The following is a 72,089-nucleotide window of genomic DNA, read 5'->3' on the forward strand; positions in this document are numbered from 1 at the left end:
AACTTCCCCTTATAAAACCATCAGGTCTTGTGAGACTTATTCACTATTATGAGAACAACACAGGAAAGACCCATTCCCATTATTCAATTACCTCCCACCAGGTCCCTCGCACAACACATGAGAACTGTGGGAGCTACAATTCAAGATGAGATTTGGGTGGGGATACAGCCAAACCATATTATTTGCCAAGAAAAAATATGATATGCCTCTGAAATTCTACACCACAGACCTAATTTCTCTAGTTATCCTATTCAGCATCCTGCCAAATATTAGAAAATAGCTTTCCCTGGTACTAATACAAAGAGGTGTTCTCCTGACCAGTGTCCTTTCTGGCCCTGCAACCAGTTCCCAGTGGCTATTGGAGTTCTCACATATGCTGCTAAGATGCAGGGGAAGAACTGGGGAAGACATATTTGGGATTCCTGATACGCCACTTAGATGCATATTAACAGGGACACAATGGTGTTAAATATCATTACATAGCATTGACATAGCACCATTCCTCCTATTCTGAATCATAAATACATAAGTATGGAATTTGTAATAAGGCTCAAGAACCTAACCAACATTTTTTTTTTTTTTTTTTTTTTTTGAGACGGAGTCTCACTCTGTCGCCCAGGCTGGAGTGCAGTGGCCAGATCTCAGCTCACAGCTCACTGCAAGCTCCATCTCCCGGGTTTACGCCATTCTCCTGCCTCAGCCTCCCGAGTAGCTGGGACTACAGGCGCCTGCCACCTTGCCAGGCTAGTTTTTTGTATTTTTTTAGCAGAAACGGGGTTTCACCGTGTTAGCCAGGCTGGTCTCGATCTCCTGACCTTGTGATTTGCCCGTCTCGGCCTCCCCAAGTGCTGGGATTACAGGCTTGAGCCACCGCGCCCGGCCCCTAACCAACATTTAAGGTATTGTGTTAGTGAAGTATCACTTTGAGTTCCAAATAACCAATTCAAAACTAACTTTAAGACACTTCCCAATTCTGCTTCATAGGGAGCCAAAATTATTTTAGAAGTGATAGCCGTGTGTATGTATTTTTGAAAAAGAAAAGTAGTTAAACATTACAAAGGAAAGCAGTAGTCCCGATGTAGGCAGATATGAAATGGCTAATTTGATTTTGTCTTTTTAAATTAAAGCAAATTATCTTATAGACCGTGTTAGTCTCAATTGTCCCATTAGGACACCAAACCGAATCAAAGGTTTCTAAGTAGTGAGAATAAGGAAGAAAATTCTGGTTTAGCTTTCAGTCATCAAGATGGCATATCTCCACTAACAGTCATGGATGGTACTCAGTAATATTTATTATCTCTATTTCACAAATGAAGAAAACTGAGAATAAACTAGAAATATCTGAACCAGGAACAAAACAAACACAAAGTCAGTGCAGTATTGTATACGTCAGTAGAGAGTAAAGCATTAAAAGAAACAATTCAATCAAATTTGAAATGTAAAAATCAAATTATGATAGTACTAAAAGAAACCTTAAGAGGATTCTCAATAACTCTAGGAGTGGGAAGACTTTCTAAGAATGATGCATACCCAGAAACTGTAAGAGAAAAAATCTGATAAATGTGACCACAGAAAAATATTTTTTAAAATTACTGCATGGAAAAAGAAAAAACCACTAAAAAGTCAAAAAACAAATGGAAAAAACACACTGGAAAAATTACGTGCCACTCACATTCTAGATGAAGAGCTAATTTCTTTTAAAAAGAAATAGATTTAGCGGTACAAGGGCAGTTTTCTTGTATAGACGTATTGCATAGGGGTGATATCTAGGGTTTTAGCATATCCATCACCCAAATAGCATACATTGTACCCAGTAGACAGTATTTTATCCCCACCTTTCAGAGTCTCCAATGTCTATTATTCCACTCTGTCTGTCCACGTATACCCATTCCTTAGAAGACCTAATTTCTTTAATCCTGAAGAATTCCCACTAATCAGTAAGGAAAATAAAAACCCACCAACTCAATATAAAGGTGGGTAAAGACGAAGTACAAATAGTTCATAGTAAAGCAAATGCAGATGATTTTAAGCACATAAAAGGAGGCCCAACCTCATACATAAGGGTAATAAAAATTAAAACTACAACTGCAGACCATTCTGTGCCTACAGAATTGGCAAATATCAAAAAGTGGGTAATCTATTGTATTGCCAAGGGTTTGAAGAAACAGGCATTCATACTGTAGTGTGAGCAAAATGGTAAGCCCTTTTGGGGAGAAATTTGTCAGTATCTGTCAATGTTACAAATGGACAAGAATTCTACTCCTGTGTGAGAAATGGTGAGTGTGCAGAGATAGTCATTGCAGCTTTGTCCATAGTAACAGGAGACTGGAAACAACTTAATGTTGTCTGTCTATAGATGACTGCTTAAATAAATATAATGCAGTACTAGGCAGACATTTAAAAAAAATAAAGCAGGTCTATATATGCTATTGTAGAAGTCCTTGAAGATATACTGTCCATTAAAAAAAAGCCAAGAATAAAACAATGCATATAGTATTTTATCTGTGGGAAAGAAAAAATATGTGTGCCTACATGTACAGCAGAGGCTGTACATGGAAGGCTACATGAGAAATCAGTAAATCTAATTGCATTCAAAGAATCAGAAAAAAAGAAAAGGAGGGAACATTATTTTTGAATCAGAAAATTTTATATCTTTTAAATTTTGTGCCATGTGTATATATTAACCATTCTAAAAATAGGATAAAATCTGTTCAGCTATTATTGAGCAGAGGTACCCAAATTACACAGGACACACAATTTGTTGCTATTATGCTGTGGCTCAGAATAAATGGATAAATGGAGTAACATCTTTGATAAGTTTTTGCCAACAAGCCCTTTTCCTACTTGATTGTGATAATTTCTGAATGCTGGGATTTTATTACAGATGAGACTGCTGTTTGCAGAATGAGATATTATCCAATATTCTGTCTCAGCCCGTGTCTACACCTGTGAAGTTCACCTATATGTATTGTGGTAGTTTTTAAAATGTCCATAAATACTTTGATACCATTTCTTCAAGAGGTTCGGCTTAAATCCTCTCACTCTGAGTGTGGGCTGGACTTAATGACTTGCTTCTAATGAATAAAATATAGTAGAAATGACAGTATGTCACTTCCAAGACTAGGTCATAAAAACATTGCACTTTCTGTCTTAGTGTCTCTCTTGGGTCTTTCACTCTGAGGGAAGCCAGTTCCATGCCATGAGGAAAGTTCTACGTGGAGAGGAACTGAAGCCTCCCACCAATAGCCCTATAAGTGAGCCATCTTGGAAGCATAGCCTGCAGCCTCAGCTGAGCCTTCAAATGATAGTAGTCCCAGACGACATCTTGGCTGCAACTCCATAGGGCTCCCTGAGCCAGAACCAAACTAGCTAAGCCATTTTCAGATTCCTGACTCTCAGAAATTGTGTGAGATAATACATACTTGCTGTTCTAAGCTGTGAGGTTTTAGTTTAGTGTATAGTTTAGTTTTGTGTATAATTAATTATACAGTAATGGATAGCTAATGTACACATCTCCCACCTTTTCTTTACCACCCACCCACTCCCCAGAGAACAGATGCCTCTTGAAGCTCACTACACAGGCACTGCTTGTTCTTCTGTTTGGTCCATCTCCAGGGACAATGAGCTCAGGTAGCCTCTACAGCAATAAGTCGGGGAAGAAGAAGAGGTCAACAAAGGTGGTAGAATTGCTACAGGTGGAACAGGAAGAAAATGAGAGAAAAAGCATGTTAGTACACCCGTTACACATTTCTCAAATTACTAAATAACTCTAAATACTAAATAACCTGCTGACTTGAACATATCTAGTTGGTTTCTTTCAGGATGCTTTTCACCATTTACTTCCCCACTTCCCCAATTTCATTTCATCTTCCTCTCAACCCAGGTGGTACACACTCTGGCTTTTAGATAAGAGCTGGAAATGTGGGAGGATTCAGTGCTTATATAACATTGCAGCATCAATGAAGAAACAAGACGCTAGCATAACTAGCTATTTTCTAAAACTGCATCCTTTTTATAAATGTGCAAATTCTGTTTCAGTAAATTCCATCATACACATCCTGGGGCCCACAGTCAACAGAGCACGTAACATTCAACACTTTACCTTATATGGCCTTCATTTTCTCTCTCTCTCTCTCTCTCTCTCTGTCTCTCTCCTGAATTCACTCACCACCCCCACAATTCCCCATGATTTGGTAATATTACTTCTGAAACTTCTTTTTCTCTCACTGGAATTACATTGTTAAAGATTAAGAAAGTCTTTGGCAAAAAAAGAGAAAAAAATAAGCAAATAAGTCAATGGAGAAGCATAGAGAGCCCAGAAATAGACCCACCTAAATACCATCAACTGAGCTCACCTCTCACTCTTGTCTGTGCCTTCCCTAACTGACAGTGGTTGGCACATAAAAGGTGTTCAACATGCGTTTAGCGAAGGACTAAATGAATGGATGGATGGATGGGTAGTGATATGGTTTGGCTGTGTGTCCCCACCCAAGTCTCCTCTTGAATTGTACTCCCATAATTCCCACGTGTTGTGGGAGGGACCTGGTGGGAGATAACTGAGTCATGGGGGCAGTTTCCTCCATGCTGTTCTCATGGTTGTGAATAAGTCTCACAAGATCAGATAGGTTTATCAGGGGTTTTTGCTTTAGCTTCTTCCTCATTTTTCTCTTGTTGCTGTCATGTAAGAAGTGCCTTTTGGGGCTGGGCACTCTTGTGTATGTCTGTAATCCCAACGCTTTGGGAGGCCAAGGTGGGCGGATCGCCTGAGGCCAGAAGTTCAAGACCAGCCTGGCCAACATGGTGAAACCCCGTCTCTATTAAAAATATAAAAATTAGCCAGGCATGGAGACAGGCTCCTGTAATCCCAGCTACTTGGGAGACTGAGGCAAGGGAATTGCTTGAACCCAGGAGGCAGGGGTTGCAGTGAGCCGAGATCGTGCCACTGCACTCCAGCCTGGGCAACTTCATCCCCAAAAAAAAAGGTGCCTTTTGCCTCCTGCCGTGATTCTGAGGCCTCCTGAACCATGTGGAACTATAAGTTCAATTAAACCTCTTTTTGTCCCCAGTTTCGGGTATGTCTTTATCAGCAGCGTGAAAATGAACTAATACAGATGAACAGACGAATGGTGAGGAATAAGAATTTGTCAGGGCTTCACACAGTGCTAGACACTATGCTAGATTCCGTGTTAATACTTTTTACACACACATTCTCAGCAAGAAGATAAGGAAATGAGTCTGAGAGAGGTACAGTAACGTGCTGAAGTGCACACATTAGTAGGCAGTAGATTTGGAATGATTTAAACCTGGATCTGCAAAGCCCATCTTTCCATGTCAGCATGCTTTTTAAAAATTATACTGTATATAAAAATAATATATTTAATGGGACATTTTAAAACAGAAATATCCTGAGAAGAACTATTTAGGGAGCTACCACACCTTAAAGGAAATGGTTTGTGCTTAAATACCTTTGCTTTGTATCTATACTCACCAGTAACCTACTGAACTACAATGTGGCCTCCTGAAAAACTTACCTGTTAGGATATTATACCTGGAAATAATTGGTATCTAGTTTTATCTCTCACTACAAATTCATGTGAGCCTTGTAGCCAAGCATACACAGATCACTAGTTTTTAAATCAGAATTGCTTACCACAGACTGATTGTCTATAAGGTCATAAACCCTGAACTGCGAACAGGATGAGGCTGCAAGGAGAAAGCATTGCCTGGTCTCCAAGCCTGCAGAACTAAGGTTTGTGCTCAGGATCTACAGCAGTGGTCTAAGAAGGAAGCCAGTGGGCATCTTTCTCTTTCAGATGCAAAAGTCTTTTAGCAGAGACAAGCTGGAGGGCCATGAAGCAGTGGTCAACTGCACTACAATTTACTTCTGAGATGACAAAGGACACAAAGTACAAACAAGGCAAGGTTGGAGACCTCAGGGAGAGGCATTGAGTGACCCCAGTGTTGTTGGGCGCCTGAACTAGGTCGTATAACGTCTTTGCTTGGAAGCCCTCAATCAAGCAGGACTTCTGAGGCCTACAACTGTAATTTCAAACCACAAAAGGAAGCAGAACCCTCTCAAACTTTTATTTTGCTGAGGAAGTGGATGATTTAAATAAGTCTGCTTGACACATGCCTATCTGATTTCCCAATTCCCTTAGGTTTCTTGCAAGTCAGCCATAAAAGCTATTCCCCACTTGTTCTGACAGGATTTATGCATTCTACATCTGGTATTCAGCAAGCATATTTTTCTTCCTTTTTCATTGAACTCCTGCCCATACACACATACAGGGTCTCATTTTAATAGCGGGATTATTCCCTGTGTATTTAAATACACAGGAAACAGGAAATCATCTAAAAGAACACAGTGATCTCATGGTTATATCACTTTTCCCCACAAGCCCATTTGGAATCAGGGACAAAGACAAGATTCTGGAGCTTATAGCTTAGAGTTACTCAACCTGAGAGACAGATTGACCTTAAGTTCCCTCTACTGGTTCTTAACATAGTGCAAATTAAGAAAACGAAATAGTACATTTATTCCAAGAGACAGGAGGGAAAAGGATTTTTTCCCAAATAAACCTCTATTCAGATTTTAGAAACGTAAGAAGATTCTGTCATACAGTTGCTGACTGAGGGAACTGTCAGGGGGTCTAGGGAAAGTCTCTGCCTGGGTAGCAAGGGAAGGTTCCTAGGCGTTTAAACATTGTGCACAGGTGGTCAAAGGTTCTTTCAAAGATGTGTGCAGAATGCAGAAACCTTAGCTCTGCAGGCTTGGGGACCAGTCAATACTTTCTCCCCACAGCCTCATCCCGTCCACAATTCACACGGGGTTTATGGCCTTGTAGACAATCAGTCTGTGTTAAGCAATCCTGATTTAAAAATTAGTAATGGTGTATGCTTGGCTACAAGGCCCACACTAACTTGTAGTGCTCATTCAAATATTGAGCACCATATTTCTTGACCAAGTTCCATTTAATAATCACCAAAACCATATGAGATTGGTATTATTAGCCCCAATTACAGATGTGGAAATGAGTTTGAGCTCTTAAGCACTCAATGCACTACAAGGAAGAGCGTTTCTCCCAGTTAGAAATTCTCTCCAAAGGAGTCAGTTTCTTAGGATGCTCTCATTCTACAGCCCAGGAGACAGGCTTGAAAATACACTTTTCTTATAGGACACTGCAAACAAAACTTTGCAGGCTCCATCACAGAACCCTACCAGAAGGGACCAAAGGTGCTCAAAGCCATGGCTCTGAGACATGGAAGATCCCAAAGTTCTTTCTTCATCAAAGAAGAAAAAGAAATTTGGTTCTGGGTACTCTAATATATTCTATTACTTTAAACATTGGCATCTCTTTTTGGTACACATGTCAACTCTCTGCTAACCTGGATGTTCGATTAATCTGAATATGTTATTCCTCAATCATGTCAGAGAATAAAACATTTGTGAAAGCAGGATGCCCTCATTCTGCTGAACCAATGACTACTCCCAACTCTTTAGGAATTCCAAGTTTTCCTTCACTCTTGGTTAGCATCACACATTTTGCTAGTGCTTATCCCACTTTCTTTTCTGTGAGTGTTCTCCTTTCCCACTCATCCAAACCCATCACAGTCCAAACCTGGTTCAGATCTTCCCCAAAGACTCCATTATTGGCCACACATGTCTTTTAACTTCTTAAACATGCCCTCTCATCAGCCTATAGCATTGGAACTAGATTATTTTGCACCTATGCTGAAAATTTTGTAATTAATCTTGTCATTTTTTCCTATGACATTCTTATTCTCCCTCACCTCCTGAAATGCTTTGCAGAGTGAAACAGCTATGTTGTGGGATCTTGAAGGTGCATGCACTTATGCTTATGTAGGCCAGTGGTGTGCTGGAATTGTGCTGGAACTGGCTTGTACCTGGTTAGAGAGCTAATTGTGGGCAGAGTGCTGAATGTCTCTCGCCAACTGCATTTTCAATGACATCATGTTGGTAGCTTGAATGTGGTCATTGTGGGAACATTTATATCATGGAAATTAGCAAATACTACAAGCCAGGGCTTTGTTTTCCTCCTCTGGAGAACTAGTTTACCACCACTGTGTCCTTGCTACTCAAAGTGTGGTTCACAGACCAGCAGCATGTACATCACTTGATACCTTACCGGAAATACGAAGTCCAGCATCTCACTTACAGCCTCCCAAATCAGATTTTTGCATTCTAACAATAGCCTGGGATGATTTTTATACTAAGATGTGAGAAGCAAGAAACTTTTAAAAACCTCCTGCAATCTAGAATTGATTCATTTTAGGCTGTGCTCAGTGACTTTGTTACATTGATTAAAATCCACAATGTGAAACTGTTTCAATTGTCGAGGCTGCTTGCCAAAGGACTGAGATATATTTGTCCTATTTACATACTAATTACCATAAAATTCTGATTAATTTGTTTTTAAAAGTTTCAAGTGGGACAATGTCCAATAGCTGGAAGAAATCTGTATTTTTAATATAAAATTAAGGACATACCAAACTAACAAGGGAAATTAAAGGGATTTTTAGGCACATAAAGATTTGGAGTGGAGAATATTTTCTTCTTTCTACATATCATCTTGATGGACTTGTGGTAGCTAACATATTTACAAATCAAAGACATTTGAAAACCATGGGCTAATATCGAGAAAGCAGCTGTAGCATCTCTGTAGTAATTGCTTCTCCAGTGCAGTCAGTTGTAGCAGAATGAAAAATCCACCGAAGTTTTATTTCTTTTTTTAAAAATAAAATTCTGGGTAAAACATGGAGAGTAAGTTCAGAAGTGCAAATGAAACTTGCAATACCAAATTACAATCTGTAGTTATATAAATTTATGGAAAGCTGGGTCAGTTGAATATTTGTAGGAAAAAAAAAAGCTAGATTATTAACAGAACATCATCCTGAGGGTGGGACTGTTTTGAGTTCAAATCCCAGCTCTGCCACTTACTAGCTGTGTGATCCTAGGACACTTTCTCTGTACCTTGATTCTTTACCTGCAAAATGGAACAGTAAGAATATCACCTATCTAATCACATCTAGTAGTTTTAACAGCCACATCGCTGGTCACCTGTGGTTAACACTCTGGAGCCAGAGTGCCTCATTTGAATCTTGGCCCAAACACTAAGTGTGTAACATTTGGAAATGTTCTCATCTGTAAGATGTTAGAGTAAATAATTCAATCTACATGCAGAACTTACAAGAGCCCCTGGCCCAAAGTATAAGTGCTCTGTAAGTACATCACCAAAGACTTCTATTAAATTTTTTTTTTAGGTTTTTTATAGTATCTATCTGCCATTATATAAATTAGCTTGGGTCAGAGCTGGTCTGTAGCTCTGTAATACCAACTGAAGAAAATGCAGATTTATGAATGTCTTAGGTAAATATCGAGAGCACTACAGCCTAAGGCAATGGTTCACAGTGTCTTCTGAGGAGCTTTAAAGAACACTGATAACTGGGTCCCACCCCCAGAGACTGATGCAATTAGGCATCAGGCATCTAAAATGCTCCCCAGGTGATGCTGTTGTGTACCCAGGATTGAGGAAAAGCTGATCAAGGGACATGAATAAGCATGTGTGTAAACCAATGAAGAAACAAGAAGTGCAGTAATTGGGAGAAGCAAATTGACAAGCTGTAATGACCTGGATATAGCTGTTGCCTTTTTTGTTTCTAGCATTGGCCTACTAGGTCTATAGGTCTGTTATCTTAAAGATGGATGGCATGCCTATCCCAGGCTGATCAAACTGGGGAGATGAGATATGTCTACCACCCACTGCTTAGACTCATCAAGGACTAATTTGACTAGGAAGTCAATTAATCATCTACAGTGAGTACTATTTCTTTCCAGGAAGAATACCTACTTGGGAAAAGAAGTCAACATTAAAAAAACAAACAACAACAACAGAAACTGCTCAACAAACCTATGAAATCAGGAAAAGTCCCAAGAGCAGGAGGAGAAGTATAATATTGAAGGAGTAATAAACTAGATTCTAGACTATATAATGATGGTTCTCACTCTATGCCACATGTTAGTATCACCTGGCAAGGGCCACACTGCAGACCAAGTAAATTAGAATACTTGTGTCTTGCTTTTCAAAAATTTCTCAAATGGCTCCAAAGGGCAGCCAAATTTGAAAACTGATGAGATTATTTTTCCCACAATGATACCAAATTCCTCTATTTAATGTTTCAGTTCACTTGATAATGCATTTACACTAAAAGTACCTGCTTGATGTAGAAAATGTGCTAACATGCCTTAATTCCTTCCCAATGTCTGCAAGTTTTATTTTTGATAAAGATTCTTCTTGATCATTAGAATATAATTAATTATTGAATTTATGCAATTAACTAGTCATAATGGAAGTACTTTAAATACCAGAGTTGTGGAAAGTATTAGATCATGCATGATTTTTAAAAGACAGGAGGAGTTATTTATTTGATGTTAGTTTGCATTTGCAGCACATATCTTACGGAGAAAAAATAAACAAAGTCACAAAGTTTTATGACTCCTTTTATGACACCATATTGCAACGGTAAATTATCAGTGAATTGGTATGGACAATTAGCTGTGTAGATTGTCACCTAATTACAATGGAAATGTTTTTTCCTTTGAAGAATTGGTGGAGAAAAGAGAGTTTCTGCATCTCTCTCTAGTTTATTACCAAGTGCAGTGAATTGCAAATAGTAAATACTCAGCAATGCTTTTAGAACTAAATTGCCTTAAAACTTTGCCTTCTCAAAACTAAAACAACAACAACAAAACAGGTCTACAGTGTAAAGAGCTGGGTTTTTCCTCTTGAATATATCATAAATGTTACACACTCACATTATTTGGGTGATGCCAAGAATGTACATTTGGATTCAAGTTTTAGAGCATTCCATATTGTCCACAAGAGAGAACTTCCTTCTCTCAACTTCAATATTGGTGATTAAACTGTTACAAAATATTGAAATTACAGTTGACTCTTGAATAAGATAGGTCTGAACTGCACAGGTCTACTTATTCAGAGACTTTTTCCAAACAAAAGCAGATCAAAAATACTGCATATACATATATATATATGCATATATACATACGTGTGTATAGAGATATATATACATATATGTGTGTGTATGTATATATAGATACACATATATACATACACACACATACACATTTGACTTTTCATATACCTGGATTCTATAGTCCCAATAGCAGGACTTAAGTATACATTGATTTGGGTACATGTGGGTGGTCCTGGAACCAGTCCTCTGTGGATATCAAGGGACCACTGTACAGCCTTCTAAAAGTTACCCCCTCTACTACCTGCTCCTCTCTTTGTTGCTTCTAGTCTTCCACTCCTGATTCGTTGATTCAAGAGAATTCAGGCGAGTGTTGGTGGAATCACAGGAACCAAAGCAGTGACTTCTCATTCTCAGGTCCTCAACACTCTTGACTGTGTAGCCATATTTGCTGAGAATAAAAGTTATTGGGATTCCTCTTGTCACTGTAATTATTGCCCTTTTGAACACTTGCCTTGGTGACTTTATCTGCTTTCTCCTCTCATTTTCTGAAATTGCATAAATTGGTATAAATTATCTTGCATGTATGCGCAAGGGTAATTTATTTTTTCCCATTTTTATTTTCCCCATTTTTAGTTACGTGGAACTAAATAAACACCACCAAAATGCGAACAAACAGCACCTATTGATTTAGAGCTTGCCAGAGCAAGGAAGTCAGTCACCATCACCTGTATTTGACAAAGACTCAAAGACAGATGGGAATGGGAATGTTTTATAGTAAAAAAAAAAAAAAAAAAAAAAGGAAAGTTTCAGAGAAGCTGGAAGTGTACTAACTAGAAGTGGGGCATCCTAAGTGATTGTTTAGAGAAGGGTAACATATTTGGCTTTCTCTCCTTGGTCCTGAGTTGGAAGCAGAAGCCAAAAAAAAAAAAAAAGGAAAGCTGGCAGTCATCGACCAAGCCCTGATCACTCTCGGCTAAAGGCTACAGAAGTGGGGTTTTGCTTCCTGGGCTGGTGGCCACAGACATTATGGGTCAGAGTTGTGTTGTCATAGGTACTCTGGTCATTGTTCATTTGCATTTTCAGTCTCTCACTTAGAATTAGGAAATTCAGACAGAAAACTTCTTAAACCTGATTGGGAATTTGAGGCAAAATGACTACCTTTAGCTACTTGTGTTTTTGTGAAAATAAATAGATAGAAATTATAAATAGGAATGTTATTTCTCATTTTCCTTTCTTCTTATCCAACCATGTCTTTTGCATGAATTTGTCTGGCATTAGCAAAGAGCAACTAAATAAAATGCCTTTTGGACACGGATCTTTAGCCTTAAATAATTATATAATAAATATACTTCATTTATACTATATTTATTATATTTATTCTGTTATAATTATATTTTATAATATAGGCTACATATAATAAACATATGTATTTAGTAAAATGTATTGGATCAAGCTCACCCAAGCCAATTAATTTCAGAATCTTGGGAAGGGAAGAAAGAGTAGATTGGGAAAACTTAGAAATCTGTACTTTTATAAGCTCCTCAAGGTGAGTCTAGTTTAGTAAAAGGTTGGAACCTTTGCTATAGTTTAATGTCTTGCTTATTTTATGTCTAAAAGTTTGAATGAAGCACTTTGGCACCAAGATTATTGATTTTTCCATCAACATGCAGTATTTTTATTCATAAGAATGAGAAAGTCTCTTCATTTTAAAAGTAAATATTGGAAAGGCCTAAATTTTACATTTGGAGTAGAATCACAAATAACAGCAATAGAAATTTGGAAGGAAGCTTAAAACAGTAATCAGTTTGTCCTCAACTACCCCATCTTGAGGACTACAGGTGAAAAATATTGGAAGGACCTCTAGTGAAGTTTTTAAAACCTTTGCCAGTAATACATTCTTCAGTGAAGAGAATTTAATTTTAAAAGGTTTATTTCTATCCACCTTATTTACTTATTTTCTTACCCAAAATTTTCCCAACTTTAAAACATTGTTTCAAACAAACATAAAATCTAATATCTAGGCACTTATTGAAAATGGGGAAAAATATTGATTTTATCTTTCCCTTAAACAAGTCTGTTCTAAAAAATAAAATACAAGCTTTTTAGAAGTGATGGTTTCCAAACTTCATTCTTTCTCTTTTGCTTGTCAAGATTTAAGTATACAACGCTCTCTCTTAAAAAAAAAATGCAAACAGGGGCTCCAGGCACATAAGATCATTTGCAGTGTGCAACTAAATAGCCAACAATAGGTGCCAGGCTTCCAAGAAGATGAGTTGGGTCAGAGTGTGGACTGAGAAAGCGTAAAAATATACAGGTGTGATGAACCAGCTAGTGGTGGGTTTTGGAGTCACTAGCTTTATTTTTACATTTAATCCATATTAGATTGTCAACTTTCAGAGTGGCCAGTATCCAACTTTTTATATGTAGGATTAGTCGTGATAAGTGAGTGTCCAGAAAAAGAGGCTTACAGGAAATTTATAATCAAACCATGACACAATAGGAAGTGATTGAGTTTAGACAACAACAAGGTGGTGATAAGTTAACCAACACTGCCATATTTGCTTCTCATCTCAATAAAACATAAATTCCCCAGGAGAACTCGCGACAAATACATATACATATATATATACGCATATATATACATACACACATACACACACTTTAGAAGACATATACATATATATTTGTCTTCTGAAGACATATAGGTTTCTAGATATATATATTCATGTTTCTATTTAGAAGACATATCTATAGACATATATATTTAGAAGATGTATATAGATATATAAACAAACATATATATCTATATATAAACATATATATAAGCATATATATAATGTGTCTTCTAAAGTAGAAACATGAATAGAAAGGAGGCCTAAAGACAACAAAAGCCAAAACTGACACATGGGATCTAATTAAACTAAAGAGCTTCTGCACAGCAAAAGAAACTACCACCAGAGTGAACAGGCAACCTACAGAATGGGAGAAAATGTTTGCAATCTAGCCATCTGACAAAGGGCTAATATCCAGAATCTACAAATAACTTAAAAAAAGTTTACAAGAAAAAAAAACAACTTCATCAAAAAGTAGGCAAAGAATATGAACAGACACTTCTCAAAAGAAGACATACATATGAAAAAAAGCTCATCATCACTGGTCATTAGAGAAATGCAAATCAAAACTACAATGAGATATCATCTCATGCCAGTTAGAATGGTGATCATTAAAAAGTCAGGAAACAACAGATGCTGGAGAGGATGTGGAGAAACAGGAATGCTTTTACACTGTTGGTGAGAGTGTAAATTAGTTCAACCATTGTGGAAGACAGTGTGGTGATTCCTCAGGGATCTAGAACTAGAAATACCATTTGATCCAGCAATCCCATTACTGGGTATATACCCAAAGGATTACAAATCCTTCTGCTATAAAGACACATGCACACGTATGTTTACTGTGGCATTGTTAACAATATCAAAGACTTGGAACCAACCCAAATGCCCATCAATGATAGACTGGATAAAGAAAATGTGGCACATATACATCATGGAATACTATGTAGCCATAAAAAAGGATGCATTTATGTCCTTTGCAGGGATATGGATGAAGCTGGAAACCATCATTCTCAGCAAACTAACACAGGAACAGATAACCAAACACCACATGTTCTTACTCATAACTGTGAGTTGAACAATGAGAACACATGGACACAGGGAAGGGAGCATCACACACCAGGGCCTGTCAGTGAGGTGGAGGGCTAGGGGAGGGATAGCATTAAGAGAAATACCTAATGTAGATGATGGGTTGATGGGTGCAGCAAACCACCATGGCACGTGTACGCCTATATAACAAACCTGCACGTTCTGCACAAGTATCTCAGAACTTAAAGTATAATTTTAAAAAAAAATACAAAAAAAAGTGTATTAGCATATTAAAGGTTTTGAAGAAAAAAAAAGGAGGCCTACAGAAATTTCACAGTAGTTTAAGACTACTCTTTTGACTTTGGTAAATTATGTAATTCTTCTTTATCTCAGTTTTCCCCATCTGCAAAGGGAAAATAATAATAGCAGCAACACCATAGGGTTATCTGGGTATTAGTCCATTTTCACAGGTTATAAAGAATACCTGAGACTGGGTAATTCAGGAAGGAAACATGCTTAATTGATTCACAGTTCTACATGGCTGGGGAGGCCTCAGGAAACTTACAATCATGGTGGAAGGGGAGGGAGAAGCAAGGCATGTCTTACAAGGTGGCAGGAGAGAGAGAGCACACAGGGGAAATTGTCACTTCTAAAACCATCAGATCTCATAAGAACTCCCTCAATATCACAAGAACAGCATGGGGAAACGGCTCCCATAATCCAGTCACCTCCCACCAGGTCCCTCCCATAACATGTGGGGATTACAATTAAAGATGAGATTTGGGTGGACCCACAGAGCCAAATCCTATCAACATAGCTTGACATAAGGCAATCATACAATAAATGTTAGCTATTATTTTTATTAATGTAATATCCATTCAATAGATATAAAAATCTGGCTGGAACTGAAAAAAAATGCACTATGAGTTTTTACCAAGAAATTATGGGATGGGGGCAGAGAGCAGGAACGATAGGCCCAAAGTACTTGAATTTCAAGTTAGATGTCATTTATGTACACTTTTATGACTGGAAAGGACGTAACCTCACCTGAATTGTATTTTCTTTATGGACTCTGTGACTGTAAAAAGACACCCCTTAAATTTCTACCAAATTACACGTCTAGGACTCTTTAGAACGTATGTTTATTTTTAATTTGAAGGTGCCCTTGGGTGTTCCCATGTTCACAGGCAAAGCTAAAGACTTTAAGAGTGTTAAGGATTGATTGGCTGGTTCAGTGTTGAAATGTAATTTGCATCCCATACCTTCCTAAACTCCCATGAACTGGAACTCAGAAACATTTCCCCATGAAAGTAGCTCTCAGAAGTAGCTGTTTGTTTATTCATTTACTCAGGACCAAATACTAAGCAGACACCCACAAAAGTAGCTAATTTAGGAATCTCAGGAAACAAATTTTCTAAGGTTGCATCTGTCATATTAATTTTATACTGCTTGATATAAAATCTTTCAGTTTTCCTTCAGTAACCTAGGATCTTACATGAAATCTCTCTGGCCTTATAAATTCATGAATCCTGAATAAAATGAGTAAGCAACATGAAAAGGAAAACAAGATTTAAACAAAATCTTGTTTTCCTGGGTGCTTGGACCCTCTTAAATAAAATCTAAAACATTTTAAATTATTCTATCCTAGTATGTCTTTCTTTTCTGTTTTTCTCCCATTAGGAAGAATTTGTTGTGAGACAAGGTGAAGAAATTCAAGAAGCTTAAGAAATGACCCCAAATCAAAGATTTTATAATTTCACAAGAAAACAAATAATAGCCATATAGTAATTATAACAGAAAATGATTAAGTATCAAATGGATGTCAAAGGAGTTCATACAAGAACCTTCCTAGGAGTTAATTTGGTCCCTGGAGGAAAAAAGCATTATCTTCAGTGACTCCTCAAGTCCTGGAAGAATGAGTGAATTTGCAAAAGGCAGAGAGCATTTGGGAGATTATTCAAAATGGAGAGAACGAGAGAAACAAGGACTACATATTCAGATAGTCAAGAAATAACAGGATAAGATGGAATTGAACACAATGTTTCCAGACATTCAGAAATATGGATTAAAAGTATTTTTTACGTATTATATAGCAGAACACAAAAGCAAGAAAGGAAATCTCCAAATGCTAGAACATACAGCCAACATGACAATGTATCTAGAACTAAGGCAGATTACAGGTCTTAGAGCCCGGGATTTTCATGGCTATTCAAGGCCAGAAGCTGACTAGGAAAATATATTTATAGAAGAAATAGGAACTGGGCTTCTTGTGCAGAATCAGAACCCTAGAAAGTACTGCACTAACCTTGAAGGAACCAGATCATCTCTGCCTGCATACCCAAGATAACTGCTGGAAATGAGCCAATAGCCCCACCCTGTGGGTAAAATAGGAGTCTTCTGGAGATACGAGAACCCCAAGACTGAACAACATGTGGGAGTGGGAACAGACTCAGAATTCCAGGCTGAAAAACTAACACAGAAAATAATTCAGAATCAGTGTGTCTTGAAGGTGCTGATAGGAACACCAGTGGAAACCACCCCAGGTGGTTATCTGGATCTCTAGAAAAGACACTTCCTTCTGAAGTAAACTCATAAGCAAAATAAAACAGAATTTTAAAAAATAGGACACTTAGCATCATGAAAGACAGCTTACAGGACATGAGGAACTAACAAGAATAGAACAACATGAAAGAGAGCTGACAATAAGTATGTTTACAGTGTTTAAAATATAAAGGAAGAAATGGCATCTGTAAAATAAAAACAGCAAGTTATGAAACAGGCTCTTAAAAGTCAAGTATAAGTACAGTCATTAAATCTCTTTAGAAATTTAAGCAAATGGATTATACAAGACAAGTCATGCTTGAAGATGAGATAGAAGATGGAACAGAACATCTCTGTGACACGGAGGACAAAAATAAAGGAATGGAGGATATAAAACAGAAGTTAGAAATCATAAATGCTCTAGTATCTGCCTCAGAGAAATTCCAAAGACATAAATAAACAAAGAGCAAATAAACAATATGCTAAGATATAATGGTGGAGACCTTTCCAGAAATCCGAAGGTATAAATCCTCTGATTGAAAACATTCACCAAAGGCCAAGAAGAATACATAGAAATATGAGGGAAAAGGTTTAAATAAAGCAAAAAAAAAAAAAATAATACATGTGAAAGATTAGTGTGTAATGTGGTTGAGAAAGTCATTTGGGTCAGATTACAGAGGCTCTGGAAATCAGGCTAAGGAGTTTTGACTGTATCTTGTAGGAAGTGAACACCATGAACAAATGTGTAGTGGAGTTGCAGCAAAATAATGTAATGCTTTAGGACATTTAAAACAGGAATAATGCAGTGGTGTTTTCCATGAAAGAAAGAATTTTTATCCAAATTATTGTTTTATATGTTTACTATATTTCATATTTCATGTTTTATTTGTTTTAAATAGTCAAAAAGTATTTCCAAGTATTCTGAAATGTTACTTTTAAGTATATTTACAAAGGCTATGAAATTCTAAAGGTGTTAAAAAACAAAAAAATCAAAAATAATATAGACAAAATCTTAAGGAGCCATTTAGTCTATATTCATAGACCAAAGCTTTTCAAATGAATCAAGCAGATAAAAATCTATTATTTTAATGATTTCCAGAAAGGAAGACATTCATTCATGTTCTTGTTTAACAACATGGTAGAGGGTCAAGTGCAGAGCCAAGATCTGAGGAGACAGAGCTGATGAGCCAGTTCCTTTCCTGAAGGCAATTGCTGATCATCCAGTAGGGAGATAAACTAAATATCAATGAATACAAAACTGTGGGCAATGTGCTGTCAGAGGGGTACACATTCTTCACGACAGGAGCCCCAGAGGAGGACTTCTAACTGAACTACCGGAAGCTGGGGAGTCTTCTAAGATGACATTATGCTGAAGCTGCAGCTGAGAAGCTGGATTTACTAAACTGAAGGCCTTCTACACCTTCAGGGCACTGCAGGCACAAGTTGTTGTTTATGGCTGAGGCACAAGGAACAAAAGGGAACATCCTGAAAAAGGGGCTGGAGAAAGGTAAGTGAAGGCCAAATCATGAAGTGCTTTCTTGGGGCCATTCTTTAGAGTGTAACTTTCTGCAAACAGTGATAGGAAGTCAATAAATGCCCCACAAGCCAACATCAGATTTGGATTTGTGTTCGAGAATGATCACTTTAGGAACCATGTAGAGGGTGGATGACAAAGAGACGAGACCAGAGGCAGCGAGACAGACCCCCGGGAAGGAAAAATACAACGATCCAAGCAGGAAATGATGAAAGTCTCAGCCTAAGGCTTTTTAACATTGGAGATGGAAAGGAAACTTTTCGTTTTTGTGGTGCAGAATTTTTTCTCCAATGAAATCTTATGTGAAACATTACAATATAAAACCAGTAACTGCAGAGTTGATGGAGGGAGAGGTGGAAGATGTGAGTCACTCTGCTCTGCACTGGCTCCTGGCATCCCTGAGACCCCTCTAAGAAACACATTTTGACAACCCCTGGATCAAAGAGACATATTTAAGATGTAGAATCAATGCTTCCAATCATTTTATTTAATAAACTCTTGTGGTGTCTGATAATCTGTAGTGTCAAACTGTTCTTCGCTATCTAAAGTAAATCTCTTCAAGAGTTCATAAGAAGGTTTGTCTTATTTCTTTGGATGTCAAATAAATATTGCACTTGATAAATCTCTCAGTGTGTCTCTAGCCTCTGCAAGCATACATCAAAACCCAGTTAATTATAGACTTGTGGAAGCTGACCTTCTGACCCTCCATTTCTCAAATCCATCTGGGTGTGATGTCTCTGGACCCAGACTGCATGAACAATTCAACTGTTTAAACTGTCACCTAATCTTATTATATATTCTCTCCTTTGGGAGACTCATACACCTACATGTTTTCAATCTTTGCCTATAACTGGGTGATGATGTCCAAATATCAACAGTTAGGTCTGACTGACTCTATTTTCCACTCCTGATTTGCAGTTCCTAGTGGACATGTTTTTAGTTTTTTTGTTGTGGTGGTTTTGTTTTGTTTTGTTTTTTAGATGGAGTCTCGCTCTGTCGCCCAGGCTGGAGGTCAGTGGCACGATCTCAGCTCACTGCAACCTCTGCCTCCTGGGTTCAAGTGATTCTCCTGCCTCAGCCTCCCAAGTAGCTGGGACTACATGCATATGCCACCATACCTGGCTAACTTGTTTACTTTTAATACATACAGGGTTTTACTGTGTTAGCCAGGATGGTCTAGATCTCCTGACCTCGTGATCCGCCTGCCTTGGCCTCCTAAAGTGCTGCGATTACAGGCATGGGCCACCATGCCTGGCCATGGATATGTTTTATTAGGCTTCCCCCAGCCGTGGACATGTTTGATTAGGCTTCACAGATAGCAGTGCTGGTCAAGTTGAGCCTTATCCCTACCCCACACCTACTCTCTGCCAGTTTTGCTCACTAAGCTGAGTATGCTGCCACTAGTGAGTACCCAGCAATCATCCTGAGCCACTCCTCTCTCAACCCCACCAAACTGCCTCAGTTTCTGTGGCCTGTCGTTTCCGCCATCTTTTTTTTTTTTTTTTTTTTTTTTTTGAGGCAGAGTCTCGCTCTGTCGCCCAGACTGGAGTGCAGTGGCGCAATCTCGGCTCACTGCAAGCTCCGCCTCCGGGTTCATGCCATTCTCCTGCCTCAGCCTCCGAGTAGCTGGGACTACAGGCGCCCGCCATCTCGCCTGGCTAGTTTTTTTTTGTATTTTTTAGTAGAGACGGGGTTTCACCGTGTTAGCCAGGATGGTCTCGATCTCCTGACCTCGTGATCCGCCCGTCTCGGCCTCCCAAAGTTTTTTTTTTTTTTGAGACGGAGTCTCGCTCTGTCGCCCGGGCTGGAGTGCAGTGGCCGGATCTCAGCTCACTGCAAGCTCCGCCTCCCGGGTTTACGCCATTCTCCTGCCTCAGCCTCCCGAGTAGCTGGGACTACAGGCGCCCGCCACCTCGCCCGGCTAGTTTTTTGTATTTTTTAGTAGAGACGGGGTTTCACCATGTTAGCCAGGATGGTCTCGATCTCCTGACCTCATGATCCGCCCGTCTCGGCCTCCCAAAGTTCTGGGATTACAGGCTTGAGCCACCGCGCCCGGCCGTTTCGCCATCTTAAAACCACTCAAAGCTGATGGTCCTGCCTCCCGCGGCTTCCATCTAGCTACCTGAAATTACCATGGCAGAGACTGTGGTGCTCACCAAGCACCTATCTGCTTCCCCCACCCCCCTACCCCGTTTTCTAGCTTGCTGTGGTTAGGCAAAGCCACGGAATTGGCTGTGACTACAAGAAGAAATGGCATGTATTACTTCCATTGTGAAGCATACAGGAGGCACTGCAAACCCTTGCAGCTGTCTCTCCCCTGATGTGGTGACTAAAAAGGTCTTGTGTTGGAGAGAGTGCAGTCAAAAGATTGCAGAGTCTGGGTCCCTGAGTGCCACTGTGGAACAGACCCACCTCACCTCCCGCTGTCTTGTGTAGGTCATCCAGAAAGAGTGAGAAATACCCTCCTGTTGTGCTAAGCCAGTGAGATTTAAGCATTGTTTGTTACCACGTCCTAACCTAGCTTATGCTGACTAACATGCTTACTGGCTTGTCTCCTCTTCTTCAAGACAGCCTTGCTTCAGTACTCTATACCACCTCAGAGACCACAGTCTCTGCCATGGTAATGGAAGCCACGGGAGGCAGGAGAGGAGACCATCAGCTTTGAGCGGTTTTAAGACGGCTGAAATGACATTTTATCATGTCACAAATACTTCTTCACGTGTCTTGCACAAAACTCTTCAGTAGCCCCTCATATCAGGCAAACCATAAACCTGGAAGTCTCTTGCAGGTCTATAAAGGGCTTGTGATGGTCTGCCACAGCTTGCCTTACAGCCTCACCTCCCAGTGGCCCTCAAAGCATCCCGGCACACTCTCCCCAGGTCCAACTGTCTGCATATCCTGTAGGGAGCCTGTTTACTCACTTCTAGGTCCCAAAGCAGGCTGCGGCCTGTCTGTAACATTCTCTCCATCTTCACTCTCCTCTTTGGGCAAACTCCTGTCCCTCACACAGAACTGCAAGTCTCAGCTCAGGTACATTTTATCTTAGTATTTCATTTTATTGTGGTAAAAACACTTAACATGAGGCTCACCACTTAACAAATTTTTAAATGGACAATACAGTATTGTTGACTCTAAGTACAATGTTGTACAGCAAATCTCTAGGGCCCATTCATCTTGCTTGACTGAAGCCTTATGCCTGTTGATTCATAATTCTCTATTCCCCCCTCCTGCTATTCCCTGGCAAACGCCATTTCATTCTTTGATTCTATGAATCTGACTATTTTGGATACTTCATATAAGTGGAATAATGCAGTATTTGTCTTACTGTGACTGGCTTATTTCACTTAGCTTGATGTCCTCCAGGTTCATCATGTCATTGCATATTATAGAATGTCCTTTCTTTTTAAGGCTGATAATATTTCAATGTATATATCATATATTCTCTATCTATTCATCTGTCAATGGACATTTAGGTTATATCGACATCTTGGCTATTGCGAAGAGTGCTGCAATGAATATAAGAGTGGCTGATATCTCTTTAAGATCCTGGTTTCAACTCTTGTAGATAAATATCCAGAAGTGGGATAGCTGGATCGTATATATGGAAGTTCTATTTTTAATTTTTTGAGGAACCTTCATAGTATTTTCTGTAACAGCCTCACTATTTTGCATTTCCACCAACAGTGTGCAAGTGTTCCTATTTCTCCACATCCTCATCAACACTTTTTGTCTTTCGTTTTTTGTTTTTTTGTTGTTGTTTGTTTGTTTTGATGATATCCATCTGGACAGGTGTGAAGTGAAATCTCATGGTGGTTTTTATATGCATTTTCCTAATGATTTGTAACATTAAGCATTTTTTCTTATACTTGTTGGCCATTTGTATCTTCTTTGGAGAAATGTCTATTCAAAACCTTACCTCATTTTTAAATCAGGTCATGTGGTTTTTTGCTATTGAATTATAGAAGTTCCTTATACATTTTGGAGATTAGTCCCTTATCAGACAGATGGTTCATGGATAGTTTCTTTCATTTCATCAATTGCCTTTTCACTCCATTGATTGTTTCCTTTGCTCCACAGGAGCTTTTTTAGTTTGATAGAGTCTTATGGTGTTTTTGTTTTTGTTGATGGTGTTTTTCATGTTATATCCATGAAGTCATTGTCAGACAAAGTAATAAAGTTTTTCCCTATGTTTTTCTTGGAGGTTTACAGTTTTGGGTCTTAGGTTTAAGTTTCTAATATATTTGAGTTGATTTTTTATATAATAGAAAGGTACAATTTCATTCTTTTGCGTGTTTCCCAGTACCATTTGCTGAAGAGAAAAGTCTGTCTCCATTGTGTATTCTTGGCACCCTTGTCAAAGGTCAGCTGACCAGATATGTGTGAGTTTATTTCTGGGTTCTCCATTCTGTTCCACAGGGTGATATCTCCATCTTTATGACGGTATACACTCTTTTAATTACTGCAGCATTGTAATATAATTTGAAATCAAGAAGTGTGAGACCTCCAACTTTGTCCTTCTTTCTCAGGATTGCTTTAGCTATTGGTGGTCATCGGTGGTCCCATATGAATTTTGAAATTGTTTTCTTTTCTTTTTCTGTAAAAAGAGAAAATTGGGATTTTGATAGGTATTTCACTGAATCTGTAGATTGCTTTGGACATTTTTCGGATACATTTTTTTTATGTGGATGCCATTCCTGACTCCAACAGGCAGAGGTAACTCCACCTAAAACCAAACTCCACAGTATTCTGTACTGAACTCTAGAACATATCACACAAAAAGTTGCATAGTTCCTTTTTTACTTTGTTCCCTTTGTTCTTTACTCCCCTGTCTTTTTGTCTATTCCATTGTTACCTCTAGTTTCCAGCAACACAAAATGCATCATAGTGAATAGCACAAAAAGAAACAACTAACAAAAAAAAATTAAAAACAAAAAGCAACACTAGAGCTTTTACAAACTGAATTTTACAAAATAATTCAAAAGGTTGTGTTCTTTTCTTTTCAACTCTTACTGAAAATAGGGAATGTGCCTCTTGTAGATACAACAGAGTAATTCCATATATATTAAGATATTGAGTTCCTTTCTTTTTAATGATTGAGTATAATTATACAGGAGAAAGGACCGGCAGGAAAAGAGGAATTAAGTTAAAGTCTAAATTTGTATCTGACTATCATTGCTACTGATGTGCAGGCAAAGCCCAAGCAATTACCATTCCCTGAATGTAAAATTAAGGTCTTCAAAATTTTCATAATGATGTTTTAAGCTGGATAGTGTGGAATATTATTGGCTTTATACTAACTTGAAATGTTTTCTGTTTTCTTAATTATCATGGTTGTTTTTATTAAAGAAAAAACTTAGTTTGATAAAATAAATTAAATTTTGTTAAATTTTGATCCATTACAAAAATATTTTATACATTTTAATGAATATGCATAGAAAGAGCCATGTAAACATTTTAAGAAATGGATTAATTTTTTGCATTGTTTCTGATTAAACAATTATGGAGACTATAACAAAGAAATCAATTCTTCCTCTGCTTTAATTTTCTGACCAGGCACTTCTAGGAATTCTTATATAGGGATTCTTAAAGTTACTTGCTTTCAGCTAGAAAATGGAAAAGTCTCTGAAACTAAATGACTTCATAACTTGAAAAACGTTTAAAGACTCAAAGAGCTGTGATTTTTGAAATTTCTTCTCTTGTTTGGCTCCAAAGCAAATGCATACAAAACTTCAAAATCTAAAGAAAGAGGGAAAAGACCAATTTAGAATTTAAAATTGGTTGATGTCCGTTAATCAGTCTAGAAATGAACTGATAAGTGTTAGGACTACTTAAAATTAAAATCATATCAGAATATGTGGAAAATTCTAAACTTTACTGTGAGGATGAAGTGGGGCAGGAAGTAGACTCAAATGGTAAAGTTGACCTTAATTATCAGTTCTGCAATCTAATATTTATTTTTGTAGACACACACTCTTTCATTAAGCAGCAATTTATTGATCATCTTTATTATATAAAACATTGCAGGCCGGGCGCGGTGGCTCAAGCCTGTAATCCCAGCACTTTGGGAGGCCGAGACGGGCGGATCATGAGGTCAGGAGATCGAGACCATCCTGGCTAACCGGTGAAACCCGTCTCTACTAAAAAATACAAAAACTAGCCGGGCGAGGTGGCAGGCGCCTGTAGTCCCAGCTACTCGGGAGGCTGAGGCAGGAGAATGGCGGGAACCCGGGAGGCGGAGCTTGCAGTGAGCTGAGATCCGGCCACTGCACTCCAGCCTGGGCAACAGAGCGAGACTCTGTCTCAAAAAAAAAAAAAAAAAACACATTGCATTAGTTGTCAGTTTAAGTAACACCTGATCTAGTTCCAGCTTAAATATAGAGGAATTGATAAAACTTTACTCTATAAATGCTTAAATTTTTTAATACTTTGACTAAGATCATGCAAAATATATATATTTTGTGCATTATATATTATATATATGTATGTGTATATATATGGGGTGTGTGTGTATATATATACACACACCAGTAAAAAATCTAGTGATGCCCAGTGATTCTATCTGCTGGGTGGACATGGTATTCCTTGTCCTCCACGTCTCATCCATTGAACTGTAATTTACAAACCTTCTCATTAGCTTGGACCATTTTGGCAAGGATTTGATTTGGCAGCTTCACATACAGACTTTTTCTGCCCTTGAAAATATAATAGAGCACTCTGTAGCCATAACATGTTACCAGCTTTCACAATCCACATGAAATACGCAAGTACAAATGTAAACAAGGTGGAAGGAGCTGAAGGGCAGGGGAGTGAGTATTAGGAAGAGCATATCCCCAGGTATCCTCTCCTGTTCAGAAGGGCAGGCACAGGAAAGAGCCTCAGGCAGTGTGGAGACGGAGAGAGGGTGCCAGCTGGCCTCGCAGTTCAAGTGTGGAGTCGGAGGGCTCACGGAGATCTACATCCTCTGGAATCCCACAGCTCATTATGCAGTCCCCTCACGTGGCTTTCCTTGTGCTCTGTTTTCCTCATTTCAGTGTGGAGGAAACCAACGCTAAAAATGTGTGCTGCATACCACATTAACTTTATTTCTTCCTGATTTACGCTCTTTTCTCTCTGAGGAAGATGCAGTGTGGCTTGGTTCTCTGATTCATTTCCCTTAAACTCTCTGTTCTCTGCCAGGTTAACCCCAAGAAAGGTCATGACAGGTGCAGCTGCACTGGTTCATGTTATTCCATACATTGTCACCTTCGTTTCCCTTTTGAGTCGTGTTTTGTTGGTTTCACTTTAAATTATGAAATGGATTGCTCCCTGGAGTGCATGACATCATTCACATTTAATGGATGTGACATGGAAATTAAATGCTTTTAAACCCTTCTGAAACAGTAGTCAGAGGATGCATTACCACACTGAATCCATTTCTAGTAAAATATTTAATTTAAAAATTTGTAGCAACATGTCAGTAAATGGCAGGCTTCCAGCTAGTGCTTGTGGAAACCGCACATTTTGGGGGGTAAAAAATCTGTGGACAGTAATACAAGATGCCCTTGTCAACCTGATCATCCTCCAGTTGTATACAACATGCTCACATCTGGTTCTGGAGAACAGAAAATGGTATCTCTTTTCCTTTTTCATAACTCTAACATCTGGCTGAGTATCTAGGTACAGTGGGTGCCTAGTAAATGTTGACTGAAAGAATTAACTACTAAATGATTGAACATATAAATTTGAATACTCACTTATAGATGACTGAAATGATAAAAGATTCTCTTTCTTCATATTCTCAAGATGAGCACTGTAACATGATAAAGTGCTTTCTTCTTCCAGAGAATGAGAACACACAGTTGAATATTTGCCATCTCTCTGGTCTTTCTGGATAAAACATCCTTTGACTACCTCTCTAATCTAATCTCCTGCTGCTTCCACCCTGACCCCAAATCAGTTCCAGGTCCCCCCACCTCTATCCTGTTCCCTGTAAATATGCCAAAGAGTTTCACACCCAGAGCCTTTGTCCTCCAGTTCTCCTGTCTGGGATGCCCTTCCTTCACTATCCCCCTGCCATGCTTCCTGGCTTCATTGAGGGCTCTGGTAAAGCATAACCTCAGAGACGTCATCTTTAATCATCCTAATTAAAAAGCACACTTTTCCCATCCTCTTCTTTCCAGTACTGTTGCCATGTGACATCATATTTATTTATTTGCTTATTTTTCTGCCCTTCCACTAGGGCATTCACTCCATGAGAACAAGAACTTGCCTATTTTGTTCACTGTGCATCCTCCCTCGGTGTCCAGAACAGTGCCTGTCAATAAATATTTGGAAAATGAATAAACAAATTTAGAGCATATTTGGCTAGCAAGAGGTTTAATGGGGAGGTAGAGCCTATGGTGGAAAGAAAATTAGCTTGGGGTGAAAAGGATTCAGTTCTATAATATCACTTATTAATGGAGACCTTGGACAAATTATTTGACTTCACTGAGTCTCAGCTTCCCCCTCAATAAAAAGGCATAGTAGCCTCTGTGTTGAGAAAACATAAGGATACAGCAGCTTCAGAAACGATCAAGACAGAAACAGACAGCTACATACATTGGTCATGAAGCTGAAGAGCATGAAGCCATGATTAGTTGGGGTTGAAGAATACTAGGTTAGTTGTAGAGTGACATTTCTAAAAGTCTGTATCCTACCTGCAGTTTGGAATCTATTTCTCCATTTCCTTCAAAGCAATTAATTATTATAGCAAATTAATTCAAATTGACAATGAAAATTTAAAAATTGCAAAGACATTTAGAAAACTTCAAAGTGTCCTTGATGTCACTTAGAAACAAGAGTTGCAGTACAAATTTTTCCCTTGCTGTCTTCCCTGAATCCCTTCTCCAACTCTCCTACTCCTTTCCATGTATTCTGGAGGGGTTTCCAATCAAGGACTCCCCTTTTCCACTAATGAACTGGCATGTGGCCCTGGCTGGCCAGTTGGCATCATTTAATCTGGGACTGATTTAATCATCGGCAAAAAAGCAGGTTTCTTTCCTTCTGCAATGACTATGCATTCAGGTTGCCTTACTTTTCACCACATGGAAAAGACCAGTTTAACTAGAAATGATACCAACACAGAGAAGTAGAGCTTAGAGACGAAGAGAGAAAACGTCCTGATGACATCTAAACGTGTCTGAAGTTAGCTCCTCTACTTTTTGTTCCTAGACTTTTCAAGTAATGTGAACCAACAAATTATCTTGTCTTTAAGCAAGCTAGTTTGAATTGTAAGAGGCCTCGCAAATACAGAAGGATATGGGGAAATAGGAGAGAACAAGACAGGACTTGATCCAAAACACAGAAGCAATAAGATGAAAAAAAATGTTGCACTAATCCCTGCATTTCATAAAAGAAAAGTTTTTCACACCTACCTACTCACATCCCAAGTCCCTATTTTCATCAGATTCTTACCTCCAACCCTGGCCAGGGGAGCCCCAGTAGTAGCTTGGGGCTGAAGAAATCCCAAATTTCACTATCAGGTAAGGAGTGATGCGGGGATAGAGGTTCCAGCACTGTTACTAGTCAGCAAGAAGGGAGTCATGTTCCTGTCATCCAGGTTGGACTCTCTATATATTTATACACAGAATCACAAATACCTAAACAGATGGTTTCTGAAATACTATTAGTACAAGTCAATTGGGCTCAACAAGCAAACAGGATACTTATAAGCAAACATTTGAAACACTACATTCCTAAATTGAAGACCGTTGATAATTTTTACCACTATAAACGTGTGTATGAGTGTGTACGTGTGTGTGTGATGTATATGATTATTCATTCTTAGTTACAAAAGAGTAACAGTTTTTAAAGTATGGTACAGGGAACCCTGGAGGCCCCTGACACACCTTCAGAGGGCCCATAATAATTCTGAGACATTATTTGCCTTTTTCACTCTCATTTTTAGGGAGGGATATTATTCATGTATTTTAATTGAGATAAAATACACACTACATAAAATTTACCATTTTATTCATTTTAATTGTACAGTTCAGTGGCATCAAGTACATTCACATTGCTGTATAGCCATGTGATTGATTTTTTTTTTTTTTTTTTTTGAGATGGAGTCTTGCTCTATCGCTCAGGCTGGAGTGCGGTGGCCGGATCTCAGCTCACTGCAAGCTCCGCCTCCCAGGTTCACGCCATTCTCCTGCCTCAGCCTCCCGAGTAGCTGGGACTACAGGTGCCCACCACCACGCCCGGCTAGATTTTTGTATTTTTTAGTAGAGATGGGGTTTCACCGTGTTAGCCAGGATGGTCTCAATCTCCTGACCTCATGATCCACCCGTCTCGGCCTCCCAAAGTGCTAGGATTACAGGCTTGAGCCACCGCGCCCGGCCGTGATTGATTTTTTTTTTTTTTTTTTTTTTTTTTTTTGAGACGGAGTCTCGCTCTGTCACCCGGCCTGGAGTGCAGTGGCCGGATCTCAGCTCACTGCAAACTCCGCCTCCCGGGTTTACGCCATTCTCCTGCCTCAGCCTCCCAAGTAGCTGGGACTACAGGCGCCAGCCACCTCGCCCGGCTAGCTTTTTGTATTTTTTTTTTTAGTAGAGACGGGGTTTCACCGTGTTAGCCAGGATGGTCTGGAACTCCTGACCCCGTGATTCGCCCGTCTCGGCCTCCCAAAGTGCTGGGATTACAGGCTTGAGCCACCGCGCCCGGCCCGTGATTGATTTTTAATATCAGCTTTACTGAGGTACAATTTATACAGGCTAAAGTTGACCAATTTTAGGTATACAGTCTGGTGAGTTTTGATCAATGTATGTAGCTATGCAATCACCACAACAACCAAAGTATAGGATATTTCCATCACTCCTCAAAGTTCATCTGTGCCCTTTATAGGTAACCCCTTCTTTCTTGGCTGTGAGAATCCACAGACCTGCTTTCTTTCACCATACTTACACCATTTCTAGAATTTCACATAAAAGAATTATACAGTATGTATCTTTTATGTCTGGCTTCTTTCACTTAACAGAAGTGAAATTTATCCATGTTGTTGTGTGTACCAGTATTTTGTTCTTTTTTTTGTTACTGAATAGTATTCCATTGTATGGATGTACCACAGTTTGTTTATCCATTTATCATCTATAAGATGTTTGAGTTGTTTCCAGTTTGTGGCTAGAATGAAGCTTCTGGAACAAATTGTTGTACAAAAATATGCTTTCATTTATCTTGGATGAATACCTAGGAGATGGATGACTGGGGCATATTGTAAATATATGTGTGACTTTATAAAGAGCTGCTGAACTGTATTCCAAAGTAACTGTTCCATTTTGTATTTCCACCATCAATGTGTGAGAATGACATATGGTCTACATCCTTCTCAACACTAACTAGTTTTTTTGATTTTTTAATTAATTTATGTTTTTAATTGACACATAAGAATTGTACGTATTTGTGGGCACATAGTGATGTTTTGATACACACAGTGTTTAGTGATCAGGGGCAATTAGCATATCCATCGTCTCAAACATTTATTCCTTCTTTGTGTTGGAAACATTTAATATTCTCTCTTCTAGCTATTTCTAAATATATACTATTGTTAATTATAGTCATTCTACAGTGCTATCAAACATTAAAACTTATTCCTTTTGCCTAGCTGTAATTTTGTATACTTTAACAAATCTCTTCTTATCCCCCCCTTTCTCTTACACTTCCCAGCTTCTAGTAGCCTCTCTTCTACTTTTTACTTCAGAGAAGAACGTTTTTTTGTTCCCACATAGAAATGAGATCATGTGATGTTTAACTTTCTGTTTCTGGCCTATTTCGCTTAACATGATGTCCTCCAGTTTCAGCCATGTTGCCATGCATGACAAGATTTTATTATTTTTAAAGGTTGAGTAATATTCCATTGTGTACATACCACATTTTCTTAATTTGTTCATCTGTTGTTGGACACTTGGATTGACTTTATATCTTGGCTATTGTGAATAGTGCTACAATAAACATGATGGTGTAGATGTCTTTTCAATATAATATTTGCCTTTCCTTTGGATAAATGCCCAGTTGTGGGCTTGCTGAATCATATAGTAGTCCTATTTTGAGTTATGAGAAGAACCTCCATACTGTTCTCTGTAGTGGCTGTACTAGTTTACATTCCCACCAACAGTGGGTAAGAGATCCCTTTCCTCCACATCCTGGCTGGCGTTTGTCATTTTTTGTCTTTTTGATAACAGCCATCCTACCTGGGATGAGATGATATCTCATTGTAGTTCCGGTTTTGTTTCCCTGATGATTAGTGATGTTGAATACTTTTTCATATATGTGTTGGTCATTTGTCTGTCTTCTTTTGAAAAATATCTATTCAGCTAGTTTGCCCATGTTTTAATTGGAGGTTTTTTTGTTTGCCATTGAGATCTTTGAGTTCCTTGCATATTCTGAATTTCAATCTCCTGTGAGATGAATAGTTTGAAAAAATATTCTCCCATTCTGTAGGTTGTCTCTTCACTCTTGATTTTTACTTTGCTGCACAGAAGCTTCTTAGTTTGATTCAGTCCCATTTCTTTACTTTTGCTTTTGTCCGTTGTGCTTTAGAGGTCTTATTCACAAAATATTTTCCCAGACAAGCATCCTGAAGCATTTCCCCTATGTTTTCTTCTAGTAGTTATATACTTTCAAGTTTTACATTTAGATCCTAACCAATTCTGAGTTGGTTTTTGTATATAGTGAGAGACGGGAATCTGATTTTATTCTTCTGCATATGGATATCCAGTTTTTCCAGCACCATTTATTGAAAGAGTGTCTTTTTCCCAATGAATGTTTTTGGCACCTTTGTCAAAGATCAGTTGGCTGTGGATATGTCAGTTAATTTTGGGGTTCTGGGTTCTGTTTCATTGGTTTATGTGTCTGTTTTTAATGCCAGTACTATGTTGCTTTGGTTACTATAGCTTTGTAGTATATTTTGAAGTCTGGAAATGTGATGCCTTCAGTTTTGTTATTTTTGCTTAGGATTGCTATGGCTATTCAGGGTATTTTGTGGTTCCATACAAATGTTAAGAATTTTTTTCTATTTCTTTGAAGACTATCATTGATTTTTTTTAGGGATTGCATTAAATATATAGATCACTTTGGATAGTAATCATTTTAACAGTATTAATTTTCCAGTCTATAAATTTGGGATGATTTGGAATGTCTTTCCTTTTTTGTGTGCACGTCTTTAATTTCTTTCATCTGTGTTTTATAGTTTTCCTTGCAGAGATCGTTCACCTCCTTGGTTAAATTTATTCCTAGGTAATTTGTATTTATAGCAATTGGAAATGAAATTACTCTCTTGATTTGTCTGTCAGCTAGTTAGTTGTTCATGTGTGAAACACTACTGACTTTTATATGTTGATTTTGTACCCTGCAACTTCACTGAATTTGTTTATCAATTCTAAGAGTTTTTTGGTACGGTCTTTAGGATTTTCTACATATAAGATCATGGCATCTGCAAACACAGGCAATATGACTTCTTCCTTTCCAATCTGGATGCCCTTAATTTCTGCCTCTTGCCCAATTGTTCTGGCTAGGACTTCTAGTACTATACTGAATACGAGTGCTAAGAGTGGCTTGTCTTGTTCCAGTTGTTCCCTGTCCAGTGTGTTGTTAGCTGTGGGTTTGTCTCATATGGTCTTGATTGTATTGATGTATTCTCCTTCTATACCTAGTTTATTGAGAGGTTTTATTATAAAGAAATGTTGAATTGTATTAAATGTTCTTTTGGCATCTAATGAGAGGATATACGGTTTTTGTTCTTCATTCTGTTATTGTGATGGATCATGTTTATTGATTTGTGTATGTTGAACCATCCTTACATCCCTGGGATAAATCCTACTACATCACAGTGTTTGATCTTTTTATGTGCTGTTTGATTCAGTTTGCTAGTCTATTGTTGAGGATTTGTACATGTATATTCATTAGGGGTATTGGTCTGTAGTTTTCTTTTTTTGTTGTGTCCTCATCTTGTTTTGGTGTCATGGTTATGCTGACCTCATAGAATGAGTTTGGAAAAATTCTCTCCACTTCAAATTTTTGGAATAGTTTGAGAAGAATTGGTATTTGTTCTTTAAAAGTTTTGTAGAATTCAGCATTGAAGCTCTCTGGTTACAGACCTGTCTTTATTGGGAGACGTTTTATTACAGATTCAATCTTGTTATCCATTATTCGTATGTTTAAGTTTTCTCTCTCTTCTTGGTTTAATCTTGGTAGGTTGTATGTGTCCAGAAATTTATCCATTTTCTCTAGCTTTTCAAATTTAGTGGTATATAGTTATTCATAATAGTTTCTAATGATCCTTTGTATTTCTCTGGCATCAGTTGTGATGTCCTTTTTTGCAGATCTGATTTTATTTATTTATTTGGGTCTTCTCTCTTTTCTTAGTCTAGCTAATAGTTTGTCAATTTTGTTTATCTTTTCAAGAAGCAACTTTTTGTTTCATTGAGTTTTTTCCTGTTTTGTTAGTCTCAATTTTTTTTATGCTCTGAACTTCATTACTTCTTTTCTTCTGCTAGTTTTGAATTTAGTTTGTTCTTGTTTTTCTAATTCCTTAAGGTGTATCATTAGGTTGTTTACTTGAAATCTTTCTTTTTTATGTAAGAATTTATTGCTATAAACTTGCATCTTAATATTATGTTTGCTGTGCCCCATAGGTTTTGGTATGTTGTGTTTCTATTTTCATTTGTTTCAAGGAATGTTTACATTTCCTTCTTAATTTCTTCCTTCACTCATTGGTTGGACAGGTGCTTTTTGTTTCATTTGCATGTATTTGTACAGTTCCAAATGTTCCATAGTCCTCTTATTATTGATTTCTATTTTTTCATTGTGGTCAGATAACATACTTGATATGACTTATTTTTTAAAAATTTTTTGAGATCACTTTTATTCTTTCACAAAAAATCAGAAGAGTTTTCCAGTGGCACAACAGTTAAATAAAGAAGTAGATGTGAGAATTTAGCTATCTCCTATCAAACTAGATGTTAATGAGCTATTTTTTAAAAAATCCCACTCTTTGAAAAATATAGTTATTTCTCACAAGATATGTGTTATTGATATTTATATAAAATGGTTTATTAATATTTTTAAATGAGTAATACATACTTTTGTAAATTATCTCAATTTTAATTTCTGAAATATTGATAGATATAACCTATAAAAATAAAATATCTTTGAGGCCCTTAATAATTTTTAAGAGTGTAAAGGGGTCCTGAGACTAAAAAGTTTGAAAAGATTAATCAGCTTAAAATATACTTAGGCACACATTGTAATAACTGAATATTGCAAAACTGTGTTATCAAATCTAAACTCTATTTTTTAAAAGTCTGAAAACAGTGGCAACCCCCAGAAAGGAATTCTTATTATAATGTAGTAAAGTGAATATTTTATATGATTTTACATTGATTTCAAACTGTCTACAAGAGAAAATATTTATTTGTTACTCAATGTTATCTTTAGTACACTTATACTCATCAAAAAAGACACTATGTTATTATTATCATTTTCCAGTTGAGGAAGCCAAGCCTTTTTATTAGGTTGATGCAAAAGTAATTGCACGCCAGGCGCGGTGGCTCACGCCTGTAATCCCAGTAGTTTGGGAGGCTGAGGCAGGTGGATTATCTGAGGTCAGGAGTTCGAGACCAGCCTGGCCAACGCAGTGAAACCCTGTCTCTACTAAAACTACAAAAAAATAGCAGGGTGTGGTGGTGGGCGCCTGTAATTCCAGCTACTCAGGAGGCTGAGGCAGAAGAATTGCTTGAACCTGGGAGGTGGAGGTTTCAGTGAGCTGAGATCACGCCACTGCGCTCCAGCCTGGCAACAAGAGGGGAAACTCCATGTCAAAAAAAAAAGAAAAAGGTGCAGTAATCACAGTGTGCTCTAAAGTAGGTGATGGCAAACTTTTTTTTAAAGGATCAGATAATAGATATTTTCAGCTTTACAGGCCATGTGATCACTGTCTCAGCTGCCGACTCTGCCCTTATAGTATGATAGCTGCCAAAGGCAAAATGTAAACCAAGGAGTGATGTTGTGTTCAAAAAATAATTGACTTATAAACACCAATATTTGGATTTTGCAGAATTCTCACGTGTAATGAAATATTATTCTTCTTTTGGTTTTAAACATGTAAATATGTAAAGACTGTTCTTAGTTTATAGGCAGTACAAAAACAAGTGGCAGGTTGGATTTGGTCTGCAGGCTATAGTTTGCCAACTCCTGTTCTAAAGTATGTTCTGTAGAGCTCTAATCATTTGAGACAAAGAGTTTCCTGAGTAAATAAGTTTGAGAAATGTTGCGGTGGAGGTTTAAACTGTATTTTATAACATAAAGCCTCTGTAATATCCTTCCCCCAAATTTCTTCTGTTTCACTGTTTATCAGGCCAATGCATCACAGAAATCTTTTTTTATTTTCTCAAATAATACCTGTTTATCTTTCTTACATTACTGTTCCATGGAATTTATGTTGGGAATTATTGCTCTTAAGGATTCCAAACTCAAATGCCTATAGATACCATGCATAACACCTCTGTATTATTTTCTCTATGTGAGAAAATAGCTGCTAACTGCTCACATCTGTACAATAACATTGTCTTTTAATCATGCACAGGGCAAACAAAATAACCAACAAAACATATCTTCAGTCTAGACACAGCCCTCAGATACCAATTTGCAACTGTTAGCATGTGGTATATTACAGGAAATGACATCACTGTTTCAAAATTCAATACAAAAAGGAAGGTATTTTGGACAGGTTGCTTCTCTTGACATGAATGATTCCGTATCATATGCAGCTGCATCCTCAGGGAATAATCAGAGAATAACATAGCAAAGACAAGGTACAGTAAGTTTGCTTTTGCTTTCGCCAATATGTAGCTGATCCTATGTGATTTTCAGGATGATGGTTCCCAAATTTTGTACAAACGAATACTCTCTGGAATCTTGTTAAAATGCAGATTCTGATTCTATGGATCTGGAGTGGGATCTGAAAGTCTGCCTTTCTAACAAGCTCCAGGTAATGCTGGTGATCCGTGGGTTCAGGTTCAGAAAGCAACTTTTTGCATTGCACAAATTCAGTGAAATTAAGTGACCTACAGGATAGAATCTGCATGTTCACAAGATCCCCAGGGGACTCGTATGCATATACAAGTCTGAGAAACACTGCTCTAGAGCCAGTTTCCATGAATGAATGTTCCCAATGCATTGGAGAATCCATCCAACTGTACTAAATAATTCTCTAGCAATAGTGAAATACAATCTGAATGTCTTTGAATAAATAAGGAAAGGAGATAAGAGAATTCCCTTCTAAGATTCTGTCTGTGGTCACTGCTTCACCTTGAAGAGCCTAGAAATGACTGATAAGGTAGCCCTGGCCTAATATCTGCCAATGAATCCACATTCACATCCATGAAACAAAAGGGAATGCAGAGCAAGAGTTTAAAGGTAAGTTATTTTAAAAAGTGATTTCAGGGACTGGCAAAAAAAACTACATAATACAGCCACAACATTTCATTTCAAAAGTGCTAAGATTCAGTGACAATATTCTCATTAATGAAAACTGGTAGGATCACCATAGTGGGCAATCAGGGAAGCCACACCCTACATCCTGCAGCACATCCTTTAGGAGCTGACATGAAATGAAGAAGTTTCACTTCATTTTTCTAGTGAACTCATGACCTTCTTTGGGTGATGCTTCTCTTTATATCCCTCCAGAAGTGTTTGGTACTTATCATCTGGTCCACGATTTTAAGAGGATCAACGCACTTCAGATCCAAACAGAAGGGAACACATTTAATGGTCTGATCATTATCCTTGGTTGACCCTGAGCTGTTATTCTGCGTGAGGTGGTAATTTCAAGTCTTGATGCTCTCCCTCCCAACCAGAGATCATAGAATAGGGACACACACCCAGAATGGCTTAGGGATATTATACATGGCAAATGTATATAAACCAGAAACCATATGAGGATACTTAATATTTAGCAAATGAGCTCAAGAATATCAGATTTATGTTCTGAATAGAAGAATTGTAATTTGTGTGATTATTGTCCTAATATTGGGGGTGACAACTGCAACATTCCTTGGACTCAGGAATGCAGTATCTTAAATTTTTTATTTTATTTGAGGGGAAGTGAAATGGAGATTACGAAGGGCATTTTGTTTATAATCCAAGTATTAAAAATCATCAAGAAGTGTTTGGGACACCATGCTAAGGCACTGAGGGGAAAATGCAAAAACAAAACAGGTTTTTGTTGATAACACTGAAAGTTCAAAAGTGGAACCAAGAAGACTGAGCTCTTTAAAAGTGGTCATTTATGTTAAACAAAGGTGCCTACTTGAATGGAAAAGAGCAGCACAATTACATTTGGCTCTGAGTCCAACCTGGCAGAGTGGTGCCTTTAGAGGGCACTTGAGCCCTGGAAAGTGTTCCCTGGGCACTGCATGAAGGGAGGAACCTAGTACATTCCCTTTGTTCACAGACCTAGCTTCCTAAATCACCCAACTCTTTTGCTACCTTTGTCTGTATTTCCTTTTTTTTTTTTTTCATTCCTTGGCTACAGGCCTAGCTTCCTCTCCAATCTCCCATCACAATTACCTTTTTATACTTAAACTTAGACACATTCAATCTCTTCTGGCTATTACTCTGGCCACTCATGACAACAGTGTTGCTTCATTTTTCCAGTGAACTCATGACCTTCTTTGGGTGATGCCTCTCTTTATGTCACTCCAGAATTGTTTGGTACTTATCAGTTGGTCCACTTTTTTAAGCAGGGTAAACACACTTCAGATGTAATTAGAACAGAATACATTTAATCATCTGATTAATATCCTTGGTTGACCCTGAGCTCTCATTCCACATCTTTTCATGAATATTTTCAGCTGTGTTTCTGTTCTCTCCAACACTAGATCCTTTCTTATTTGGGGAAAGATCTTCTTTTACTTTTTTAACTTTCACAAAAGTTGAAGTCCTATATTCACCAAAAACTTCCCAAATTTTGATGACTGAATGACTCTTAAGAAAGAAAAAATGTATATTCAATGTCATCCATGTGCCCAGATTGATAATAGTTGCATAGGCTTTGTGACTTCAAAATATACTACAAAGTGGGGGGGGGGGGGGGGGGGCGGAGAAAGATAGCCGAATAGGAACAGCTCCAGTCTCCAACTCCCAGCACGAGTGACACAGAAGACTGGCGATTTTTGCATTTTCAACTGAGGTACTGGGGTCATCTCACTAGGGAGTGCCAGACAATCGGTGCTGGTCAGCTGCTGCAGCCCGACCAGCGAGAGCTGAAGCAGAGTGAGGCATCGCCTCACCTGGGAAGCCCAAGGGGGAAGGGAATCCCTTTTCCTAGCCAGGGGAACTGAGACACACAACACCTGGAAAATCGGGTAACTCCCACCCCAATACTGCGCTTTAAGCAAACGGGCACACCAGGAGAATATATCCCACACCTGGCTGGGAGGGTCCCACACCCATGGAGCCTCCCTCATTGCTAACACAGAAGTCTGCGGCGATCTAACCGCAAGGCAGCAGTGAGGCTGGGGGAGGGGCGCCCGCCATTGCTGAGGCTTAAGTAGGTAAACAAAGCCGCTGGGGAGCTCGAACTGGGTGGAGCTCACAGCAGCTCAAGGAAACCTGCCTGTCTCTGTAGACTCCACCTCTGGGGACAGGGCACAGTTAACAACAACAACAACAAAAGCAGCAGGAACCTCTGCAGATGCAAACAAATCTGTCTGACAGCTTTGAAGAGAGCAGTGGATCTCCCAAAACGGAGGTTGAGATCTGAGAACGGACAGACTGCCTGCTCAAGTGGGTCCCTGACCCCGAGTAGCCTAACTGGGAGACATCCCCCACTAGGGGCAGTCTGACACCCCACACCTCACAGGGTGGAGTACATCCCTGAGAGGAAGCTTCCAAAGTAAGAATCAGACAAGTACATTCGCTGTTCAGCAATATTCTATCTTCTGCAACCTCTGCTGCTGATACCCAGGCAAACAGCATCTGGAGTGGACCTCAAGCAATCTCCAACAGACCTACAGCTGAGGGTCCTGACTGTCAGAAGGAAAACTATCAAACAGGAAGGACACCTATACCAAAACCCCATCAGTACGTCACCATCATCAAAGACCAGAGACAGATAAAACCACAAAGATGGGGAAAAAGCAGGGCAGAAGAGCTGGAAATTCAAAAAATAAGAGCACATCTCCCCCTGCAAAGGAGTGCAATCCATCGCCAGCAATGGATCAAAGCTGGTCAGAGAATGATTTTGACGAGATGAGAGAAGAAGGCTACAGTCCATCAAACTTCTCAGAGCTAAAGGAGGAATTACGTACCCAGCTCAAAGAAACTAAAAATCTTGAAAAAAGAGTGGAAGAATTGACAACTAGACTAATTAATGCAGAGAAGGTCATAAACGAAATGACAGAGATGAAAACCATGACACGAGAAATACGTGACAAATGCACAAGCTTCAGTAACCGACTCGATCAACTGGAAGAAAGAGTATCAGCGATTGAGGATCAATGAATGAAATGAAGCGAGAAGAGAAATCTAAAGAAAAAAAAAGAAAAAAAAAGAAATGAACAAAGCCTGCAAGAAGTATGGGATTATGTAAGAAGACCACATCTACGTCTGATTGGGGTGCCTGAAAGTGAGGGGGAAATGGAACCAAGTTGGAAAACACTCTTCAGGATATCATCCAGGAGAACTTCCCCAACCTAGTAGGGCAGGCCAACATTCAAATTCAGGAAATACAGACAACGCCACAAAGATACTCCTCGAGAAGAGCAACTCCAAGATACATAATTGCCAGATTCACCAAAGTTGAAATGAAGGAAAAAATCTTCAGGGCAGCCAGAGAGAAAGGTCGGGTTACCCACAAAGGGAAGCCCATCAGACTAACAGCAGATCTCTCAGCAGAAACTCTCCAAGCCAGAAGAGAGTGGGGGCCAATATTCAACACTCTTAAAGAAAAGAATTTTAAACACAGAATTTCATATCCAGCCAAACTAAGTTTCATAAATGAAGGAGAAATAAAATCCTTTACAGATAAGCAAATGCTTAGAGATTTTGTCACTACCAGGCCTGCCTTACAAGAGACCCTGAAGGAAGCCCTAAACATGGAAAGGAACAACCGGTACCAGCCATTGAAAAAATATGCCAAAATGTAAAGGCCATCGAGGCTAGGAAGAAACTGCATCAACTAACGAGCAAAATAACCAGTTAATATCATAATGGCAGGATCAAGTTCACACATAACAATATTAACTTAAATGTAAATGGACTCAATGCTCCAATAAAAGACACACACTGGCAAACTGGATAAAGAGTCAAGACCCATCAGTCTGCTGTATTCAGGAGACCCATCTCACATGCAGAGACATACATAGGCTCAAAATAAAGGGATGGAGGAAGATCTACCAAGCAAATGGAGAAAAAAAAAAGCAGGGGTTGCAATCCTAGTCTCTGATAAAACAGACTTTAAACCATCAAAGATCAAAAGAGACAAAGAAGGCCATTACATAATGGTAAAGGGATGAATTCAACAGGAAGAGCTAACTATCCTAAATATATATGCACCCAATACAGGAGCACCCAGATTCATAAAGCAAGTCCTTAGACACTTACAAAGAGACTTAGACTCCCATACAATAATAATGGGAGACTTCAACACTCCACTGTCAACATTAGACAGATCAACGAGACAGAAAGTTAACAAGGATATCCAGGAATTGAACTCATCTCTGCACCAAGCAGACCTAATAGACATCTATAGAACTCTCCACCCCAAATCAACAGAATATACATTCTTCTCAGCACCACATCGCACTTATTCCAAAATTGACCACATAATTGGAAGTAAAGCACTCCTCAGCAAATGTCAAGAACAGAAATTATAACAAACTGTCTCTCAGACCACAGTGCAATCAAACTAGAACTCAGGACTAAGAAACTCAATCAAAACCGCTCAACTACATGGAAACTGAACAACCTGCTCCTGAATGACTACTGGGTACATAACGAAATGAAGGCAGAAATAAAGATGTTCTTTGAAACCAATGAGAACAAAGACACAACATACCAGATATCTGGGACACATTTAAAGCAGTGTGTAGAGGGAATTTATAGCACTAAATGCCCACAAGAGAAAGCTGGAAAGATCTAAAAGTGACACTCTAACATCACAATTAAAAGAACTGGAGAAGCAAGAGCAAACACATTCAAAAGCTAGCAGAAGGCAAGAAATAACTAAGATCAGAGCAGAACTGAAGGAGATAGAGACACAAAAAACCCTCCAAAAAATCAATGAATCCAGGAGTTGTTTTTTGAAAAGCAACAAAATTGACAGACCGCTAGCAAGACTAATAAAGAAGAAAAGAGAGAGGAATCAAATAGACGCAATAAAAAATGATAAAGGGGATATCACCACCGACCCCACAGAAATACAAACTACCATCAGAGAATACTATAAACACCTCTACGCAAATCAACTAGAAAATCTAGAAGAAATGAATAATTACCTGGACACTTACACTCTTCTAAGACTAAACCAGGAAGAAGCTGAATCCCTGAATACACCAATAGCAGGCTCTGAAATTGAGGCAACAATTAATAGCCTACCCAACAAAAAAAGTCCAGGACCAGATGGATTCACAGCTGAATTCTACCAGAGGTACAAGGAGGAGCTGGTACCATTCCTTCTGAAACTATTCCAATCAATAGAAAAAGAGGGAATCCTCCCTAACTCATTTTATGAGGCCAACATCATCCTGATACCAAAGCCTGGCAGAGAACAACCAAAAAAAAGAATTTTAGACCAATATCTCTGATGAACATCGATGCAAAAATCCTCAATAAAATACTGGCAAACCGGATTCAGCAGCACATCAAAAAGCTTATCCACCATGATCAAGTGGGCTTCATCCCTGGGATGCAAGGCTGGTTCAACATTTGCAAATCAATAAACATAATCCAGCATATAAACAGAACCAAAGACAAGAACCACATGATTATCTCAATAGATGCAGAAAAGGCTTTTGACAAAATTCAACAGCCCTTCATGTTAAATATGCTCAATAAATTTGGTATTGATGGAACGTACCTCAAAATAATAAGAGCTATTTATGACAAACCCACAGCTAATATCATGCTGAATGGGCAAAAACTGGAAAAATTCCCTTTGAAAACTGGCACAAGACAGGGATGCCCTCTCTCACCACTCCTATTCAACATAGTGTTGAAAGTTCTGGCTAGGGCAGTCAGGCAAGAGAAAGAAATCAAGGGTATCCAGTTAGGAAAAGAAGAAGTCAAATTGTCCCTGTTTGCAGATGATATGATTGTATATTTAGAAAACCCCATTGTCTCAGCCCGAAATCTCCTTAAGCTGATAAGCAACTTCAGCAAAGTCTCAGGATATAAAATTAATGTGCAAAAATCACAAGCATTCTTATACACCAGTAACAGACAAACAGAGAGCCAAATCATGAATGAACTTCCATTCACAATTGCTTCAAAGAGAATAAAATACCTAGGAATCCAACTGACAAGGGATGTAAAGGACCTCTTCAAGGAGAACTACAAACCACTGCTCAGTGAAATCAAAGAGGACACAAACAAATGGAAGAACATACCATGCTCATGGATAGGAAGAATCAATATCGTGAAAATGGCCATACTGCCCAAGGTTATTTATAGATTCAATGCCATCCCCATCAAGCTACCAATGACTTTCTTCACAGAATTGGAAAAAACGGCTTTAAAGTTCATATGGAACCAAAAAAGAGCCCGCATTGCCAAGACAATCCTAAGTCAAAAGGACAAAGCTGGAGGCATCACGCTACCTGACTTCAAACTATACTACAAGGCTACAGTAACCAAAACAGCATGGTACTGGTACCAAAACAGAGATATAGACCAATGGAACAGAACAGAGTCCTCAGAAATAATACCACACATCTACAGCCATCTGATCTTTGACAAACCTGAGAGAAACAAGAAATGGGGAAAGGATCCCTATTTAATAAATGGTGCTGGGAAAATTGGCTAGCCATAAGTAGAAAGCTGAAACTGGATCCTTTCCTTACTCCTTATATGAAGATTAATTCAAGATGGATTAGAGACTTAAATGTTAGACCTAATACCATAAAAACCCTAGAAGAAAACCTAGGTAGTACCATTCAGGACATAGGCATGGGCAAGGACTTCATGTCTAAAACACCAAAAGCAACAGCAGCAAAAGCAAAAATTGACAAATGGGATCTCATTAAACTAAAGAGCTTCTGCACAGCAAAAGAAGCTACCATCAGAGTGAACAGGCAACCTACAGAATGGGAGAAAATTTTTGCAATCTACTCATCTGACAAAGGGCTAATATCCAGAATCTACAAAGAACTCAAACAAATATACAAGGAAAAAACAAACAACCCCATCAAAAAGTGGGCAAAGGATATGAACAGACATTTCTCAAAAGAAGACATTCATACAGCCAACAGACACATGAAAAAATGCTCATCATCACTGGCCATCAGAGAAATGCAATCAAAACCACAATGAGATACCATCTCACACCAGTTAGAATGGCAATCATTAAAAAATCAGGAACAACAGGTGTTGGAGAGGATGTGGAGAAATAGGAACACTTTTACACTGTTGGTGGGATTGTAAACTAGTTCAACCATTATGGAAAACAGTATGGCGATTCCTCAAGGATCTAGAACTAGATGTACCATATGACCCAGCCATCCCACTACTGGGTATATACCCAAGGGATTATAAATCATGCTGCTATAAAGACACATGCACACGTATGTTTATTGTGGCAGTATTCACAACAGCAAAGACTTGGAATCAACCCAAATGTCCATCTGTGACAGACTGGATTAAGAAAATGTGGCACATATACACCATGGAATACTATGCAGCCATCAAAAAGGATGAGTTTGCATCCTTTGTAGGGACATGGATGCAGCTGGAAACCATCATTCTTAGCAAACTATCACAAGAAGAGAAAACCAAACACCGCATTTTCTCACTCATAGGTGGGAACTGAACAATGAGATCACTTGGACTCGGGAAGGGGGACATCACACACCGGGGCTTATCATGGGGAGGGGGGAGGGGGGAGGGATTGCATTGGGAGTTATATCTGATATAAATGACGAATTGATGGGTGCTGATGAGTTGATAGGTGCAGCACACCAACATGGCACAAGTATACATATGTAACAAACCTACATGTTATGCACATGTACCCTAGAACTTAAAGTATAATAAAAAAAATTTTAAAAAAAGAAAAATATACTACAAAGCTATAGTAACCAAAACAGCATGGTACTGTCATAAAAACAGACACATAGACCAATGAAACAGAATAGAGAACTCAGAAGTAAATCCAGACATTTACAACCAAATCATTTTTAACAAAGGCACCAAGAACATATAAGGGAAAGAACAGTCTCATCAATAAATGGTGCTGGTAAAACTAGATACCTAAATGCAGAAGAAATAAGAAATTTGAAATCAGATTTATTTCTCTCATAATATATAAAAATAAAATCAAAATGAATTAAAGACTTAAATGTAAGACCTGAAATTGTGAAACTACTAGAAAAAACATTGGGGAAAGGCTTCAGGACATTGGTCTGGGCAAGCATTTCTTGGGTAAGACCTCAAAAGCACAGGCAACAGAAGCAAAAATAGACAAATGGGATTATATCAAACTAAAAATTTTCTTCATGGAGAAGGAAACAATCAACAGAGTAAAGAGACAATCTATAGAATGAGAGAAAATATTTTCAAACTGAATGTCTGATATGGGGTTGATATCTAAAATATTTAAGGAACTCAGTAGGAAGAAAACAAATGACCTGATCAAAAAGTGGGCAAAGGACCTGAATGAACATTTCTCAAAGGAAGACATACAAATGGCCAAAAAGCATAATAAAAAACGATCAACATCACTAATCATAAGGAAAATGCATATCAAAACCACAATATTATCTCACCCCAGTTAAAATGTCTATTATCCATATCAAAAAGGCAAATAATAGCAAATGCAAGTGAGGATGCAAAGAAAAGGGAACTCTCCTACACTGTTGGGAAGAATGCAAATTAGTACAGCCATTATAAAAAGCAGTGTGAAGTTTCCTCGAAAAACTCCAAATAGAAATATCATATGGTCAAGCAACCCCACTACTGGGTATGTGTCCAAAGGAAATGAAATCAGTATGTCAAAGAAATATTTGCACTCTCATGTTTATTGCAGCACTATTCACAATAGCCAAGATATAAAATCATCCTAAGTGTCTTTCCAAGGATGAATGGATAAAGAAAATGTCGTGTATATATACACAATGGAATAATATTTAGGCGTTAAAATAATAAAATCTTGTCATTTGAGGCAGCATGAATGAGCATGATGGACCTCATGCTAAATGAAATAAGCCAGGCATAGAAAGACAAACATCACATGTTCACTTTACATGTGGGGGATAAAATTTTTTTAAGCCTTTCAGGATTAAAGATTACATTTTCAACCTTAATTACAAAATCCTGTATACACAAGAAAGTTTTTCCCTATTAGTCAATATATAATGTTTTATACGATCTCAAATAGCTTCAGCTTATTTTAAAGAGAAAGCCAGTATTAAAGTTATTTCTTATAAGAAGCAAAGCTTTATATGAATAAGTCTGCTTTGAATATGTGAATTAATAAAGATAGGCTGATAAGGCATATATTGCTCACTTACTGTTTTTGGTTTTTCCCAAACAGCATATAATGCATTTTTCAAAACCCACAGAATGTACAGCACCTAGAGTTAACCCTAATGTAAACTATAGAACAAAGCCAACTATGAAACTATTTTCCCATTTCATTTGTAACCTAGTTGAATAGTGTCAGTTCTCCCAACTTCACTCAATATTTTGTTGTCTATTTCAGGTCATTTGCCTCTCCACAGAAACTTTGGAATCAGTTTGTTGATATCTGCAAAATAACTTGTCAGGATTTTAGTTGGAATTTCATTGAATCTGTAGATCAATTTGGGAGGAAATGACATCTTAACAATATTGACTCTTCCTTGCATGGGCATGAAATAACTCTTAATTTATCTCTTTTTTTTTTTTTTTTTTGATGGAGTCTCACTCTGTCACCCAGGGTGGAGTGCAATGGTGCAATCTCGGCTCACCTCCCAGGTTCAAGCTACCCTCATGCCTCAGCCTCCCGAGTAGCTGGGATTACAGGTGCACACCACCACACCCAGCTAATTTTTGTATTTTTAGTAGAGATAGGGTTTCGCCATGTTGGTCATGTTGGCCTTGAACTCCTGACTGCAGACGATCCACCTGCCTCGGCCTCCCAAAGTGCTGGGATTACAGGCATGAGACACTGCACCCGGCCTTCTCTCCATTTATGTAGTTCCTTGATGTTTTTTTCATTAGAGTTGTGTAGTTTTTTTCATATAGAGCTTGTACATATTTTGTTGGATGTATACTTAACTATTTCATTTTGGGGATGCACTAATCTGAATGGATTTTTGTCTTTAATTTCAAATTCCACTTTTTCATTTCTAGCATATGGGAAAGACATTGGATTTTGTATGTTAACCTTGTACCCTGCAATCTTGCTATAATCACATATCAGTTTGAGGAATTGTTTTGTTGATTTCTTCAGATTTTCTACCTCGACGATCATATTATCCATGAACAAAGACAGTTTTATTTATTTCTTCTCGATCAGTATATCTTTTATTTCCTTTTCATGTATTATTGTATAAGCTAGAATTTCCAGTAAAATGTTGAAAGAAGTGGTGATAGGGAACATCCTTGTCTTGTTCCTGATCTTAGTAGAAAAGCTTTTAGTTTCTTACCATTAATTCTCATGTGAGTTGTAGGAGTTTTGTAGATATTCTTTATCAGGATGAGGGAGTTCCCCTCTAAAATTCTAGCTGAGTTTTTATTACAAATAGGTGTTGAATTTTGACAAATGCTTTTCCTGCATCTCTTGATATAACCATGTCATTTTTCTTCTTTAGTCTGTAGATGTGATGGATTGCAGTAATTGATTTTCAAATTTGAGCCAACCTTGCATACCTGGGATAAATCCCACTTAGTCATGGAATATAATTATTTTTATACATTGCTGGATTCAGTCTGCTAATATTTTGTTGAGGGCTTTTGTGTCTATGTTCATAAGAAATATTGATCTGTAGTTTTCTCATAATGTTTTTGCCTGATTTTGACATTATGGTGAAGCTGGTCTCATAGAATGAGTTAGTAAATATTCCATATGCCTCTATCTTTTAGAAAAGACTATAGAGAATTGAAATAATTTGTTCCTTAAGTATTTGGCAGAATTCACTAGTGAACTGATTGGGGTCTCGTGGTTTCTGCTTTGGAAGGTTATTAATTATTAATTTCATTTCTTTAGTAGATCTAGGCCTATCTGGATTGTCTGTTTCTTCTTGTGTGAGTTTTATCGGATTTTGTTTTTCAAGAAATTCATCTATTTCCTCTAGGTTATCAAATTTGTGGGCACAGAATTATTCATAGTATCCCTTTATTATCCTTCCAATGTCCATGGGCTCTGAAGTGAAATCTCCTCCTTCCAATAGTAGTAATTTGTGCCCTCTCTCTTTTTTCGCTAGCCTGGCTAGAAGCTTATCAATTTTGTTATCTTTTCAAAGAACCAGCTTTTGGTTTCAAAAGTGTTCCCTATTGATTTTCTATTTCACTTTCTTTGATTTCTACTCTAATATTTATTATTTCTTGTGGTGCTTACTTTGGATTAATTTGCCCTTTCTCTAGTTTTCTATGGTAAAAGCTTGCATGATTGATTTTAGATCTTGCTGCTTTCCTAATACATGCATTCAATACTACAGTAGTTTCCCCTTATCCACAGGCGCTGTGTTCCAAGACTTTCAGTGGATGCCTGAAACCTTGAATAGTACCCAGCCTACATGCTGTCAATCAGAACATGTTTCTATTTCTGTCTTCCACCCACAAATGTAATGCATTTTTCATCTTCACTAGGCACTTAGAGTGGCCATACTTTTGCAGTATGAGGTGTGACAGCAAAACTAGCACGAATTTCTTTATCCTTCTTCACAATATCATGGATAAAAGATTCATTTTTACCATAGATGTTAGCAAGTTCAGCATATAATTTTTTTATTTTCTTATTAAGTCAAGAATGTTCACCTTTTCACTTAAAGGAAGTACTTTTTGGCTTCCTTTGGCATATCTGAATTGTCAGCATTTCTGCTTTTGTACTTTGGGGCCATTAAGTAAAATAAGGGTTACTTGAACACAAGCACTGCCATATCACAACAGTCAATCTAATAACCAAGCCAGCTCATGCCTGTAATCCCAGCACTCCGGGAGGCCGAGGCAGGCAGATCACTTGATCTGAGGCCAGAAATTCGAGACCAGCCTGGCTCACATGGTGAAACCCCACCTCTACCAAAAAATACAAAAGTTAGCCAGGCGTGGTGGTATACCTGTAATCCCAGCTACTCCGGGTGGTGGGAGTGGTGGTGGGGAGGGGGGCAAAGCTGAGGCAGGAGAATCACTTGAACACGGGAGGTAGAGGTTGCAGTGAGCCAAGATTGAGCCACTGCACTCCAGCCTGGGTGACAGAGTGAGACTCTTTCTGAAAAAAAAAAAAAAGACTGCTACTAAATGACTAATGGCCAGGTAGTGAATGTATACAAGGTGAACAAAGGAGGATTTACATCTCATAGGGGATGAAGTGGGAAGGCAAGAGATTTTATCATGCTACTCAGAACAGTATTCAATTTAAAACTTAAGACCTGTTTATTTTTGGAATTTTTCACTTAATATTTTCAGACTGTGGTTGACCACAGATAACTGAAATCACAAAAACTAAAACTGCAAATAAGGAAGTACTACTGTATACCTTTCCCTTTAAGCATTTTAAAAACTTGTGGGATGCCTGCTGCATCCCACAAGTTTTGATAAGTTGTGTTTTCATTTTCATTTAGTTCAAAGTATTTAAAATTTTATCTTGAGATTTCTTCTTTGACCTACGTGTTACTTAGAAGTGTGTCGTTTAATCTCTAAGTATGCGGGAATTTTCCAACTACCTGTTTTTGATTTCTAGTTTAATTTTATTGCACTCTGAGAGAAGACATTGACTGTATGATTCCTATTCCTTCAAATTTGCTACAGTATGTGTTTTTTGACCCAGAATGTGTTCTATACTGGTGAATGTTCCATGTAAGCTTGGAGGAATGTGTATTCTGCTGTTGTTAGATGAAGCAATCAATAGATATCCATTATAACCAGTTGGTTGATGGTGCTGTTGAGTTCAACTCTGTTGTTACTGATCTTCTTGCCTACTGGACCTGTCCATTTTTAATAGAGGGGTGTGTTAAAATCTCCAATAATAATACTGGATTTAACTATTTCTCCTTGGCTTGTATCAGTTTTTGCTTACATATTTTGACACTCTGTTGTTATGTGCACATATTAGACTGTTCTAACACAATGATAAAGACAGACCTGAGAGTGGGCAATTTACAAAAGAAAGAGGTTTAATGGACTTACAGTTCCATATGGCTGAGGAAGCCTCACAATCACGGTAGAAGGCAAGGAGGAGCAAGTCACATCTTACATGGATGGCAGCAGGCAAAAAGAGAAAGCTTGTGCAGGGAAACTCCCCTTATAATACTGTCAGATCTTGTGAGACTTGTTCGCTATCATGAAAAGAGCATGGGGAAGACCTGCCCCCATGATTCAATTACCTCCCACTGGGTCCCTCTCACAACATGTGGGAATTCAAGATGAGATTTGGGAGGGGACACAGAGTCAAACCATATCATTCCACCCTTGGCCCCTGCCAAATCTCATGTCCTCACATTTGAAAACCAATAATGCTTTCCCAACAGTCCCCCAAAGTCTTAATTCACTTCAGTATTAACTCAGAAGTCCACAGTCCAGTGTCTCATCTGAGACAAGACAAGTCCCTTCTACCTATGAGCCTGTAAAATCAAAAGCATGTTAGTTACTTTCTAGATACAAAGGAGGTATAAGCATTGTGTAAATACAGCCATTCCAAATGGGAGAAATGGGACAAAACAAAGGGGCTACAGGTCCCATGCAAGTCCAAAATCCAGTGGGGTGGTCAAATCTTAGAACTCCAAAATTATCTCCTTTGACTCCATATCTCACATCTAGGTCACACTGATGCCAGAAGTAGGTTCCCATGGTCTTGGGCAACTCTGCCCCTGTGGCTTTGCGGGTATATCCTCCCTCCCAGCTGCTTTCATGGGCTGGTGTTGAGTGTCTGTGGCTTTTTCAGACACATGGTGCAAGCCATTGGTGGATCTACCATTCTGGGGTCTGGACAGTGGCCCTCTTCTCACAGCTACACTAGGTTGTGCCCAAGTAGGGACTCTGTAAGGGGGCTTCAACCCCACATTTCCCTTCCTCACTGCTCTAGCACAGGTTCTCTATGAGAGCCCCACTCATGGAGCTACAATTCAATATGAGATTTGGGTGGGGCCACAATCAAATCATGTCGTGATGTTAAGAGAAACCCCCACCCCCTACCTAGAATTCCGTACCTTGTGAAATTATTTTTCAAAAGTGAAGAATTAAAAAAAAGAAAATGCGAAAGAGAAATAAAGACTTTCTCAGCAAACAAAAATGGAGTGAATTTGTTGCTAGGAGTGCCTTGCAAAAACATTAAGAGAAGTTCTTCAGACAGAAGAAAATGATATAGTTCAGAAACTCTCATCTATGTAAAGAGAAACAGAGCATCAAGAAGAAATAAGTGGAAGTAAAATGCAAACTTTTATTTTTTCTTATTCTTAATTGATCTAACAGTAGTTTGTTTTAAAAAATCTATATTTTTTATGTATGCTTATGTGGGTACATATGTATAAATATAGATATATTTAAGCTTATGATACTTATATATGCTTATAAGTATAAGTAAAATAAATGACAACAATAATATAAGATATGGGAGAGAGAAGTTTGGAATATTTTATTACAAAGTACTGGTAATAATATGAAGTGGTAATGTGTTATTTGAAATTGGACTTGGATTAGTTGTAAATGTATATTACAAACTAAGAGCATCACTTTTAAAAGTACAAAAAGAAGTATAACTGTTACTCTAAGAAAGGACAGAAAATGAAATCATATAAAATGCTCATTTAAAACCACAAAAGGCAGAAACAGAATAGAAGACAAAATAAGAACAAGGTAAATGAATAGAAAACATTAACAAATATGGTAGACATGAGTCCAGATCCATTGATAATCATTTTAAAACTCAATGGCCTAAATACACTGATTGAAATATATATATCATGTAATCCCAGCACTTTGGGAGGCGAGACGGTGGATCACGAGGTCAGGAGATCGAGACCATCCTGGCTAACACGGTGAAACATCTCTACTAAAATACAAAAACTAGCTGGGCGATGGCTGTAGTCCAGCTACTCGAGGCTGAGGCAGAATGGCGTAAACAATTGCAAGCTGAGATCCGGCCACTGCACTCAGTCAGACAGAGCGAGACTCCGCCTCAAAAAAAAAAAAAAAAAAAAGAAATATATATATCAAAGTGAATCAAAAAAGAAGGCCAAACTATCATTGTCTACAAAAAGCTCATCTTAAATATAAAGACACATATAGAGTAAAAGAAAATGAGTGAAGATAATTATGCTAACACCAATCAAAAGAAAGCAGGAGTAGCTATGTAACTTCATACAGAGCAGATTTCAGAACAAGGAAAGTTATCAGGGATAAAGAGGGACATAACAAAATGATAATAGGGTCAATACTCCATAAAGACATGACAATCCTTAATGCACTGATATAGTTTGACTATGTCTCAACCCAAATCTCTTCTTGAATTCCCATGTGTTGTGGGAGAGATCTGGTGGGAGGTAACTGAATCATGGGGGCAGGTCCTTCCTGTGCTGCTCCCATGATAATGAGTAAGTCTCACAAGATCTGATGGTATTATAAGGGGAGTTTCCCTGCACAACCTCTCTCTTTTGTCTGCTGCCATCCATGTAAGAGGTGACTTGCTCCTCCTTGCCTTCCACCATGATTGTGAGGCTTCCCCAGCCACATGGAACTGTAAGTTCATTAAATCTCTTTCTTTTATAAATTGCCCAGTCTTGGGTATGTCTTTATCAGCATCATGAGAACAGACTAATACAGCAAATTGGTAACAGTAGAGTAGGATGCTCCTGAAAAGATGCGCAAAAATGTGGAAGTGACTTTGAAATTGGGTAACAGACAGACGTTGGAATAGTTTGGAGGACTGACAATGCAATAGGAAAGAAAATCCCATTTTCAGAGGAGAAATTCAAGCCAGCTGCAAAAATTTGCATGAGTAACAAGGAATCAGATGTTAATCACCAAGACAATGGGGAAAATGTCCCCAGGGCATGTCAGAGACCTTTGCAGCAGCCCCTCCCATCATAGGTCCAGAGGCTTAGGAGGAAGAAATGGTTTTGTGGGTGGAGCCCAGGGCCCCCCTTCTGTGTGCATCCTAGGGACTTAGAGTCCTGTGTCCCAGCCATTCCATAGCTAAAAGGGGTCAAGGTATGACTCAGGCCATGGCTTCAGAGGGTGAAAGCCCCAAGCCTTGGCAGCTTCCACATAGTGTTGAGTCTGCAGGTGCACAGAAGTCAAGAATTGAGGTTTGGGAGCCTCTGGTTAGATTTTAGAGGATGTATGGAAACTCCTGGAGGTCCAGTAAGTTTGTGCAGGGATGATCCCTCATGAAGAACCTCTGCTAGGGAAGTGCAGAAGGAAAATGTGGGGTTGAAGCCCCCACACAAAGTCTCCACTGGGGCACTGCTTAGGGAAACTATGAGAAGAGGGCCACTGTCCTCCAGACCCCAGAATGGTAGGTCAACTGATAGCTTGCACAATGTGCCTCAAGAAGCCACAGGCACTCAACACCAGCCCGTGAAAGCAGCTGGGAGGGAGCCTGTACCCTGTAAAGCCACAGGGGCAGAGCTTCCAAAGACCATGGGAACCCACATCTTGCACCAGTCTGAACTGGATATGAGACATGAAGTCAAAGGAGATCATTTTGGAGCTTTACAATTTCCTGTTGGAAAATCCTGTTGGATTTCAGACTTGCATGGGGCCTTTAGCCCCTTCATTTTGGCCCGTTTCTTCTATTTGGAATAGGTGTATCTACCAAATGCCTGTACCTTCATTGTATCTAGGAAGTAACGAACTTACTTTTGATTTTACAGGCTTGTAGGTGGAAGGGACTTGCCTTGTGTCAGATGAGACTTTTGAGTTAATGCTGAAATGAGTTAAGACTTCAGGGGACCGTTAAGAAGGCATAATTGGTTTTGAAATGTGAGAACATGAGATTTGCGATGAGCCAGAGGTAGAATTATATGATTTGGCTGTGTCCCCACTCAAATCTCATATCTTCAATTGTAGCTCTCATAATTCCTCATGTGTCATGGGAGGGACCCCATAGGAGGTAATTAAATCATGGGGACAGTTTTCCCCATACTGTTCTCATGGTAGTGAATAAGTCTCACAAGATCTGACAGTTTTTATAAGGGGAAATCTGTTTCACTTGGGTCTCATTTTCTCTTCTGTGCCACCATGTAAGACATGACTTTTGCCTCCCACCATCATTGTGAGGCCTCCCTAGCCATGTGGAATGTGAGTCAATTAAACCTGTTTTTCTTTATAAATTAACCAGTCCTGGGTGTCTCTTTATCAGCAGTATGAAAATGGACTAATACACACCATAAATAACTTACTCTACTCTCTTCATGCTTGCATGCATCCCTGAAGAAAATAGGATGTAATTCTTACTTTTGATTCTCTAGAGGTAAGGTGTTTTTTTTCCTATGACTTCTTTCAGGAAGTTGTCTTTGATTTGGTTTGGGTTTTTTTTTTTGTTGTTTTTTGTTTTTTGTTTCTTTGCATTTATCCTGCTTGGTGTTCTCTCCACTTCCTGGATCTGTGGTTTGATATCTGTCATGAATTTGGGGGAAATTGCATCCTTATTGCTTTAATTATTGCTTTAGCTTGCTCTTTCTTCTCCTGATATTTCCATTACATGTATTCACACCTTTTGTAGTTTTATCACATTTCTTAGGTATTTCATTTCATTACTTTTAGTATTTTACTCTTTGCTTTTCAGTTTTGAAAGTTTCTACTGACACATCCTTAAGCTCAGAGATTTTTTTTTTCTCAGCTGTCTCCAGTCCACTAATGAGCTCACCAAAGTCATTCTTCATTTCTGTCACAGGGTTATTTATCTCTAGCATTTCTTTTTTTAGTATTTTTTTTTTCCATCTTAGAATTTCCATCACTCTGCTTACATTATGCGTCCATTCTTCCATGTTCTCTATTTTGTCCAGTAGAGCCCTTAACACATCAATCATAATTTTTTAGAATTCCTAATCTGGTAACTGCAACATTCCTGCTATATCCAACTCTGGGTCTGATGCTTACCTTTTTCAAACTGTACATTTTGCCTCTAAGTATGCTTTATAATTTCTTTGTTGAAAGGTGGGCATGGACGGGGTAAAAGAAACTGTAGTAAATAGGCCTTTAGTGAGGTAGGACAGTGTGGGTAGGGTAGATTTCTTTAGTACTGTGATGAGCACTCAGTGTTTTAGTGAGCCTGTGCCTCTGGACTGTGACCTTTGTATGTGCTTCTCACTTATCTCCCCTTTTAGGTGGAAGAGGATAGCTAGAGTGGGGTAGAGTTGAATAATTCCTTTCCCTCAGTCAGCTGGGCTCTGAAAAACTCCAATAGGTTAGGCTCTGGTAAAAATCGTTTCTCCTGAGGGCAGGCCTTGTTAAGAAGAATGGCATGCTCTGGTATACTTTTAAATGATTACTTTCCCCCTTCCCCTGCCAGAAGCATGAGAGGATTTTTCTTCAATATCTACTGTGAGAATAGGGTCAATCTCTAAATGGTAAACTCATGAAAGTGTGGGGGTTCCCATATGACTGGGTTCCCCTGGAGTTTTAACTCTTAGATTTCTCCACATTAAGGCTCTAAGAATTTGTCAATTAGAATTTAGGTTTATATAGCCCAGCACTGGTTCCTGTGGAGGTTTCTGTTTGTGGGTTTCTTCTCCTTTAAGTTGTGATTCTCTGTATTCAGTCTCTCTAATTTTTAGGAAAGTAGTTTGCCCTGTGAACTCACTTCTCTGATAGATCTGAGACAAGTTTTTATTTTCCAGGCCCTTTTCAGCTTTTTGTCTGTTGTTAGGATGAAGTAATGACTTCCAAACCCTTACATGTTACAATGGAAACCAGAGTTTTTAGTCCAGGTTTTTAAAGCAGAAGTAGGTCATTGATTATAAGCCTTTCTTCTTTTTAAACATAAGCATGTAAAGCTACAACTTTCCACGTAAGCACTTTTTTTAGCCGCATCTGACACATTTATAATGTTTTCTATTATCAATCAGTTCAAAAAATTTTCTAATCCCCAACATAATTTCTCACTTGACACATGGGTTATTTAAAAGAATGTTGCTGAATTTCTAAATATTGGGGATTTTCTACTTAAATTTGTTACCAATTTCCACTTTAATACTGTTGTGGTCACAAAATATACTATGTATCACTTCAATCTTTGATATTTGTTGAGATGTGTTTTATGATGCAGCATATGTTGATCTTTATGAATGTTCCATAAGTACATGACATAATTTATACCTGCCTTTGTTAATTAGATCAACTTGGTTAATAATGCTGTTCAAATCTTCTGTATATTTACTGATTATATTGTCTACTTAGGCAAAGCGATGCTAACATCACTATGTCAGTCAGGGTTCTCCAAAGAAACAGACACAATAGAAGATATACATATCTATGTATTAAAACAATTATTTAAGGAATTAGCTCATGTGATTTTAGGAGCTGTCAAGTCTGAAATCAATAGGATACGTCAGCAGGCTGAAAACTCAGATGTTAGTGCTTTAATCTTGAGGCAGAATATCTTCTGTTCCAGGAAACTTGTATTTGCTCTAGGGTTTTCAACTGATTAGGCAAACCCACATCCACATTATCATGTAATATCCTTTAGTTACAGTCAACTGAATGTAGATCTAACCACATGTACAACGTATCTTCAAAGCAACACCTACATTGGTGTTTGATTAAATAACTGGGCACTGTAGCTTACTCAGTTGACATATAAACCAAACCACCACACTAGCTAAATGAGAATTTGCCTATTTCTCCTTTTGTCCTGTCATCTTTTGCTTTATGCTCTGTCATTAGGTGCACAATTAAGACCTTTATATTTTCTTGATGAATCAATCCATTTATCATTATGTAACATACTTCCCTATCTCTGATAATAATCTTTGTCTTGACATCTCCTTCAACTAATATTTATATAACCACACCAGCTTTCTTATACTTCATTTTTTCATGGTATTTTCCCCCAACTTATTGCTTTCAACCTGACTATGTCATGTTATTTAAATATGTTTCTTTTTTTTCCCCCCCAAGATGGAGTCTCGCTCTGTCGCCCAGGTTGGAGTGCAATGGCGTGATCTCGGTTCACTGCAACCTCTGCCTCCCAGGTTCAAGCGATTCTTCGCCTCAACCTCCCAAGTAGCTGGGACTACAGGTGTGCACCACCATGTGCTAATTTTTGTATTTTTCGTAGAGATGGGGTTTCACTATGTTGGCCAGGCTGGTCTCAAACTCCTGACCTCGTGATCCACCTGCCTCAGCCTCCCAAAGTGCTGGGATTACAGGCGTGAGCCACTGAGCTGGGCCTTAAATATGTTCTTATAAAGAGCATATAGATAGGTCTTTCTTTTTTCCTATCTTATAATCACTTTTTTGGAGGTGAGTGCTTAGTTCATTTATATTCAGTGTAATTATTAATATGATTTGGTTACAACCTACCATTGATTTTTTATTTGTGACATTTGTCTCATTTCATCCCTTTTTTCTTGTTTGTTTTGGGTTAATAAAGTAATTTTTAGTATTTAATTTAATCTCATCCATTGAATTTTTAGATATGCTTCTTTGTTTTTTATAGATTGCTCAGTATAGAATATATGCCTTTAAGTTTATCCCAATCGACATTAAAATAATAATATATTACTTCACAAACAATGTAAGAACCTGGTAAATATACAATTCTATGTGTCTATGCTTCTTGTCCTTGCGCTCTTATTTTCCTATATTTTACTTCTACATATGCTGTAGCTCAATACATTCTTATTATTTTTATCTTAAAAAGTCAATTTTTTGAAGAAGTTAAAATTTATAGGTACATATGTATTAAAAATAAAGATGCTAAAGTAGCCTTTAATCTTTGCTGTGTCTAGTACTCTTCATGCTTCATTTAGGTTCCAACTGGTATATTTCTTCAGCCTGAAAACCTCTTCATAGCATTTTGTGTAGTACGAATCTACCAAAGACTAGTGCTCTCAGCTTTTGTCTACTGGAAATGTTTTATTTTGCCTTCTTTTTTAGGATATTTTTATTAGACATAGAATTCTACGTTGACTTTGTCTTTCTTTCCGTACTGTAAAGGCATCATTTCACTGTCTTCTGGCCTGCAAAGCTGGCCATCATTTAGATCATTGTTTCCCCATGCGAGGTTTCTTTTCCCTCTAAGATTTGTTTTTTGTTGTTGGTTTTCAGCAGTTTGAATATGATTTGTCTATATGTGGTCACCTTTGTAGTTGTCCTGCTTGGTGTTTGCATGAGTAGTAGGCAGAATTCTTCTAAGAAATGTATTGTACAATCCTAATACTTAAACACAAGATAATGTGGAAGATTTTTCTGGTGCAGACACTTTACAAATATGGGTTTATTTTACTAGAAGGCAAGAAACTCTTATGCTCAATAGACCTTGGGAGAACCTCAGGCTTCTTCTGTCTTAAATCATGGTGGTGGGTAACTTCTGGAAAACAAATTGTCATTTTGCAAAACATAAGAACAAACTTTAAAAATGTGTCAATCTCTTGGATTACGGTCAGGAAAATCTCAGGTCAGACATGTAATTTAAAGTAATTTAAGGGAAATACAGTTGACCTTTGAACTACATGGGTCCATATTTATATGTGGATTGTTTTCCATCTCTGCCACCCCTGAGATGGCAAGACCAATCCCTTCTCTTATTGCTCCTCCTCAGCCTACCCAGTTTGAAGACGATGAGAATGAAGATCTTTATGATGAGCCACTTCTACTCAACGGAGAGTAAATATCTTTTCTCTTTCTTGTGATTTTCTTAATAACATTTTCTTTGCTCTAGCTTACTTTATTATAAGAATACAGTACCTAATCCATATAACATATAAAATATGTGTTAATAAACCATTTATATTATCAGTAGGCTTCTAGTCAACAGTAGGTTATTAGTAATTAAGTTTTGGGAGAGTCAAAACTTGTACTTGAATTTTCAACTGTGCCAGTGATCAATACCTCTACCCTCTCTGTTGTTCAAGGGTTAACTGTAATTTGCATATCTGACACTCTTGTTGGGATTCTGTTTGTTTAGGTTGTCACATGTTCATATCTTGGAGCTAGAAAGAACAAAGCATTGTATTTCTAATGACTTGGTTGGTATTCTAGTCAAAGTACCCAACAACTGGTGTAGTCATGCCCGGTCATCAGCAGAGAGTTGGCCATGGGCAGTGGTAAGGCACAGGAGTCTGGATCTGTAATCTGTGGAAAGAAAGGGAAGACTAAATGAAGACAGAGAAGACCTTAAAATCCATGCCTTTTTCTACCTCTGATTTTGGATTCCTCTCTGATAAATACCTACCCTGTTTTTCTAAAACAGAGTAAGAGAGGAAAAAAAAAATCATGGATCACATCAGGAATTTAATTTTTAATCATCATACTTTAAATAATTATTGATCAAATCTTACCTTTTTTTGAGATCACTAGTCAGTCTAAAGGATTTCAAGCTGACATAACAATATTCCTTAATTTTGCCAGAACTGCTAATTAATAGGAATAATATAAAGTCTTGGTATGGATCCAGTCTGGAAGGATTGAAGCCAAAGTGAACATCCTGTGGACTCTAGATGAACAGCTCATTTACATCTAGATGATCTGATTGAATTTGAATAGTTGTTCTTCCATCTCAGGAGAAAAGAGCTACATTCATGTCTATGTTGGCTTATATCCAAACAAAAATAAATAAATATTAATTTTGGCATACGTATGTATTAAAATTACATATTTAAGTATTTTTCTTTGTGGGAAACACTGACTTCAAAATGTCTTTTTCTAAATAATAGTAAGAAAAATAAAACTATAAAATGATCTGTGTATGATCTTTGTACATTTTAAAATTATGTCCTCCAATATTTAATAGCACTGAAATACTCAACAGCTGCAGTGCTAATCTCAAGTTAATATTTTTATTTGGTCTTATAAATAAATGGGAAGTTTTTTTCATGCTAATAAAGTCACAGACTATTAGTATAATTTGCAATTTCATGTTGTTATTTTGCTGTATATCAAAACTCATTTAATCACATAAAACTTACAACATACATGAGATGGTAGACTAGGCAACATTTTTAAAAAAGGTATTTCAAAGCTACGCAATTTTGCTTATAGTAAAAAGTTCAACTAATAAAAATACCCTAAAATTAGAAATTCAGATTTCTTTTATGTAATGAGTATAGTGATTTTCTTCCTAAACTTGAGAGCAATAGCATGAAAGAAGCAAATTAGTCAATTTAATAATTCATTTACTCATTTGTCCTACCAATTGTTTTTATTGTGTGTTAATGCTGGAGATAGGTGGTAAACACAACAAATGCAATCCCTGCCTTTCAAGAGCAATCAGAGCTGCTTCAGGGATAGACAATAACCAACAAACTGTGCAATTAGAATTGTGGTAAGTGAAATTAGGCAGAAATACACAGAACTAAGGAAATTCTTGCTACTCTGAGGAAATGACATTTCAACTCAGATCTGAAGGATGAGTAAGAGTGAGATGAAAGGAGTGGGAGGTTTATAAGCAGAGGGAAGACAACGTGAGGGAGCCTCTTAAAAGAGGGGATTGATAAGTATTCATGGATGGAATACAGTAAGGGAAGGCAGAAGTCAGAGAAGAGGTTTGTGAGGTTAGCAGGGGAGGATCACACACATCATTGTATGCCCTATTAAGGATTTTGGTCTTCATCTTAAGAGCAATGTGCTGGTAGTTATTGAGAAGTTTTAAGCAGGGAGAAACGTGATAAGATTTTGCATTTTAGAAAGTCAACCAACTGGCAACAAAGTAGAGAATGGCTTGGACTTGTTTCATAGTAGATAAGACCAGGTAAGAGACTCTTCTGGAAATTCAGCCTTAAAAAAGGGAATAGTTTGATTTGGAGTGGTGGGGATATAGAATAAGATTCAATGTTGTGACATTTAGTAAACAGAATCAACAGGAATTAGAGACTGATTAAACATGGAATGGAAGGTACAATTAAGGAAAATGAGTAAAAAATGATGTCCATGATGTCCCAGTTGCTGGGGTGTGGACATTGGTGCCATTTGCTAAGGGGAACAACACTGGAAGTGGCTCACAATTTTCTTTTTTGCATGGTTGCAGAGGGAGTAGAGACACAATTGAGAATTAAGTTTAGGCATTCTGAGTTTGATGTGCCTATGAAATGATCAAGAGGAGATGGTGAGTCAGCAATTTTAAATCCAGAACCAACAGGAGACATAAATTTGAAAGCGTTAGATAACTGAAGCCATGAGTGTAGGTGAGATTGTCTCAACAAGTTTTCTCAACACAAGTTCTACAGAATCCTAGTGGGCTGCTAAATGTCTCGAGAGCTTCCATGTGAAATACTGATTGAAGAAATATTAGACATCAGATTTTGTCCTACTGTACATAGGACAATATTTATTTAGATACATCCATTCTCAGATACTGATGCCAGATGAGGGAGGCCTTGGGTATCTGTTGAGTACTATGCTACACAAAGGTGAGGAAGGTAGGAAAATGATGTCCAACTTCTCCCTCCAAGTTACCTTTCCCACCTCCCTTTATACACAGCCTACTGACAAGGAAGCAAATAAGCTCTACAGGTGTAACAAACAATCGGCGGGACCTTTTCACCCTAAAGAAGATACTTATACACACCAAGACTCATGTGATCCCTGCTGCTTGTTGTAATAAATGCTGAACGTGAATTCAGTAAGTTAAAAATAGACCATATTGTAGGTTTTGCATTTCTTGAGATTTTCTCAGTTATTGTACCTTTCTGTTTTTGTTTTTTTGTTGTTGTTGCTGCTGCTATTGTTGTTGTTATGGGGTTTTTTGTTTATTTGTTTCAGTTTTTTGAGATGGAGTCTGGCCCTGTCACCCAGGCTGGAGTATAATGGCATGATCTCAGCTCACTGCAACCTCCCGCTCCTGGGTTCAAGCAATTCTCCTGCCTCAGCCTCCGGAGTAGCTGGGATTACAGGCGCGTGCCACAACTCCCAGCTAACTAGGGTGTTTTTAGTAGAGACAGGGTTTCACCATGTTGGCCAGGCTGGTCTCGATCGCCTGACCTCGGGATCCGCCTGCGTCGGCCTCCCAAAGTGCTAGGATTACAGGCGTGAGCCACCATGCCCTGCTGTACCTTTCTGTTTTATATTTTATCTGCATTTGTGTTCCACAAATATATCTGAACATTGGGTTGATGATTTCTGAAGATGAAGTATGAGATAGAAAAGAAAGATTCTAGGCTTAGGCTTCTGGACAGTTTTGATAAGGTTGGATAAGGAAATAAAATCTTTTGAGTCAATTCACTGCCCCAGTGCAGAGAATCCAAAAGGAAGTTCACCTTTACAATGAAAGCTACTTAACAATGAGTTTTATATCCCAGTTGATCTATTCTATTGTGCACAGTCAATACCAAACAACTAAAAATGCAGCAATAACTAGCAAAATTGAAAAGACATTTAACTACAAATTACAGCCATTTAACAAATAAAGATGCTGATTATTTTAAACAATAATTTGAAACTCAAACAAAATAAATATTTTGTTTTAAAAAAAAGTCACACTCAAGGAAAAGGCTCTGAAAGCAAATTGTTTTGGAGTTATCCAAAGCATGAAGTATAGCCTAGGAAAGGAAAAGTTGCATAGTTGATGAGAATTTAATAATGATAGCAGGTAAAGTCATAATTAGGAAAATGCTAGAATGAGATTCCATACAAGAAACTGAAAAAGTCACGCTCTCAACCAGCATTGTATGTTGACATATTGATGGCATGCCACATGATGCTGAAGGCATTTTGTACAATACGTTGAAAAATTATGGCTTCTTTGTCCATTTTGATGAATAAACAAATTTCTCCAATAACATCATGCTGTAGCATTTGTAAGATTTATAAATAATGTTGAAATTTAAGTGCTTTTTTTTCTACTGCAGAATGTTGCCCAAAACAAGTAAAGGAGAAGATACTTTTTCTGTTCATCTTTGTATCTGAAAACAGAAAGTCTATTTTGCAAGAACGGCACTGGCATCTGCATTGATGGTACCCCAAGAAAATTCACCTTCACACTGACATCACAAGACACTGACTTCTTTCCAGAGAACTACTGGTGTTGAAAACTCTTAAATACAAAATGAAAAAAAAAAAATCTGAGTAATGCTACAAGGATGATTACTATTAAACACAGATCAGTTCACTGAAGATGGCTTGAAGATGGTATGAGAATCTTTAAGGAGGCCACCTAACAAACCTTCTACATCCAGTGAGCTGGCAGAGGAAGAGTTCTCAACAGGGTGTTTGAGCTGAAAGGGAGCACTTTCAAGAAATTAGTAGGTCAGATTTTGCTAGAGGCTTTCAAGATAAAGAGTGGCTGCAGAAACTAGGCTATTTAGTGGCCATTTTCCATCACCTTATCCAGATGAACAAGTCTTTGTATGACCCAGAAATTTTTTTTTATTTCAAATGACAGGATTATTGAATTTAAAGAAATTGAATCTTTAGGAAAAAGCAAGTCACAGAAGGAAATTGTGAAATGTTTCAACTGCTGTTTGGGCTTGAAATTGAAGGAGGATATGAGCGTATTGAAAACCATCCAGATAACTAAAAAGCGACACTGAGTGTACTGTTCCCTTCAGTCCAAGTGTCTGACTTGGTGAGGGATGCTTTCTCTAGATTTTCTCCTTACATGAGAACTTGATTTTCAGAGCAGAGGAAGAACTCTGAGCAGAAGTCTGATTGTTCACTACAAATGACAATACGAGTTCTGCCCCATATGAGTTCTGGGTTTCTACGAAGACAGAGTATCCTGCCATTTACAGTGAAGCAGTGAATATTTTGCTGTGGTTTTCAACTTTTTTGATTTATAAGCAACGTTTTCTTATTTAAGAAACACCAAAAACAAGGACAGAAATTGCCTGATCATCGTCGAAAATGAAGTAGTTGAATGCTTACTTCTTATATTTGACCTAGAATTGAGTATTTTTGTAGCAAAAACCGAGCACAAGTTTCAAATCACATGTGTAAATTTCATTCTTTCCTTTTGGTTTGAATAATACTTTTAAGCATATTTAGGCCTATAAAAGAGATTGGGAAACCAACACACATCTGCATAATAATTTTGTAACTTCTAGGTCTATATTTGAGCCTAATCATGTCACTCACAAAGAAAATGATTTGTTAAAGCTTTAAACCAAAGACTTTGACTTTTATATATGTCCTAAGCTGCATTTTTATTTACACCGCTTTGACTTACTATTTTAAGAGGTTTACTATTCAGCATTCACAATAAATCTTTGTGTGGTAAATAATATTAATTAAATTCAACTGACAAATTTAATTAAATCTATCAAGTTTACCTTTAAAAAAGTAAATCTCAGTTGCAGTACATTGAGCTCCATAAAGACAATGCCAGGGCAAGTGAAAACCAGATGGGCACTGGGTGATTGCGGATAATTCTGTGGCTCACTGACAAAAAATAACTAAACTTGGGCAAAGGACAGCCTGAGAAGCCAAGAGGCAAAATATCTTCACAGTATTCTTTGTGAAAATTTGCTGGGAGGAGCAGAAGAAGAAGCACCCAAATGTTCAGTCAATTTCTCAGAGTTTTCTAAGAAGTGCCCAGAGGGGTGGAAGACCATGTCTGCCAAGAAGAAAGAAAAATTTGAAGACACAGCAAAGGTAGACAATGCTCATTACAAAAGAGAAATGAAACCCATGTCCCTCCTAAAGAAGAAAGAAAAAAGAAATTCAAAGACGCCAATGCACCCAAGAGGCCTCCTTCGGCCTCATTCTTTTCTGAGTATCGCCCAAAAATTGAAAGAGAACATCCCAGCCTATCCATTTTTGCAAAGAAACTGGGAGAGACATGGAATGACACTGCTGCAGATGACAGGCAGCCTTATAAAAAGAAAGATGCAAAGCTGAAGGAAAAATACCAAAAGAATATTGCTGCACACTGAGCTAAAGGAAAGACTGATGTAGCCAAAAAAAAAAAAAGGTGGAGTTGGGGGGGAGTAAGAAAAAGAAAGAAGACGAGGAAGATGAAGATGAGGAGGAGGAAAAAGATGAAGATGATGAAGATGAAGAAGAGGAAGAAGAAGAAGGTGGAGGAAGAGGAGAAGGAGGAGGAGAAGGAAGAGGAGGAGATAAGGACAGTGTTAATAATTTGGGTCTAGTGCAGTGTTTTTCTTGTCTTACAAGCATTTAACTCCCCTGTACACAACTGACTCTTTTTAAAGAAACAAATTGAAATGTAAGGCTGTATAAAATTTGTTTTTAAATTGTACAGTGTCTTTTTTTGTATCGTTAACACACTACCCAATGTGTCTTTAGATGGCCCTGTCCAGGTAGTATTTTCAATAGCCACTAATCTTACCTGGCACAGTATGGGGGTTGTAAATTGGCATGGAAATTTAAACAGGTTCTTATTGGTGCACTGCACAAATTAGTTATACGTGGAGATGGTAGTTCTTTCATCTTCAGTTGTCTCTGATGCAGTTTATACAAAATAATTGTTGTTTTGATAACTGAATACAACTCTATAATTGTAAAAAAAAAAAACAAAAAAACAGAGTTGCAGCCATGTTGTTGACATGTTGAATGCTTCTAAATAAATACAATTTAAAAATTATTTTAGCTTGAGCCAGTTATTTATTAACAGAAATGTATTATGTTAATGCATGAGTTTTAAGAATTAATGAAAATAGGCCGGGCGCGGTGGCTCAAGCCTGTAATCCCAGCACTTTGGGAGGCCGAGACGGGCGGATCACGAGGTCAGGAGATCGAGACCATCCTGGCTAACACGGTGAAACCCCGTCTCTACTAAAAATACAAAAAAAATTAGCCGGCGAGGTGGCGGGCGCCTGTAGTCCCAGCTACTCCGGAGGCTGAGGCAGGAGAATGGCGTGAACCCGGGAGGCGGAGCTTGCAGTGAGCTGAGATCCGGCCACTGCACTCCAGCCTGGGTGACAGAGCAAGACTCCGTCTCAAAAAAAAAAAAAAAAAAGAATTAATGAAAATAAAGGAATACATTTTTAAAAGACAAGCTAAGCTTGTTGCCTTTCTTTTTTCAAGAAAGGTTAGCTAAAAAGTCATCTTTAGTTGTCCATAGGGAAAAAGCACTCTCGCCATTCACCGTGTACCACATACCATACCGTGTTAGCATTTTTTATAGTAGAATTTATGGATTTGGGGGATTTTTTTGGTAGTTTTGTTTTTGGTCGTTTGTTTGTTTGTTTGTTTGTTTGATGGATTCTTGCTCTGTCACCCAGACTGGAGTGTGGTGGCACAGTCATAGCTCACTGCAGCCCCCAAATTCCTGGGCTTAAGTGATCCTCTGCCTTAGCCTCCTGAGTAGTTGGGACTGCAAGCAAGTTCTACCATATCTGGCTAACTTTTTTTTCTTTTGTAGAGACAAGGTCTCACTATGTTGATGGCTGGTTTTCAACTCCTGGCCTCAAATGATCCTCCTTTCTCAACCTCCTAAAGTGTTGGAATACACACTAATTACATAGTAGACATTTGTAATAAGAATTTAAAGTCTACTTGGATAAGGTTTAAACAATCCAGAAGAAATTTTAGTTAAAAAAAAAAAAGATAAATAAAAGTTTGCCCTACTCATACTATTGACTTACATTCAAGTTGATATCCTTAGTGGGAGGAGAACCACACAAAATGAGTGGGCTGATAATATTAGCCAAAACAAACATATCCATAGAAAACTATCATTCTATCTCCAAAAGAGTATTAATAGTATTTTTAGTTTATTATGTCTGCAACTTACTGATCATGCTGATATACTGGAAGTTATAGCAATAATTTTTTGTCAAGGATTTTTTTTTTTTTGAGGCAGAGTCTTGCTCTGTTGCCCACGCTGGAGTGCAGTGGCACCATCTCGGCTCACTGCAAGTTCCACCTCCTGAGTTCACGCCATTCTCCTGCCTTAGCCTCCTGAGTAGCTAGGACTACAGGCGCCCGCCACCACGCCCAGCTAATTTTTTGTATTTTTAGTGAAGACGGGGTTTCACCGTGTTAGCCAGGATGGTCTCAATCTCCTGACCTCGTGATCCGCCCACCTCAGCCTCCCAAAGTGCTGGGATTACAGGCGTTGAGCCAATGCGCCCGGCCTTGTCAAGGATTTTTTAAGACCCAAAAACTACTGAGAAATCTTGGTCTAAGGAGAAGAAAAGAGAGCCGAAGACTGAAACTTGAAGAAGTCTAGCGTTTCAGATCAGATGGAGGAGCACTGGTAAACGAAGAAGGAGAAGGAGCAACTGAAGAGGCAGTAGAAAATCCAAAAGGATCTAGTGTTATGGAAACCAAGTCAGTAGAGGATCTACTGGAGTGGCATGGTCAGCTTCGTTGTGCTTTGAAAAGAGGGTAAGTGATAAGAAACTTAAAGTTTGTTGAATGTAGCTACAGGGAGATGATTGATAACTTTGGTGTAGCCCTTTCAGAGGAAGAATAATTAATGAATGAGAGCAAAGCAAATGGAGCTGTTGAGTAAAGACAAGTGTTGCCTTGCTGTGCTGCTTCTTATGCACAGGTAAAGACAGAGAGGATTAGGGTGGTAACAGGAGGGGAAAATAGGATAAAGAGATGTTTGTAAATTAAAAGACTTCTATATGTTTAAACGTTGATGAGGAAAATCCAGTAGAAAGAGAGAAGATATAGAAGAGAAGGAGGGTAATAAAAACAGGATAAGAAAGAAATGGGCTTCTGATGTTGGTGAGAGGATTGGCCCAATGGCAAGGAGTGTCACCTCCACAATGGGAGGAGGAAACAGTGGGTACAGAGGCAGGTAGGCTTGTAGTGAGGAAGGTACTTTAAGTTTAGCCTGCTCGGAATCCCATCATTTTAGTTGTGAATTCTGTGCTCTCTCCATTACATTACAATTCCTTGAATGTAAACTAAAACAAGAGGGTTTAAAATAACAGCATTTTGCATATTCATCTCTTCTTGCTTTCCTTTTTTATGTCCTTCCACTACCTTGCCTGTGCTCCCCTTTCCCCCATGGGACCAAGAACAAGGAGGTCTCTTAAGTTTATTGAGTAGAGTCAACAATTCAAAACCCTTTGTGGTCTTGTATAATCGTGAATATTTTTGCCAGGAATCATACCATAATTGGGCTTTGAATAAGAACAGAGTCCATATGCCACTACTCTTTCCAGGCATTAAATCAGACAGAATGCGGGAAAAAACTCTGAATTCAAGCACATAACATCTCACCCCTCCTACAGCATGTCAGTGTATATTGTGAATGCTATGAAATTTAGGAGGTTTCTGGTAAGGAAAATTATGTGTGCTTTTGAAAGAGAGTAGGTAGAAATATGGGAAGTTAAACATTAATTAATTCTTCCAAGCAGGAACAAAACTGGGCTACTGTTCAACTTCTCACTTCAGTTTTGATTCCAAATTAGATTTAAAAATCACAACAAAGTGGAAAAATAAGTAATTCTTGATGATATGGCACAAGGATGAAGAAATCATTTATTACTTTGGATGCTTCATACAGAAAACAAACTCTTCTAAATGAAACCTTGCATCAGGGAAATAATTTCATTATACCGAAATATTTTCCTTGTATATTTCATTATACAGAAATATTTCTGACCTATAGAATTTTAGATTTCCATGGGCACAAAATTTTTAATTAAGTATAAAAATTTTTAGAGGCATTCTTTTTTTATACACCTAAAACCTTATATTATATTGAAAGCTCTTTAAAGGGGAACTTGTTTTTGAATAAGTTGAACTATACCAAATTTCTGACTTTTGAGCTAAAAAGGATAGAATATCCACGGTGGCATGGGGTTCAATTTAATACTAGAACCATGTGACACATGATAGGCACTTGATAAATTATTTTAAAATGAACAAATAAACCTGAGAACTCAGGCATGTATTCTAGTCTATCTGGAAAATGCATTCTAGAAAAGGACATCAATAGCAAGCCAACTTCAGACATTCGACAAAACAGCACATGGTTGCAAATTAACTACTATACAAACACAAAAACTTGTAATTATCAAATGAGTTCTTGACAGTTTCTGATAGCGTCAACAAAACTCAATTGCGGAGAGTCTAAAATTTACTCAGTTGGTATTCTAGAAATGACAGACAGCCTTGTAGAGGTCAATGAAACATTAGCCAAAGGGGGAAACAAATCCACGCTGAAGGATGTAGGTCCAATTACTGAAAGTAGCTTTTTTTCCCAATTTCATTTTCATTTATTAGGAAAACACGAGAAAAAGTTCATAAACTCTGAAAATAAACAAAATACAACTTTTTGCAATTGTGTCGAATTTAAACCTGAATATTATCATAAATCTGGAAATTTTTAGGTTGAGCACACTTAACACAAGTTGCAATTTTCAAGTAATTTTGGAATTCAGACATTAAGACTAGTGGCCAATCTAAATTTCAGAGCATTACAATGCCTACAAACACACACAGCCCACTCCTTATCATAACCTCCTATTTTATTTTTTATAGCACTTATCATTTAAAACAAATATTTATTTAATAAATAGGTGAATCTATTCATTTTGTAATTATATATTGAGCCCCTATCCTGTAAAAACAATTATATTTTGTTTCTTAGTCATAAATTTTTTTAACAGATGATAGCTCTAATTCAGGATGCAGGAAATCTTCTCTTTCTTTTTATCTCACTAATGAAAACATAAACTGTTCTATGTGATAAAAGTCAGTTACATTAGTCATGTATTTTAATAAAGCCATCATAAATTACTAACTTTTAATAAAAAATTTTAAAAAGCCATGTGTGCCCATTTTTGCAAGCAATTCAATAATAAACATAGCTGTTGCACTGAGACGCCTCAGTAACTGCTCTAATTAGTCATTTTTGAATCTGTGCTCCCGTAAAATATTTCTGGCACTGTGTGCTAAACATTGTATGTGGCACATCTCACTGAATTCTCACAAAAATCCTTTGTGATAGGAGTTAATGTTGTCACCATTCCTTTACATAAGGAAACTGAATCTCAGAAAGATTAAGTAACTCTCCCAGGGTGACATGACTAGCAGGAAATAAAACTGTAATTCATATCCACACCTCATCCAAATCCCTTGCCTTTAATTTCTGTGCTATATGGTCTCTCACTTGGGAATAAGAACTTCTTCATTTTTCAAACACTTAATATTGTCTCACCATCACAAGAAGTCACCAGCATCAGGAGAGGTGGCAGGCCATCTTAGGGAGGCCACAGAAACTATGGTCCTCTTCCCATGCCCTACAAGAGATACACGTTTAAATAATTTAAATATTGAAGGCTCACTCTACTTCTTAAAATATGCGGCTTTAAACCGTGTTTAAGAACTTCAAAAGTATACCCAAGTTCATAGCCCCCGTTTACTATTTATTCTTTCTGCTTCAGAGCCATGATTGACAGCAATTCACTTTCACTGGAATGATTACACCCTTCCCTCCACTCAAAGCATAACTTTATGCTTTTTCTCTTGGACTCTCTTCAAGACTCTCCTTCTCAATAAAGTGATTCCTGAATGACCTTAACTGACCCCAGGGCAAAAAAAAAAAAGTTTGCTTATTTCCACCAAAGGCACCCCATGCTCCGGAAGAGCTGGGTGTATCTTTGTTTCTCTCCCCTGCATAAGTCAGTATCAGTCCTGTCTACCTTATTACACTGGTGCCCCAAAAGGAAAGATTCTACAGTGAGTGTGTTCTCAGTAGTTATGACTTAAATCCAGACTAAAATGCTACAGATGATTGTGTCATTCTGCTGAAAAGCAAAGTTCTGTTCACAAGGTCACCAAATCCTTTCCCACTTTAGGTGTTTGCTATTACTGGCTGCCCCGCAGTCCTGTGCCACCTCCCAGACCAGGAAGCACATGCTGTTTCCTATCCCTCCTGCTACTTTGCAGGAAATGCTTGGCTTTGAGTAATCAGGGATGCATTGGCTGGAAATGCTAGTGGTGGAGACAGAGGGGAGGCTGACACCAAATCCAGACAGTGTGAGGACTTTTCCCTAGCCAGGTGTTTGACTTTCTACACTTCCTCCTGCTGTTCTGCCTCTAAGTCCTCTCTACACATAGTCATCTAGTCCAGTTAGATGTGAAGTCTAAATACTAATGTCACTAGTAAAATACCCTGAATCATCATATTAAAATGATTTTTTGGTCCCAAATGCTTTACAATTTCATTCTAAATTGTTACTATCGACCAAAATCAGGAGGCATTTCGTAACTATCAAACAGCAAGAATGTTTCCATGATTCCGTTAGGAAAAACAACATACAATTCCAACTCACTTTAATTCTATATCCACCAACAGTAAACAAACTATTCACAGGAAGAAAACAAATTGATTTTGAGTCACAGAGGAAAGAGTAAGATAAAATTGCTAATATTTATTGTGTGTTTATTACTAGGTCAGTTCAGATTCTCCAAGAAGCAGGCACCAAGACAGAATGAGATGTGAAAGAAATACACTCAGAGAAATGCTCTTGAAGGATAAAGACGCCAAGGAGCAAGAGGAACTCTAAAAGCCTCCAGATCATGTTGCTGTTTTCAATAGTTCTTTATTTAGAACTCAATGAAATTGCCTAAGTTTTAACAATTATAATATTTTATTTCTCATTAATCAGAAAATAGTTTGCCGTAAAAATTGGTCATTTCTGATATTAGCACATAAATTTGTTTCTATTGTAATTTCAAAACTAATGTCAAGACTGAGCAAATCATAGGATGGAAGCAACTGTGAGTGCCTGGGACCCTCAAGATCATCAAATTCAGCTTTCCCCACAGAGATGGTCTTTCAACTTTTGCCTGAACATTATCCTTGTGAGGGAAATCATTGCATCGCAAAGTAATCCAGTTTATTACTGGAACGCTGCCATTATTTGAAGGTTTGTCTTTTTATTTCTTTTTATGTAGACTTTAGGGAAAATCTTCCTACAGCCTTCCACCTAGAGCTATGAGAGGGGATACTGGAAGAAAGTTATTGGGAGCCCCCTTCTCTGACCTGAGCTAATGAACCCTAGTTCATCTCATGATTTCTTCTATAAAACTGTTTCTGGAATAATAACCACCTCAGTCAACCTCCTCCAGATCGCCTATAAATTTTTTAATATCCTTCAAAATATATGGCAACCGTAACTTGATTGTCCAGCCAAATGAAGCGACTACACTGAATACAGTAGGATAATCTAGTCTCTGTATTTCTCCTAATGAATTAGATTTTTGGCATCATGTGCCACAGCATTGCTTCATATGAATTGGTACTTAAAAGAAAACTTGACGCCATAGAACTATAAAATTAAATCCAGGAAGAACCTCAAAGACAATCTTCTTCCAACATCCTCTTTCTCAGATAAGGAAATTAAGATTTTAAAAGATCTTGTGCCAAAAGTCAAACAGTTAACTTGTGGCAATTGAGATTAAATTTTAAAACTCCTAATGCAATGTTTTGTTTTGTTTTATTTTCCTACAAAGTGTGATTGAGCTTGTTCTCCCTACCCATCATCCACTTGTTTCTTAAGCTAAGTGCAAAATTTTACATTTATTCTTTTGTATATGCAATTTAGACTTTGTGAGCTCTCTGAATCACCAGCCATAGGAGTCTTTTTAATGATTAGGTAAAGAGAATTTGAAAGTGGGCTAGTAAAATACCCTGAATCATCATTTTAAAATGATTTTCTGGTCCCAAATGCTGTTTAGTCTCACTTTTTTCCCAAGGGCAGCCCCTGTGTTCTGCTCTGTCTGGACCCATTCTTTTGCCTTGCCTACTTTCTTGATCTTGATAGCAAAACATCTGGATCTATTGGGTAGCACTGCTCACCAACACTGATCATCTTTGTCTTTACCCAAGGCAGTATGCCACCTTATAACGGACTTTGCACTGGAAACAATGACTTACACCCTACTTGAGAGGTTGAAGTGGTAAGATCATT

At 38.0% G+C, this 72,089-nt stretch overlaps 1 long non-coding RNA gene and 1 pseudogene across 1 annotated transcript; one reads left to right on the top strand and one right to left on the bottom strand.

The window, feature by feature from the left end:
- Positions 1–2,477: 2,477 nt before the first annotated feature.
- On the bottom strand, positions 2,478–58,387 carry LOC117097488. Its single transcript, XR_004442954.1, has 3 exons — positions 58,303–58,387; positions 21,271–21,406; positions 2,478–3,689 (listed from the first exon to the last, which is right to left on the bottom strand). It is a non-coding gene; the product is annotated as an uncharacterized LOC117097488 (long non-coding RNA).
- Positions 58,388–63,641: 5,254 nt separating this feature from the next.
- On the top strand, positions 63,642–64,255 carry LOC117097407 (annotated as a pseudogene).
- Positions 64,256–72,089: the final 7,834 nt, after the last annotated feature.

This window comes from Trachypithecus francoisi, unplaced genomic scaffold, assembly GCF_009764315.1.
Source record: "Trachypithecus francoisi isolate TF-2019V2 unplaced genomic scaffold, Tfra_2.0 Lachesis_group15, whole genome shotgun sequence".
Lineage (NCBI taxonomy): Eukaryota > Metazoa > Chordata > Mammalia > Primates > Cercopithecidae > Trachypithecus > Trachypithecus francoisi.